We start from the raw sequence: 61,373 nt of genomic DNA, 5'->3' as shown, positions 1-61,373 counted from the left end.
TCTAGACTTAATGTTATTTTTTTTAATCATCTTCACGTCTTTTTTCCTCATAGTAGATGTTAACTTTTCTATATTCCAAATATTGTTTTTGTTATTGCAATTATTTTCTTTTAATAAAGAAACCTAGATCATTTTCATATGTTAGGTGACTAAAAAATGATAAAGAAGATTATGTATGGCAGATAGTGCAACTACACGTATAATACTTACAAGTAGAAAATATTTTTCCAAACTATCTATGTTGGAAGCAAAAGTCAATACAATATTTGGTTCTACAAACCTATTTGAAGGGTTTGAAAAAACAAATATTATTTTCCCTAGAGGAACAAGATTTACAATTGACAATGCATTGTTCTTGTTGGATTTTATGCCCTAAAACTCATAGATAGTAAATGTTATTAATTGACCGTTATCAATAAAGAGTTATAGATGTTTATTTAATAAATTTTATTGTTTGTATTGTTGTCTATTTTGTCTAAATAATCCTAAATCCAATAAACTAACATCCAAAGTTGCCTTATGAGTCTTGAACTATATGTAGAGATATACGGGGATCAATGTTCAAGATACAGCCTAAACGGTCTATAATATAGGGATAAGGTTGGATACCTTATCCTGGTAACACTATGGATACGACCCACTTTGTATTTGATACAAACATAATGATCCATTGTATTCATATAGGTGACACGCAAGTGAAGGTATCCTATGCAATGAGTTTGCATAAGACTGGACCGCTAAATAGTAACCACTAGATGTAACACTGTTAACTAGTTAAGTTCCTATTTCTTTAGGATGACCCAAGTGACTTAGTCTTAATCCTGAGTCTATTATGAACTCCTTTTCACAAGGGATTATCCTTTGATTTGTATGAGTGAGGATGGCCAGATCGCCGACCTAATAAGCCTACCATTTTGGGGACATGACTAAATGGGGAGCTGAGAACATAATAATACAAGATGGAATTCACTCCTTCCCTTCTTAAGGGTAAGTAGACGAGTGTTCGATTAAGTGGTATCTTCAGGCTTGAATAAAGGGCCCTACCCTCTTATTGGCTCAGGAGGGGTTTCTATTTATTGGTTGGACTATAAACAGGTTGTTCATTAGAGAAGCACTAATACTTAAAGAGCCAGAGGTAACCTAAGGGTAAAACCATAATTTGACCCAATTGGATTTATAAACACTTGTGAAGGACTGACTTGTCGGTATTTGTTTATATCCATCGACATATAAATATATCTATAGTGAGAAGAGTGCAACTGTGGGTCTTTAGTAGAGTGTATCCACAGTTAAAGAATATTGATTAATTTGGTTAATGAGTTTAACCAATTAATCTCATATCGTTGGAGCTTCTGATCTACAGGTCCATCAGGTTTGCTCGTTAGCTCACTAGAGGATACTTAAAAGGAATAATTTGAATTGTTCAAATTAATTTTAGGAAACTATATATTAATGAGATTAATATATAATTAATTATGGATATGATCTATAATTAAATTGGAGAACAATATTTGAATAAGATTCAAATTAATTAATTCAATTGAATTAGATTTACAAAGAATTAAATAATAAAGAGATGTTGCACATATACATGAGATGTATATGATAACTAAATGTATATATTAAATTGGGTTTAATGTATAAGTAGTTATTTAATTATTGTGCAAGTTAAATAAGTGGGTTAATTGATTAAATAAGTGTTATTTAATTAAATAGGCTCATTAATTAAATAAATGTTATTTAATTAATTATATAAAAGGAAAATATATTGGAAAAGGGGCTTGACCTTTATCTATATAAATACTTCCCCATGACCCTTTGGGAATGCACTGTATATACAATCTTCATTGCAAAGAAAGTCTGACAATACACAACTCCCTAATGTTATTGTTCAGAATTTTCTCGAAGCCTCTCTACTCTCCAAAACCTTATTCTCCTCTCTCTCTCAAGATAGTTGGATACCACCTATCCCTCTATTGGATTCCTAAAGAATAACGAGATAACTCTCGTGGTAGTATTCAAGATCGCTCAAGAAGTTGTTCGTAATCAAAACCATTTGAAGATCTGTTCGTTGGAAGCTTGAAGAGGCTTGTTCGTGGCTCATGGGGAATCTACAAAGGTAAGAACCATTATAATCATTTTCCCCAATAGCATGCTAGTTTACGTGTTTATTCATTTCATTTAGACTAATTATTTTGTTTAACTTAAAAATCGATTTACGGGATATAAGATATTTTAATACAATGCATCCGCTGCGGGATCTGATCCCTACAATTGGTATCAGAGCCCGGTTCCTTGCATCTTCGTTCTTCGTATTTTTCCAAAAAAAATCGTTTAGAGGTGGATTTTCATATTTTGTATTATGAATGTTTGAATGTTGGTTTGCAAATTTGGAGGTTTTCAATTTTGGCATTAGATTACTTTTTAATTCAATTAAATTGTAAGGGCCTGTTGTTTTTTTGGGCAATTTAATTCATGTTTCGAGTTTGTAAGTCAGTGTCCATCGATAGAACAATGGTTGCTGAAGTGATCGTGAAGAATCAAAAGTGTTCAGGGAAAGTTCAAAACCAAAAATGAGGAGAACAATAACATTTTGCCAAACAATGTCGCGAAGTTGCTAGCGCAGTGTTGCAATGCTGCAAGACAGATGCATTGGGCAGCAGTCGTGGTGTTGCAACGCTCCAAATTTTGGACTGAGCGATGCAGCGCATGCAAGACGAATCAGTTGAGCAGTTTAACCTAAATTTCCTTATTTGTAGTTTATTGTATATTAATTACATAAATGAATATAATAGTTATATTAATTTAATCAATTAATTTTTTTTAGGGTGTCAAAATTGATCCAATTTTTGCTATTTAATTTAATTATGCATTGGATGTATGTTTTAATTGATTTATTTTTTGAATTCATATTACATATTGTATGTCATATAGATTAAAAAATACCCACCTTAGGATAAACATGTATATACATCATGATTAAATATAAAGAGTTATATTTTATAGATGCATGATTAAATTAACATGCTTATGCATCATAATATAAGAGTTATGTTAATGATGTATGATTAACCTAAGTATGTCAATGCATCATACTATATATTAAAATTGTTCTAATAAATCATGGAATGATGTAGGTAAATGCTTGTTTTTTTTTTTTTAATATATATTTAATAATTTGTTAATTTATAAAGAGTTATAGCATTAGTGAGATTGATTAAAATCTATAATCTAGATTGTATGCAAAAATAAGTCCAAATTATTTTAAATTGTTTAAAATGGCTTATGTTATTTCTAATGAGATTAGGAATAGGTTAATCTTTTTACCTTTTTTTAATAGGATTAAAATGAATTTCAATAAAAGATAAACTTTATAAAATAATTGTCAGAGACCTTTGTCTAAGGAACATTATGTCTGGGAAGGGGTATTGAAGCTGACAAAAACGGAACACTTCCACTTGAGAATTGACCTGGAAGGTGAAATGGGAAAATATTTTCTAAGCATGCAATAAATGATTGATTTTATTAAAAGAGTTTAATAAATCAAATCAAGTATTGTTAAATTATTCAATATAAATGTTATATTTAAAGGACTTTGAAAAAATTCATTAGTCGGGATTTTAACTAAGTATGATAAAATTTTAATAAAATATTAGAATACTTTAGTGGGAGGAAGTTGGTATATATGATATATCAAATTTAAGCTCTCACGTCCCCAAGAGTTCACACCGTAAGATCCATACTCGGTTTCATATCGCTCTGGGAGCGACATTCCTTCGGAGAGTGTTTGATGGATCAATAACAAGGTGGATAGGGAAAGTATTCATAGTAAGTGAAAGAGAGACATGTCAACGTATCCCACGGTCTCCTCCATTAGGTTGCACCGTGAGATTCCTATGGTTTGCCTACGTATCGTCCTAGAGCGACCATCCCTTCGGAGGCCTCATCATAGGGGTTGAAACTATTGAGTTATATATCTTAAAACTCACAGTTTATAAACTTTAAACATATTCTATTTACAATAAAGATGTTATTGAGATTATTTCAATAAAGTTATTATTGAACATATAAATTGCATTTGTAGATTCCTAAATATAATAAACTAAAGAACCATGACTATAACATGAATAATCAAACTTTATGTAGAGACATAAACAAGGATCAAATTTGAGTGTATAACCAAAATGGTCTATAAGTATATGGATTGGGTTGAGTATCTTATCCTGGGGATACTATGGATGTGGTCCACTTTGTATATTGATACAAACGATATGATCCCAAAGTTTTTCATGTGGAGACATGTGAGTAGAGGCATCCTATGAAAAAGATGTTTGCATAAGACCGGACAACGAAATAGTCACTTTTCTTTATAACGATCGTTTACTGTTAAAACTGACTATTTCAAGTCGATGACCTAAAGTAACTTGATCTCAATCCTGAGCTAACTATGAACTCCTATTTATTCGAGATTATCGCTAATCTGTATAGGTGAGAGTGGCTCAACATCGTCGCTCAATAAACCTCCCATTTTAGGGGTAAGACTGGATAGATAGTTAGGGACATAGTCCTACAAGATGGAATTCACTTCTACCCATTTTAGAGTTAGTAGATAGCTTGTTCCCTTAAGTACTGATTCCAATTCCTGAACAAAGGGGCCCGCCCCTTTCAATGGCTGAGAGGGACTTTGTTTATAGGTAGGATTATAAACCAATTGTTCATTAGAGGATCGGTGGAGACTTAAGGAGTAAGATGTATTATAGGGGTAAAACAATAATTTTGACCTAGCTGTAAATAGGAACAACCTATGAAGGATCAACTTTCTGATTATGATTAAATCAAGTGGATAAATATATATCTATAGTGAAGAGAGTGCAACTATTGAGCTATCGTGGAGTGTCTCGGTAGTTAACATGTATTGATTAATTCGGTTTAAAGAGTTTAATTAAATGATCATTTAAATCATATTTAAATGATTTCTTCTCACATAACCTATAGTTTTAATGTGCATCTAATGTACATTAATTTTAACTTATAGTTTTGATTTAATAAATTTAATTAAATTCAAAATTAAATTAAACGAAATATAATTAAATAATTAAGTAGTTCTTCAATTAAATAATCATCCAATTAAATATCACATATTTAATTTAATTTCCCATTTGAATCATATTCAAAAAACAATTTTCTCATTTAACCTATAGTTTTAATGCGCATCCAATGCACATTATTTTTAACCTATAGTTTTCAATATTAATCTTATTCATATTAAATTAATACTTGAACTCCTTTCAAATATTTCGTTCTCTCATTTATTAATTTTGAATCATATCCAAAATTAATAATAAAGTCTAAAATTAAACTTTATATTAAAATGTATCAACATACATTAAAAAAATTTCAATTCTAAATTGAACATTTCAAATTCAATTTAATGATAAATTACCTCAATACCCTTTACAAGCTAAGAAGTGGACCTATTGGACCTGCAGATCAGAAGCTCCAACGATTTGAGATTAATTGGCTAAACTCATTAACCAAATTAATCAATATTCATTAACTGTGGGTACACTCTACTAAAGACCCACAGCTGCACTCTTCTCACTACAAATATTTTTCTATGTCCACAGATATAGACCAATAACAACAAGTTAGTTCTTCACGAGTGTTTGTAACACCAACTAGGTCAAATTACCATTTTACCCCTAGGTTACCTCTACATCCTTAAATACTAATGCTCATCTAATGAGCAACCTATTTATGGTTCAACCATTAAACAGAAACCCTCTCAGGCTAATGAGAGGGTAGGGCTATTTGTTCAAGTCCCGGTGACACCATTTAATGAAACACTTATCTTCTTACTCTGAAGTAGGGAAAAAGTGAAATTCATTTTGTACAATTATGTTCCTAGCTACCCACTCTATCTTATCCCCAAAATGGTAGGCATATTAAGTTAGCGAACTGACCACTCCAACCTATAAAAATTAAAGGACAGTCCCTCGTGAATAGGAGTTCATAATATAATCAGGAGTAAGATTAAGTTGCCTAGGTCGTCCTATTGAAATAGAAACCTAACTAGTTAATGGAGTTACACCTAGTGGTTACTATTTTGCAGTCCAGTCTTGTGCAAACTCATTGCACAGGATACCTACACTTGCGTGTCTCCTAAACAAATGCGTTGGATCACTACGTTTGTATTAAATACAAATTGGGTTGTATCCATAGTGTTACCAAGATAAGGTACCCAACCTTATCCCTATACTATAGACCCTTTAGACTGTATCTTGAACATTGATCCCTATATGTCTCTACATACAGTTCAAGACTCATAAGACAATCTATGATGTTAGTTTATTGGATTTTAGGGTTAATAAGACAAAACTAAATAAAAAATCAATAACACTTATTGATAAAAACATCAATAACTATTTATTAATAATGGTCATTTAATTACATTCACTATCTACGAGTTTTAAGGAATAAAACCCAACACAAATTTGATTTAGGGTATGGCTTATTATATTTGATATAATTATCATCTTAAATGGATTTGGAGTGTTGAAAACATTTAAATTTTATTTAAATATTAATAAACATAAATAGGGATTCATGTTTGGATTAGGTGTTTTATTAATATAATATTTGATATTAAATTTTTATTTATTAAATTGTTTAAATATTCATTTATTCAAAATAATTTTAGCGAAATTGATTTTGATTTAAAAATAAAAAATCATTTTAATTTTAGAATAAATGAATAAAATGATTTTAAAATAGAAATAGGATAATCCCACTTAATATCTACACATATTTAGCCTTTTTAAAGTGGATTTTAGGTGTCATTTTGTGGTTTTTTACATTTGCATGACTTATTTCTATAAAATGAATTTGTTGAATTCAACTTTGGGATCATGCAAATTAAAAATCACAAGAGATTTGAAGAGAAATTTGTGTTCTGAAATTTTTGTTTTTTCAAAGTTCTCCAACTCCATCTTTTGACATTGAATCCATCTCAATTTGAGTTCTACCACTCAATCTAAGGCCTAGAGGATAATGGAGAAGTCTTTGTGGTTGTCTATAAACAAACTTACAAGAACAATTTCATGGAAGATTGAAGTTTTAAAGGGGTTCATCGAAGTTTGTAGTCTTGAAATAGTATTTCTGATATTTTCATGAACATGTTTATTAATTCACTAAAATTAATGTAATTAGAGTGTTTAAGATTGAAATCTCTTTTGCATATTGAATGTCAACTCCAATAGGAACAACACAAATTTCAGCAATGGATAGGGTTTCTTAAGTTAATCTTCAACAGTTGTCATTCCCTTTGGTAGCCTGTTGAAACGTACCTTTGGGAACTAAAAATGAGATGGTCACACTTACGAGATGAATTTAGTTAGTTAATGAATCCTTGACCAAGACAATGGTAGCTAAAGACTATAGGAATAAGAGTTATTCTGGTATTAGTAATTGGCTGAGATTGTCTCAATTTAGAGGAGTAGTGGTTGATCACCCTTTGGTAGTTGTTGCTCTAAACATTTGAAGTATCGTTGCAAAAACTGAAATCAATAGTTTAATTAGGGTTCTTTTATTAAATATGTTTTTTGCTAAATTGATTGGATAATTAAGTAATGAGTTATGACAAAGATAACTAATAAGGTCAATTCGTTGTTATATGTTTCAGCATGTCTTCCATAATCACATCTTTACTTAAAAATGAGAAATTAACCGGTGAAAACCATGCTACATGGAAATCTAACCTAAATATGATTCTGGTTATTGATGATCTAGATCTATCTTAACGGAGGAATATCCTCCAATCCCCGCTCGAAATGCATCTTAAGTGTTAAAGGATGCTTATGACTATTGAAAGAAGGCCAATGCTAATCAATACTTTTTAGTCTCTTATGAAAGATAAAAGACCAGTAGAAGGAGAGGCAAATGTTGCCCAATCCAAAAAGTTCTATAAGGGTTCATCCTCTGGAACTATGTTTGTTCCTTCGACTTCTGGTGCTAAGAAGATCCAACAAAATAAAGGAGGGAAGAGGAAGGTTCCCGCTTCTGAGCAAGGGCAAATGCTTCCACTGCAATATGGATGGTCATTGGAAACACAATTGCCTCAAATACCTTGTTGAGAAGAAGAAAGAGAAGGTAAGTAAAAATGAATTACTAGTCCTAGAAACTTGTTTAGTGGCAAATGACCATGATGTTTGGGTACTTGATTTAAGAGCCACTAATAATGTTTGTTCTTCTTTACAGAGAATTAATTCCTTTTAACAGCTAAAAGAGGGTGAAATTTCGCTCAAGGTTAGAATGGGAGACACCATTTCAGCTCGTGCACTGGGAGTTGCTAAGTTGTCTTTTAGAAATAGATTTCTGATTTTTAGAAAATTTATACATTGTTCCTAAGATGAAGAGGAACCTTGTTTCCATTTCTTGTTTAATTGATCAATCATACTATGTCTCTTTTAATTCAAATGATGCGTTCATTATGAAAAATGGTATGATTATTTGTTCAGCTAAACTAGAAGACAACTTATATGTGTTAAGATGAACTTAATCAAAAGAACTTTTAAATCATGAGATATTTAAAACTACTAATACTCAATCTAAAAGGCGAATAATTTCTCCCAGTAACAATGATACCTACCTTTGGCATTTGAGATTAGGCCACATAAATCTCGATAAGATCGAAAGATTGGTAAAGAATGGACTTCAAGCAAGTTAGAAGATGATTCATTACTTTCATGTGAATCCTGTCTCGAAGGAAAAATGACTAAAAAACCTTCTAGTGGAAAAGGTTATAGAGCAAAAGATCCCTTAGAGCTCATACATTCAGACCTTTGTGGACCGATGAATGTAAAGGTTAGAGGAGGGTACGAATACTTCATCTCTTTTATAGATGATTATTTGAGGTGTGGTTACTTATACCTAATGGAACATAAGTCTAAAACTTTTGAAAAGTTCAAAGAGTATAAGGCTGAAGTTTAAAATCAATGAGGTAAAAAAAATTAAAACACTTCGATCTAATCGGGGTGGAGAGTATATGGATTTAGAATTTTATAACTATTTGATAGAACATGAAATTCAATCCCAATTCTCAGCACCTGGTACACCTTAGTAGAATGGTGTATCAGAAAGGAGAAATAGAACCTTATTAGATATGGTTCGTTCTATGATGAGCTATGTTCGATTGCCTTACTCATTTTAGGGGCATGCAGTAGATACTGCAGTTCACATCTTGAATAATATTCCCTCGAAGAGTGTTTTTGAAACACCTTTCAAGTTATGGAGGGGGCGTAAACCGAGTTTACGTTACTTCAGAATATGGGGTTGTTCTACACATGTGTTAGTGATAAATCCTAAGAAGTTGAAACCTTGTTCAAGATTGTGCCAATTTGTTGGTTACCCTAAGGAAACAAGAGGTGGTCTGTTCGATGACCCTCGAGAAAATAAAGTGTTTGTATCGACAAACACTACATTTTTAGAGGAAGATCACATGAGAGATCATAAACCACGTAACAAAATAGAATTAAAGGAAGCTACTGAAGAATCAACAAGGGTTGTTGATGTAGCTAGTCTTTCATCAAGAGTCAATGAAGGAGCCAGCACTTCAAGTCAGTCTCGTCCTTCTCAATCGTTGAGAGAGCCTCAAAGTAGTGGGAGAGTTATGATACAACCTGACCGTTACTTGGGTTTAACAGAAACTTAAGTTGTAATACCAGATGATGGTGTTGAGGATCCATTGTCCTATAAATAGGTAATAAATGACATAGACAAGAACCAATGGGTCAAAGACATGGACTTTGAAATGTAGTCCATATACTCCAATTCAATATGAAAGCTTGTAGATTTACTTGAAGAGGTCAAACCCATAGGGTGTAAATGGATCTATAAAAGAAAGAGAGATGTAGCTGGAAAGGTACATACCTTCAAAGCTAGACTTGTAGCAAAGGGTTATATCTAAAGGGAAGGGGTTGACTATGAGAAGACTGAAGGAACTCTTCGGATCGCTCCGATATCACAATGACCGAAATACAACAATATATATTCAAACGCACAGTTATGCAAACAAATTTTAATTAACAGCATGCTATGAATAAGATATAACAAGGGAGAAATGTCATACTAGTTGAGGACAATCTTCAATCTTCGGAACTCAACACAGCGGAACCTTCCACCCAATCAACCAACACCCAGCAACAGCGTCGACTATAGCAGCATGAACAACTGCATGAACACGAACGCCACGGGGACGACACCTCTAGAAAAGAGCTCCAGGCATTCTCGGAGTGAGAACCCAAAGCGTGATCTTTGGTGAATTTGGTAAAGGAAGGAGGAAGCACGGATCATGTAGGCGATAAGCAAATGGGAGAGAAAAAGACGCTATCGCATAGCAAAATGCTTATCGTTTAGAAGAAGCTACACGATCGTGTAGGTTTTACTGAACGATCGTTGAGGAAATGGTATACGATCATTTAGTAAACTCGGCATACACTACGATCGTTTAAAGAAGTTATGCGATCGTATAAGAACTAGTATGCAATCGTTTAGGCAAAGAGTGACTATCGTATAGACTCTCGAAATTCTTAAGCGATCATTCACGATTCACCAGTGCCCTCTCTCTAATTTCTTTTGGACGGGCGATTGAACGATTCAAAAAATGAAAACAATTTTCATTTTAATTCATCGGTTACAATAACCGACACTGTTCCATTAACCCATGTCCAAATGTGATTTTTGGGTTAATTATCATATAATTAACCAACGAAAATATTAATAAATATAACCATATTATATTTTTAACCTATAGTTTGATATCACATATCTACTATAGTATTTTCTCCTCTACTTGATATAAATCATATTTATCTCTAATTTCCTCCAAAATAATGTATCTCATACATTTAACCAATTATATCATATATAATTAATCAGTCCAATTATATCATATATAATCGAACTTTCTTTTGTCAATTCAAATATTTCAAATTAACCCAAACACTGGTTCTTGACTTTATCCAAGCTACCCAGGGGACTTAATGGACTTGTGGCTCGAAGCTCCAACGGTCCATGAATAGCCGACTAAACTCTTAAGTCATGAGATCCACCATCCGTTAACTATCAAGCATTCCACTAAAGACCAACAACTGAACTCTTCTTACGTAGATATATTTCTGTATCCATCGGATATAACCAATTATGAGTACGATGACCCTTCACAGATGCTCGTAAGTACAATTGGGCCAAATTACCGTTTTCCCCTGTAGTTACATCTCACTTCTTAAGTACCATTGATTCCTCTAATGAACAATACAACATAGTCCAACTATGTGTGTACAACTCTCGAGCCAAGAGAAGGTGTTTGGTGCCACATTGTTTAAGCCTCGAAATCAGTCCTTATGAGAGCTATCTGATATCTACTTACCTCTGCTTTGGGGAAGGAGTGAATTCCATCTTGTGTAGTTGAGCTCCCAGCTCCCAAATTAGACGAATCCTCAAAATGTTAGGTTTGAATCGACAACCTGGCCATTTGCACCCATACAAATCAAAAGACCGTCCTCAATGACAAGAGTTCCCAACTCACTCAGGATTTAGGTCATATTACCTATAGTGGTCATCCTAGTGAAGTGAAGTCTCTGTCATGAACAGTGTTATATAACGAGACGTTAACACTTCGTGGTTAGGTCTTATACAAACTCTTTGTATAGGATGCCCCTGCTCGCATGCCCAACACGAATGATCAGGGTCAGATCATCTGTGACAAGTCACAACACTTGTGACCATTCCACAAAGCGGGCCGCATCCGTAGCGTTACCAGGATAAGGTTTCCCTCATAATACTACAGACCATTTTGGTTATCACTTAAGACATGATCCACTTGTATGTCACCATATACATGCTTGAGTCACATACAAATAACCAGGGATTTTATGTTTATTGGTTTGTGGTAAAGCAAATAAAACAAGCAACTAAACAAAAATACAAAATGTGAAGTAAATATCATATATTAACAACACAAGCGTTCATACAAACTGTTTACAAACTACAAGACACGAGACTTTAGGGCATCAACCCCAATAGAAACTTTCCCCCCTGTTGCTATGCTTAAGTCTACAAGAATTCACTTGTCCATAGCCATATATTATGATTATGAGATATAAAAAATGGATGTCAAGACTGCTTTTCTGAATGAAAATTTTGAGGAGAATATCTTTATGTCTTAGCCCGAGGGGTTTATAGCCCAAGGTCAGAAGCAAAAATTTTGCAAGTTGAATCGATCCATCTATGGGCTGAAACAGGCATACTAATTTTGGAACATTAGATTTAATACAACGATCAAATCTTTTTGGTCTTGATCAAAAGGTTGATGTTCCTTGTATCTACAAAAAAATCATCAAAGTTAAAGTAGCTTTTTCTAATACTTTATGTGGACAATATCCTACTCATTGGAAATGATGTAGGGTACCTTAATTGTCTAAGGAACAATATCCTAAGACACCTCAAGAAGTTGAGGATATGAGATATATTTCCTATGCCTTAGCTGTAGGCAACTTAACTGATGTTATGCTCTACACTCGGACAACCATTTGTTATGTAGTGGGAATTGTCAGTAGGTACCAGTCCAATCCAGGGTTAGACCACTGGACAACGGTTAAGAATATCCTTAACTATCTTAGGAGAACGAGGGATGACAAGCTGGCGTATAGAACTAAGGATTTGATCCTTACAGGATACACAAACTTTGATTTCCAAACTGACAAGGATTCTAGGAAATCCACGTCAAGATCAGTGTTTACCTTGAACGGGGGAGCTATAGTATGGCGTAGTATAAATCAAGGATACATTGTAGATTCCACTATGGAATCTAAGTTTATGGCTACTTGTGAAGCATAAAAGGAAGAAGTTTGGCTCAAGAAGTTCTTAAGTGATTTGGAAATGGTTCCAAATATGAACTTGCCCATCACCTTATACTGTGACAACAGAATGGCAGTAGCCATTACTGATTTGTTTATAAAGGCACTCTCTTGACTAAAGTGTATGAGGGTCAACTAGAGAGTCTAGGCCTACGAGACATATACATTATATAATATAGCAAGTGAGAGATGTGTAATAAGTATAAGGATGCCCTAGTTTATTGTATTTATTTACAAAAATCCCGCATTTTGTATTGTGTACAGCCCACTGACTAGAGTTTTAATTCAAATGGGAGTTTGTTGGGTTTTATGTCCCAAAACTCATAGATAGTAAATGTTATTAATTGACCGTCATCAGTAAAGAGTTATAGATGTTAAATCAATAAATGTTATTGTTTGTATTGTTGTATATTTTGTCTAAATAACCCTAAATCAAATAAACTAACATTCGAGGTTGCCTTATGAGTCTTGAACTGTATAGGAAACATACAGGGATCAATGTTAAAGATACAACCTAAAAAGTTTATAGTATAGAGATGCGGCTGGGTACCTTATCCTGGTAATACCATGGATACGATCCACTTTGTATTTGATACAAACGTAATGATCCAACACGTTTATATAGGTGACACACGAGTGGGGTTATCCTATGCTATGAGTTTGGATAAGACTGGACCGCAAAATAGTAACCACTAGATATAACACCGTTAACTAGTTAGGTTCCTATTTCATTAGGATGACCTAGGTGACCCAATCTTAATCCTGAGTATATTATGAACTCCTGTTCATGAGGGATTGTCCTTTAATTTGTATGGGTGAGGGTGGCTAGATCGCCGACCCAATAAGCTTACCATTTTGGAGACAAGACTGAATGGGGAGTTGGGAACATAATAATACAAGATGAAATTCACTCCTTCACTCCTTGAGAGTAAGTAGATGAGTGTTTCCTTAAGTGGTGTCTCTTGGACTTGAACAAATGACCCTACCCTTTCATTGGCCTCGGAGAGTTTTCTGTTTACTGGTTGGACCATAAATAGGTTGTTTATTAGAGAAGCATTGGTACTTAAGAAGCCAGAGGTAACCCAAGGGTAAAATGGTAATTTGGCCTAGTTAGAGTTATGAACACTCGTGAAGGACTAACTTGTCGGTATTGGGTTATACCCGTGGACATAGAAATATATCTGTAGTGAGAAGAGTGCAACTGTGGATCTGTAGTGGAGTGTACCCACAGTTAACGAATATTGATTAATTTGGTTAATGAGTTTAACTAATTAATCTCATATCGTTGGAGCTTCTGATCTACAAGTTCACTAAGTCCACTCGTTAGCTCACTAGAGGGTACTTAAAAGGGATAATTTGAATTGTTTAAATTAATTTGAGGAAACTATATATTAATGAGATTATTATATAATTAATTATGGATATGATTTAATTAAATTGGCGAGTAATATTTGAATATGATTCAAATTAATTAATTCAAGTGAATTACATTCACAAAGAACTAATTAATAGAGTGGTTTTGCACATATACATGGGATGTATATGATAATTAAATTATATATTAAATTGAGTTTAATGTATAAGTAGTTATTTTGTTATTGTTCAAATTAAAGTTAAATAAGTGTTGTTTAATTGTGCAAATTAAATAAGTGTTATTTAATTGAGCTAATTAAGTAAATAAATATTATGTAATTAATTATAGAAAAAAAAATATATTGGAAAAAGGACTTGTCTTTCTTTATATAAATATCTCCCCATGGCCTTTTGGAAATACACTGAATACACAATTCTCATTGTAAAGAAACTCTGACAATACACAACTCCTTAGTATTATTGTGCAGAATTTTCTCTGAGTTTCTCTACTCTCCAAAACCTTATTTTTCTCTCAATCTCCCAATAGTTAGATACCACCTATCACTCTATTGGAATCCTAGAGAATAACGAGGTAACTTTCGTGGTCTTGTTTGAGATCGCTCAAGGAGTTGTTCGTGATCAAGAACGTTTGGAGATCCGTTTGTAGGAACCTTGGAGAGGCTTGTTTGTGGCACTTGGGGAATATACAAAGGTAAGAACCATTCTAATCCTTTCCCCAATAGCATGCTAGTTTACGTGTTTATTCATTTCGTTTAGATTAATGATTTTGTTTAACGTAAAATCGATTTGTAGGATGCAAGGCGTTTTAACACAACGCTTCCGCTGCGAGATCCGATCCCTATAGTTATCTAGTCAATCAAAGAGAAATCTACCTAGTTTTAAAGATATACATTATAATGGTTATCATATTGAGACTGATAGAAAGAACAATATGAAGTATCTTTATATATCATATGTACTGTCTCATATGTAAAACGTATACTGGAAAAGTTGCTTGCTTTATCTTTTGGATTATATTATACTCATATACGAGTAATTGAAACATATGCAACAATGAACCCGATGTTCATGAATCCAGACATATTTATATTTTGACATAACAGATTTGGTCATGTAGGTTCTATAATGATAAGAAGAATTATTGAGAATTCAAATGGACATCCATTGAAGAGTCAGAAGATTCTTCAATCTAATGAATTATCATGCGACGCTTGCTCTCGAGGCAAATTAATCATTTGACCATCACCAGTCAAAATGGGGACCAAATCACTTGCTTTTTAGAACAAATTCATGGTGATATATGTGGACCTATTAACCCACCAAGTGGACCATTTTATTATTTTATGGTATTAATAGACCCATCCAACAGATGACCACATGTGTGCTCATTATCAAATCGAAACTTGCATTTGCAAGATTAATTGCTCACATAATTAAGTTAAGAGCATAATTTTCTGATTATACAATTAAAACCATTCGTCTTGATAATGCTGGTGAATTTACATCACAAGCTCTTGATAATTAATGTATGTCAATTGGGATAAGTGTTGAACATCTTATAGCTCATGTTCATACAAAAAATAGTTTAGCAAAATCATTTATAAAACATTTGTATTTAATTGGTAGACTATTGCTTATGAGTTATAAGCTTCCTACATCTATATGGGGACATGCTACTTTGCATGCAAAGTCATTTGTACGCATTAGGTCAACATCGTATCATAAGTACTCGCCATTATAATTAGCTTATGACCATGAGCCAAATATTTTCCATATGAGAATTTTTGGATGTGTAGTATGTATTCCAATTGCTCCACCACAACGTACTAAAATAGGTCCTCAAAGGAGGTTAGGAATATATATTAGATATGATTCCCCATCAATTATCAAATATTTTGAACCAATGACGGGTGATGTATTTACTACAGGACTTGCTTATTGTCATTTTAATTAGACAAATTTTCCAACATTAGGGGGAGGAATTAAGAAGGTTGAAAAAGAAATTACATGGAATGCATCGTTATTGTCTTATTTAGATCCCGTATAGGTCAATGTGAAATTGAAGTTCAGAAGATAATACATTTACAAAATATAGCAAATCAGTTACCAGATGAATTTATAAATGCAAAGAAAGTAACTAAGTTACATATATCAGCTGTAAACGTTCCATCGAAAGTTGATATCCCAACACAGCAAGTTGTCACTAATGAACCTGGAACATGCCAGAAGCATGGTAGACCAATGGGTTTCAAAGATAAAAATCTTCGAAAAATAAAAATAATTAATAGTCAAGAAAACTTGGTTGAGGATGTATATACCCATGAAAAAAATTCATGACACGACTAATGAGGGAGGAATAGATAAAGATAATAATAAGATTTCAATAAACTATGTCATGATAGGAAGAAAATAGAACCGAACTCATGTAGTTATTGACAACATTTTTGTGTATAATGTTGCTCTTGATATTATATCTGAAAATGGATTTTGAACAAAAATATGTTGAAGAATGTCAATATAGAAAAATTGACTTCAGTGGATAGAGGCAACCGAGGCAGAATTAAACTCACTTTTAAAACTTTAAGTTTTTGGACCAGTAGTTCGAACACAAAAAAGTGTCAAACCTGTGGAATACAAATTGTTATTTATGAGGAAAAGAAATGAAAATAATAAGGTCAAAAGATATAAAGCAAGACTAGTTGCACAAGTTTTTTCACAAAGACCTGTATTGATTATGAGGAGACGTATTATCCGGTGGTGGATTTAATTACTCTAAGATATTTAATTGGTCTGACTATGTATGATAGTCTGAACATGTATCTTATGGATGTAGCCACAACATATTTATATGGATATCTTGATAACGATATTTATATGAGAATCTCATAATGATTTAAGGTACCTGAAATATATAAATCAAATTCTTGGGAATTGTATCCAATAAAGTTATAGAGATTTCTATATGGATTGAAACAATCAAGACAAATGTGGTATAATCGTCTGAGTGGATATTTATTGATAGAAGGATATCAAAACAATCCAGTATGTCCATGTGTTTTTATAAAGAAATTACAGTCAGGATTTGCTATTATAACTATATATGTTGATGACTTATATATAATTGAGACTCCTAAAGAGCTTTCAAAGGTAATAGAATATCTTAAAAGAATTTGAGATGAAAGATCCCGAAAAACAAAAATTTTTCTTTGCTTGCAAATTAAGCATTTAGCAGATGAGATATTTGTTCATCAGTCAACTTATATAGGAAAAGTTTTGAAAAAATTTTATATGGACAAAGCATATCCGTCGAACATTCCAATGGAAGTTTGTTCACTAGATGTGAAGAAATATATATTTCGACCTTGAGATTAGAATGAAGAACTTCTTGGTCCTAAAGTATCATATCTTAGTACAATTGGTGCACTTATATATCTTGCTAATAATACAAGACCAGATATTGCATTTTCAATAATTTTATTAACAAGATATAGTTCTTCTCCAAGAAAAAGACATTGGAATGGAATTAAGCATATACTTCGTTATCTCCTAGGAACGATCGACATGAGTTTGTTTTATTCAAATAAATCAAATTTTGATCTAGTTGGTTATGCAGATTCGTGATATTTATTTGATCCACACAAAGATAGATCTCAAACAGGATATCTGTTCATATGTGGAAGAATTGCTATATCATGGTGATCGGTGAAACAGACCATAACAACCATTTCCTGAAATCATGTTGAAATTCTTGCAATTTATGAGGTTAGTCGAGTATGTATATGGCTAAGATTAATGACTGAACACATTCGTGGAACATGTGGTTTGTCTTCTTGTAAAAATCTTTCAATGATATTATAAGAAGACAACAGAGCATGCATATCTCAAATCAAAGAAGGATATATTAAAGGAGATAAAACAAAACATATTCACCGAAACTTTTTTACACTCATGATCTTGAAGAAAATGACGACATCATTATACAACAGATTTGTTCGAGAGATAACCTGACAGACTTATTTACAAAGACATTACCTACTTTAACCTTTGAAAAATTGGTGTACAACATTAAAATGTGACGACTCAGGGATCTCGATGTTTCCATGAGCGGGAACTAAATATACTTTTCAAGAGTATCAAATTATATGAAATATGTACTCTTTTTCCTTTACTGAGATTTTGTTCCTAATGAATTTTTTCATAGTAAGGTTTTAACGAGGCGTATTTCATATATAATGGGCATCCAAGGGTGAGTATTATAAATATGTTAAATTAGGTATAATGTAGATATCCATTATTAGTGTCCATTAACCATGTGTCACTTATCCATTACCCCATATTGTCCATGTGTCTCAAGATTACACACTATTGGTGTTCATATAATCCACCTCTTAGTTGTCAAAGTGTTATAAATAGTGACATTTAGTGGGTTTTAAAAGACACATATTGGTGATCAATCCAAAAAGATTGGAGAAAGTGGAGAAATCTATTCCTTGTTATTTTGTTTACTTTTTGTTATTTATTTATTTTATTATGTGTTATTTTTTTCATATCCGTGTTCTCGTTGTGCTCCTCAAATTTACAAGACTTCTTATTTAAAAAACAATAATAACAAAAAAAATCTCTCCATTTAAAAATTAATAATAACAAAAAAAAATCTAATCCAAACTAGGGTAGTATACAAATTCAAATATAGTGTATATAAAAATGCCTTTAAATCTTACCCCTGCTTAACATTTGGCCAAATGGTAATGCTATCATATGCAATAATTATGACAATTAAAATTTAGCCACTAAATAAAGTAGATAGTTTATACTCAAAATAACTATGAGCTACCGTATATTCAAGATAACTATAAAATATCTTTTACTATTGAAAATTTTCCCATATCAAATCTCAGAAATACCCCTTACTTATAGAAAACTAAAATATTTGTCATATTTCGACACACATACCAAAAATAACTTAAATGTTCGTGAGCCATGCAAATACCAAGAATCATCATCATATTTTTCTTCTAAAATCAAACACAAATACTATGTGTATTAAAAAATCGTCAAATAGATCACATAAATACTCCATACTAAACGCAGTTACACCATTTTTATATACTCCAGACCTTGCCCACATATAACCACTCGAAATGGGCAAATGGGTTTGCTTCATCTTGAGCCGCTAACCATAAACAACGAAGATTTTGCTTAATCATCGATCCAGTAGCTGAGTGGCTATTGCTTTGCTTCAGCCACGTTGATGATTATGAAGAGGAACAAGATGACAAAGACGAACAGTGTGATTCAGATAGATCATGTCCTCCATCATTGGTTAGTTGCCTTGGACTAGAAAACAATGTGTAGAATTACTTGTAAAATTTTTCAACGGGTATGTTATCACCACTCTCGTAGTTGGCACCATCGAAATAGCCACCAGATCAATTAAAAATAAATTCGTACGAATGAGATACTTTACAATGGAGATGACTAGACTTCATATAGAAAAAACTACTAAACACTTAAAATAAAAAAGAATTGAGTAAACAAAATCTATATGAAGATTTTATTTTAACAGCCACATAAAAGATCAGGTCAACATGGAGTTTGTTGAAGGGTAGAATGGAGAAACAAGTTTAGTGTTGGGACCCAAATAAGTGGCCATATTTCTAATAATCTCAAAAGGTGGCCAAAAATCAAAACTGATGCCTAATATTGGCCATCTACCTCAATTTCTCTATAAATTTTCAATTAGCTGAAGTGATGGGCCAAATTGGGTGACTCAGAGAAGCCAAGCCTAGTAAGTAGAAGGTGAAGAAGTTAGAGCCCAAGGCCCAAAATCTCTTGCATTGTAAAAATGGCCCAAGTTTACATACTTATAACCAAAAGAAGGAGATTTGTACATGCTCTACCCAATTTTATAAAATACTTAAATTTTGAAAATTTTCTAGCTTCTCTATTTTCTGTTTTTTCTTTAAAAAGCAAAAATTTGGCAACTCCTTTATTTCTTTTTCTCTTTACCTTTTATTTTTTCTTTTGAAAATGCTCTTGCTTTTAATTATAAACTAGTTGGGAAAGTTGACGTATTGAAATATTATATTGCAAACGAAGAGGTAAGAATTCAAATCTACCTCTCATATCGAGTACATACATAAATGTCTAACTATTTGAGTTATAAGATTAAATTAGCCAAAATTTACCAATTCAACTATACTTAGTAACTAAGAAGTACAACTCCAAGATAGGTGTTAATTTAATGTAGAGGTGAATAATCAAATACAATATCTTACATAAGGTCAATTAGGATTTAGGTAAACATAGATATATATATTTTTTTAATTATTGTTGAACCAATAATGGTAATCAATAGGAAGATACCCGGTCTACTTAGAAAATGTTTTCTGTTTTTTGTTTTTTGTTTTTCTGATTTTCAGAAGAAAAATGGGCAAAAGAAATATATTTCTTCAATTCATAAAGTTCTAAACCCAAAAAATTAGATCAAATGATATGCAATTAAACGATGAATATTTAAGATAATATATGAAAAAGCATTTCTTCCCTTGGACAAGTGAAGCAATCATGGTCTCAACACTATGGATTATATAATGTGCTCTTTTGTAGATACTCTCTCCTAGCATTTTAATGTTACCCCATCAAATATTTTGGCTCCACAATATAGGAAGTAATTATTCTCAATGATACATAATATTTGACGTCCAAATCAAGTGGAGAGATGAGGAGTTTTCGCTAATTCCAGAGAGGCGTGGAAAGAATTTTATCTTTTAACTAAAAATTAATATTATACTTGTCAATTAAAATGTATCAATTAAAAATTTTAAAAATAAATATTAAGCGACTATTAATTCTAATCCTAAATAATCTAAAAACTATGAAATTTTCTGTTTTTTCCCATCAAAATCGCATTTTTTTTTTTTTTGTTTTTCTACCTTTAATGACGGTCATTTTCAATCATAAATTAATGACATAAAAAATTGTCATAAACTTCGAAAAATATATAAAAAAAATCCAGTTTTTCTTGAAAAAACATGTGATTTTGGTCTTAATGACTATTTTTTCCTTCTCATTGGTATTTTGCGACTGTTTATGTATCGAGAAAAGTCTATTTTATTATAGTGATATCTATTATGATTTTATGTGACATTGGAAAGACAGTAACACACCAATTCATCAACATATACGAAAATCGAATACCATAGACAGACAATTAAAAAGCAAACTGTAAAAAACAGACTTAAATTAGATATATAAAATAATAAGAAGAATAATAATAATTAGGAATGGAGTGGAATAGTACAGATTGAAAAAAGAAGAAGAAGAGGAGCCGAGAGGTGGAAGGGTGAGAGGGATAACAAAGAAGGTTATTATTGTATTCAGTTTGGTAACAAGAAGAGGACTCCCTTCTTTAAATTTTATCTTAGAATCGAAGAATGTCGTGTATGATTGAGGAGTTTTAATTAGATAAGATACATCGAAATGAATTTTCATTCATAGAGAATTGAATTACTTTAAACCCGTTAATTTGATTGCTATTGAAATTTTTTACATTATTTGTAATTAAATAGAACATGTGTGATTATTATACTACTATAGTCATTTTGAAAAACTAGCTATAAAACACATGCAATGCACTTGGTTAATGATCTTTGGAACATGAATTTTATCGGTGAAATTTTAATAACAAATCAATTTAGATTTTATTGAGTTCAAATAATAAATATTTGACATAAAAGTTAAAAATGTATTGTATTTTATTTTAATTCACAACAAATATAAAAATGAGTTGTACGTGTTTTAGGATCTTTGGAACACTTGAAAAATAAATTTCGATGGTGATATAAATTCTGAATCAATATATTTTTTATTGGAGTAGTATAAACTGAATTTCAATCTCAACATTTAAATTTTAAAATAACAAAATATGTAAATTTTGTTACGATTGAAAAAGAATACATTTTATATCATTTCCTACAAATTGGAAATTAAAAAGTGTTGCCGCTCTTTGATTGAATTCAACTACTACATTCCTGAATCTAAACTAATCGTGATTGTTAATTATACTCCCTCCTGAACCTTATAATTTACATTCACATTCATATTTTTTCCATTTTCTCATTCCAACTCACTTTCATTACTTATTTACCGGCCTAATTCTTATTTTATTTTTACTTCTTGTAATTTATCTCACTCATCTTTGTGGAAAAGTAATTTAAAAAAAATAAAGAAAATTAAATTAAATTTCCTAGTTAATCAAAATTTAAATTTGAGAGTAACCTAAATATTTACTAGTGTAGGAAACAAATCTAATAATCAATATTGTATCAAAATTTAGACTTCAAGATATCATGGATATCTGATTTTTTTCATCAAATATGATGGTTAATGGATAATAATTAATCAAAATTTAAATATAAAGATAACAGTCATATTTTTTCGTCGAAGAAAATAAGTTTATGGATTATCTACGCTTCACTTTGGCATGATTCAATATTTTCTTTATGAATAAAAAAAACTTTAGTTACAATTCTACAATTCTTTCTATCATGACATTCTTAAAATGGAGATGGAGCCAAATAAAAGCTTGTGTTTATTCTTTAGACAATATTTAGTTATTACGTAAAGGGTTATTTGAATTTTAATTTTTACGTGAAGGGATACATCAAGACCATTCCACGACAAATGAAAAGGTGTGATTATTATTTACTTTAAAAATATTTAGTTAATATGGGAAGTTAAAATTTAATTACTTATTCACAACACAAAGTGGTACATCTTTTTTCAGTTATTTTATTTGCCTAATTTATACCTAAAGTTATTTTTTCACTCTCTCATCTCTTCAATTTTCATATTGTTTTTCTCTCTCTTCATAGGAGGGTACTTAATGGGAAGAGTATGATGAACATTTAATAAAAAATGAAGGACAAAATGGGAAGAGAAAGATTCATTTCGTTTTTAAGAAAATACTGACGAACATAATTACTGATCTAATTTTTTATATTAATCATCGATTCATTTCGTTTACGACTAGGTAAATATAACCTTACTGTTATTATAGTCTTATAGAAATTGAAAGAGAAATTATGAGGATTGGACCTCCGTTTTGATAAATATGTAAAAAAAAAAACTGAAATATATCTAAACTGACCCTTTCATTACGATTTTTTTTTTTTTTTTTTTTTTCATATTTTCCTTTTGTGCCCCTCCCCCTCACATCATCATCTCCTGTTTTTAAGGTATTTTTGCCTGGGTTTCCATATATTTGCCAAATGCCCTAAAAAATAAGAATAATATATTTTTTTAATCGTATTTCATCTAATAAATAATGTTTTCAACATTTAAACCTTTACTTATCGAGATTCCTCCATTGACAAAAGTAAACGATGGTGTTTGCAGGCTCTTTAAACTGAGACCCACAAATTTTCAACATTGTGACGAGACCAACCGTCCATGACTTTTTCTTTACTACATCCACCAAAGTGCCAACGGAGAGATCCCCCACGAAGTTGTTGACTTTTTTAAAAAATAATAGAAGGGCAGCTTGACCCATATCCGTTAACTTGAAGACGGGAATAGACTCCAAGCCTATAAAATGAGACTGTGTTCTTGGTTTCTAATCGTTCCAGTTAGAATCACTTTAAGTTCAATGTGCAAACTCTTATTAAATTTTTTTTTTGTATTTTCTTACTTGATGCTCATTATGTCTATCGCCTTTGATCGAAAATCATCCATAACAACCTCATTTTTATTCCTAAGGGGTGATCCAAGCACAAAAGCTATAGTTTCAAAAATCTAAACTTCTTGTTATTCCAACCAAAAAACAAAAAATGTATATCATTGTTTAATTTTCTTGGACTAATTTAATTTGGCCTACTTACACTCCTAATTTATTAGTTTTTTTCTTGTACGGAATTAACTCTGTTAAAGAGAGACCAATTATTAAGGTCTTTGTTTTCGAACTAACAAAAAAAAAAAAAAAAAAGTCTTTGTTTTATGTTTTGAAGGTCTTTTCTTTTCCTTTATTCTTTTTTTTTTTGTTCAAATTGACTCGCCAACTACCTCATACGATATATATAAACGACCATATGTTATATTTTATTTACGATGATATTATATTCTCTAAACTTCTTCAAACATAAACTTATAAGAAATTTTGGTCCGTTTAGTTTGTGATCTGAAAATCATTTAAAAAAATAAAAAATTCAGTAGAAAATAAAAATAAATTCTTCTTTTTCATTGTATTCGAAAACATGTTTGGTTCTGGTTTAAAATTTTGAAATTCGAATTTAAAATTTAAAATTTGTATTTGATTGTGAATTTGAAAATGTAATAGTGTATTCATGTTCATAATTTTTTAAAATAAAATTTAAAAACAAAGAAAAACAAAAAATTATAGTTTTTGAAAATTGTTTTTAAAAATAAACATACCAAAAACATTTTAATTGTTTTACTTATACTTTTTGTTTTTGAAAACACAAAAACAAAAAAGAATCACGAAGCAAACGGACTTTAATAGACCTAAAAAAATAAGAAAAGTTAAAAAAACTCAACCATGTAAAATTGTATGTGGAGGTTTAATTTGAATAGTGGATAGTTGACGTTGGTTGACTGCATAAATCATATCTCAAACTCTCCCTATATATCAATTTACTACTTAAAATTTCATGGCAATAAAATATTATATTTCATTTAGACATACCGTAAATCTCTTTCTTGTTATTTCTTATTGATGTAGGACTATGTTTGCATCCACAAGTTCGAACCAATGATTTTTTTTAGAAAGTTGAGAAAATTTTATCAAAACTAATATGATTTTTTTTTTTAAAAAAATATTATTCCACTTGGCTGATGGAGGTTTCTTGTTCTTTTTCATACAACCCCACAAAACTTGGTTTAGCAACATCTATATTTTCGAATAATCCCACTCTCTTCTCCCTCTCTTTCTCTCCTTTATATATTGAAAAGTATTTCAAGTTGTGTGTACCTAGAAATTAAATCCACCTTGTTCATCTTTTGTAATAACTCTCTCCACTCTTTGCTTCATTTCTTTTTCTCTTTTTATTTTCATTCTAAGCCCTTGATAATCCATCTTCCATCCCACAAAACCCTAAAACACAACATGGTCATGGTAATTCACTACATCATAATTATCTTTCTAAATATTTCTATATATAAATATTTTAAAAATATAATCTCTTTTGTAAAGATGATGATCATTATCCTTTTGTGGGTCATTTTCATAGAAGCCCTAGAAAGTCTCTATTTGCAATAATAAGCTTATAATTGAAGATATATATGGATCAAATTTACCCCTTTAATTATTGTTCTTCTTGTTCAACCCATCATAGATTTTGCTAATATCTTTAAAAAATTTTCCCTACAAAGTATTATTCAATTTCCCAATTCTCTCTTTTGATGCAGAAAGTAGTTCTAAAAGTGGAGGTACAAGATGGAAAAGCCAAGCAGAAGGCTATGAAAGCAGTTTCCACCCTTCCAGGTACTAATTTTTTTCCCTCACAAACTTTCACTTTTTATATATTAATATATATAATCACACATTTTGCTATGATAAATTTCACCAACATGAACATAATTATCGAATCTCTCCAATTAATCTAAAAGTTTAAGTTGACGAGTGAATACAAATTTAATATCATATCAACTATCATTTTTTATCATAAAAAGTAAATATTTATTATGATCATAATACGACACAAACCTTCTTGTTGATCGATGGATTTAAACTTGTTTGTATAGGGATAAATTCGATAATGATGGATATGAAGGAGAGGAAGATGACAGTAATTGGAGAAGTAGACCCAGTTGAAGTAGTTGAAAAACTGAAAAAGTTTTGGTTTGCTGAGATTCTCACAGTTGGACCAGAGAATCAAGATATAAAAAAACCACCACCACCACCTTGCATTCCATATCCATATTATTATCCCACTTACTATATTATGCAAGAAGAAAACCCAAATCCTTGTGTTCTGTGTTAATCCATTATTATTAGATTCGTTTCGATAACTATTTTCTTCTTAAATTTTCATGTTTCAAATTTTTCTTTGTTTTTCTCACCATTTCCGTTTGTTTTTAAAACACAAAAAAAATTTAACAATCATTGTTCTTTTAGTTCTTAAAATTAGTTTTGTAATTTGGAACATATTGTTCCAAAATACAAGACTAGTATATTTTATGGGTTCAATTTTCAAAAATAAAAAATGAAATAGTTATCAAATTGGATCTGAACCGTTATTTGTGAAAAAAAAAGAGTCACATCTCACTTTGGACGTATTTGGATTATTCCCTGTATGTATTTTGTTTGTAAGTGTCGTGTGAATTTGTTTTACTTTGGTATATTTTGACTGATGATGCTTATCAGAGCTATCCATTTTCATTAAATACATTATTGAGAGGAAATGAGTTGAGTGTTGATTAATTTATTTAAGTAAACTAAGATATATGCCCAAGAAAAACACAAAAATTAAAATTAATCATATTAAGAGAGGACATGAAAACAACAGCTCAACGTTTTTATTTGAAGGGAATAAAAATTTAAACTTGAGTTGCAATCGACTTGACTTTAATTTATTTTACGAGTGAATTAATTTAGATTATTTGATAATGATTTACATCTTTTAATTTGTACTCTACTATATTCGAAATAAAATTGTTATTCTTCCAAAATTATTTTAACAAGGTAGTTAAAAAAATTATAATATAATTCCTTATTCCTTCCTAGATAAGTTGGAAAAATGGAAAAAGATGAAGAAAGAAAAAACAATTTATGCATATTAGGTTAATTATTGCATTTTAAAGAGAAGTGTTATACACTTGAATATTATATGCATTAGTGGTTTAATTTTAAAATGGAATCCTATCAAAGAGTGTAAGTTATCCATTTGTTAAAGCTTAGAGTGTTAATTGAAGATTATTAGTGTGAGATCTTAAGTGATATATAAATTCATTTTTACCCCCTTTTTTCATTGTACAATTTGTTTTCTGAAAACTGTTTTTACATACTCTGTTGAACAATTTTTTGGCAACCTATTTTAATTCTTTTAATGAGTAAAAAATCAATATTATTGAATTATGAGATTTTTCTTTTTCATTTTTAGTTTCAAAACTTAATGTTTGAAGTTATTTACTTTTTTAGTTTTTGGTTTTTAAGTTTTTAATTGGTAAGTTATTAAGTTTGTGCTTTTAATATGCCTTTAATGTGTAAGTTATTAAGTATACACTTTGTTCCTATAAAAGGATAATGTCTCATGTAAAATAAGTATCACAATTTTGTGTATCACATTTTGAGTATCACAATTTTAGTATCACATTTGTTGTATCATATTTCTTATACATTATTTTTGTGTATCACCAACTTTTTTTTCTTAATTAAATCAAAAAATTGAATTTTACTCTCATTTCTTTTATTCTTCTATTTGTTTAACAACAATGAGATATTGGTTTGCTTCCGCAACATTTATTTATTTTTCATAGATTCCATTTTTTCAACAATGGTATCATAACTACTTTGATTTTTTCAATAGTGATATCAGAGCTACTTTAAATTTTTCAATGGTGGTATCAGAGCCTTAGATTTAAAGGCTTGTGATTTTGTTTGAGAGTGAAATTTTTTTTCCAATTTTGGTGTTTCTTCTCTTCTACATTTAATGGTGAAAACTACCTGTTTTGAGTTATTAAAATGAAATCCTATATCAAGGCACTTGGCCTTTAGGAATCAATTTCAACTATGTTGATCCTCAACCGTTGGGAGAAAATCCAATGTTGAATCAGATCAGACTACATGAAGAGGAGAAATTGAAGAAACCCAAAGCTTTACCTATGATTCATGCTGCTTTATCAAATCCTATATTTTCTAAGATTATTGATTGTAATACGACGAAATAAGCTTGGGATAAATTGTATGAGGAATTTGAAGGAAGTGCAAGGGTTAAAGCTGTGAGAGATTACACAACAAAAGTGATGACTATTGTAAACCAGACAAGACAAGAAAATTTTTCAGATTAAAGAGTCGTGGAAAAAATAATGGTTAGTGTTTCTGATAAATTTGAGTCAAAGATCTCAACCATAGAGGAGTCTTCTGATCTAACATCTCTGCTTACAGCTGAATTAATTAGAAAATTACAAGTCCATGAATAAAGGGGTACAATGCGTAATGAGGAGCAAGTTGATTGTAATACGATGATAGACATGCAGATGCACTTCAGGCGAGTATAGAAAAAGGAGGAGCGTCAAGAAAAGATAAAGTTCCTCCTTGTTGTTTTTGTAAAAGGACGTTGTTGGTTAAAAAACAAGCAAGTTTACAATTACGATTGTTGCAACAAGGACGGTCATACAGGAAAGTTTTGTATAGTAAACAAAACCAAATCCAAAAGTTCCAACAAACAAATTATGCAAAAGAAAATGAAGAAACAATTTTTTTGTTTATAGCATCTTACTTTGATGAAAAAGTGTCAACCTCGTGGCTTATTGATAGCAGATGCACTTCACATATGGCTAAAGATATAAATCTTTTTAGGCAGATTGATAGATCTATACAGTCTAAGTTGGTTCTTGGACATGGAGAAACAATACTAACTAAAGGCAAAGGTACTGTTATCATGCATACTAAGCAGGGTGAACATAAATTATCCAATGTTTTATATGTTCCAAAGTTATCCCAAAACTTACTTAGTATAGCCCAATTGTTGCATAATAAATTTTGTGTTTTTCAAAGATCAAGTTTGTGTCATTTATGACCCTCATTGAGCAGAGATTGCAAGGGTCAAAATGGTTGAAAATGTATTTGTTTTATATGGTAACTCACTGTGTCATCATACTTTTAATGCCAAAGTATAACAAAGCAAAAGGTGGTATCAATGCTTTGGATACGAAGGCAAAGAAGCTTTGAAAATTTTGCCTTATTTTAACATGTTGATAATATTTTTAAATTTACCCTTATTGATCAGATTTGCAATAGTTTTCAAGAAGGGAAGATGTGCAGTCTACTTTATCTAAAGAAAAACTTGATTTGGTTGCTAGTGTCTTCAATTTCGTATAAGATGGTAGAATAAGACACATCAAAGTCAAGATTTTATATATTGACAAAAATAGAGAAAGAAAGAGAAAGAAGACAAAATCATTGAACAACTTGTCGGCATTCTCACAAAAACGGCATGTTGACAGTTTATCTTTCCACGCAAAAAGTTGGGTGTGACAAAGAAAAACCTCAAAGAAGAGTGTTAAATTATGAGTTTTTTCTTTTTCGCCTTTAGTTTCAAAATTTAATGTTTGAAGTTATTTAATTTATTATTCAATTTTTGGTTTTTAAGTTTTTAATTTTAAGTTATTAAGTTTATGCTTTTAATTTGTAAGTTGTTAACTTTACCCTTTGTTCCTATAAAGGGTGATGTCTCATGTAAAATAAGTATCACAATTTTGTGTACCACATTTTGAGTATCACATTTTGTATACCACGTTTGTTACATCACATTTCTTATACAATATTTTGTGTATCACCAATTTTTCTTACTTAAATCAAAAGATTAAATTTTTCTCTCAATTTATTTTTTTCTTCTCCTTATTTAACAAACATTGAAATATTGGTTTGCTTCCGAAACATTTATTTATTTTTCATCGATTTCATTTTCTAAACAGTGGTATCAAAACTACTTTGATTTTTTCAACAGTGGTATCAGAGCTACTTTGATTTTTTCAACAAATATTAAAACAAACCTTTTCTTTATTAATATTAATATCATAATTTATTTTTTTTGCAAAGTATTAAAATCTGTTAGATTTGTTATATTGGCTATATATATTTTGTTTAAGACTCTTAACATTTAGTCATTGGACAGTTTATGTGTTGTCTCAAATTATGTCTCTGTGGGAGCTTGTCTTAGAGGTTGTGACTCAAGATGCTAACTCTCCAGAATATTTCTTTACTTATTTAAATTATTCTGCAAAATATTTTTCTCTGGGATGTTTTTCCTTTTCGGTGAATTGCCGATTTTGAGTGGAGATATTTTCCATCTTTCTGCTGTGCTATTTAAACCCAAGAAATCTTATTTCTAGGTTTGTTGCATGTGTTGTTTTTGTGAGAACTTTAGTCGTGTTGTTTTAGTGATTAATTGAAGAAGAGGGGATTGTTCTTTGCTTGGTGGCAGCATACTCTTCATATTGTATTATAATGAACGTTTAAATATTACGATGTATAGTTCAGTCTTAGAAGGAACCTAAGAAAAAGTTGAACGAGAAGCATTTCTCAACCTTAGGGGATCCTAAGGTATTATTCATCGAGAAGGGAGTTCTCAAAATTTTGGGGGAGCCTAAGTTCTTACGTGAAGGGAGTTCATAAGAAGGAGGAAAGATACTTCAAGTGAGAAGGAGCCTAAGTGTTACATCACTAATGTTCACATACTTAGTGGAACCTAAGTCTAAGTGAGAAGGAGTCTCACATCTAGGGGGAGTCTAGGTGATTAGCTAAGTTAGGCTCTACGTATGTTGCTGTAATCATCATTATTAATAGATAAGTACAATGTTGTCGTTGCTTGACTTTTATATATTAGTGAGTATCTTTCTTGGGCACTCTGCCCACCAGATATAGTTGGTCAATCGCCGAACTGGATTACCAATTTTTGTGTATTTATTCTTGATTCAATATTTATTACTTTGTTGTTGTCTCTGAATTTGCTAGGACGTCTTATGTGACATCTACGTCTTGCATGAGGAACCACATTCTAAAATTTTAAAATCAAATACCACTTTGCTTTTGATTAGTTCTAAGCACCCAACATGTTGTCAAAAAAGGGAGAAAAAAATCTAAGTCTAGCATAATTATTTTAGATAAAATATGAGAAGTGTTGAAAACACTCATGGTCGTTGAACTTTGATTGAATTGAAGTAGTAATTTAATTAGACTCTCTACTTTCAAATATAATCATTTAATTTGTGAACCTTTTGATGTGTATAACAATTTACTAAATCTACTATTTTTTGTAGTATGTATAACAATTTAGTTTATATTATAAAAAATATCGTTAAGATTTAATGATATTTTTTTTATGTATAGATCTTTAAATTCATTAGGTACCAAACTCGTTTCTAAATTATAAAGATTAAATAGTTACATAATAAAAATGGACACATCTAGCCGGATATAATTTTTTTAATACAAATTAAATTGTTATAAACTTTAAATTTCAAGGGATTAAATCGTTAATTTCACACACATCATAAATTTAAAATACAAAGTAAACCAGTAAAGATTCCATTCCAATTCAAATTTATGATATGTTAGTTTATGATATATGTATTAATTAGTTGAGTTATAAGTTATGATCCCCTACGATTTAATAATCTAAATATTTAGATTAATCACCCATTCATGTTTGAGAAATGGCACGATTACATGAAATAAAAGAAACCCCTTTTTCTCTTCTAAAAAAAATCTCTTTTATAAGTACCAGTCGAGAAACAAGTGTAATGCACGTGAAATAGTCTTGCAATTTTAATTAAATTTTGTAAGAAAGAGTGGATTTTTAGTATGTAACAAACAAATATTATATATAGTTTTGTTTTGATTTCTATAACCTTCTAAAAATTAGATAATTAAATAATTTACTACGATATTTTCATATGATTGCATCTTTCATATGCGCCAATTGTATTTATTCCATCTATAAAATTTTAAAATTTAAATATATAAAGATATTTCTTAAACTAAATATTGGAAAGTTGACCTCCATTGTTTTCTAACACACACCTACACTGAGTCCAGCAACAAAAGACAATATAGGACGTTAATAAAAAAATGTAAGAGCAAAATGGGTATTTAAATATTTTATTCTCTAAACCCTTTTATATTTTGTATAGGTATGTTCGAGTTTGGGCACGACCATTCAAAATTATACAAAATGCTACTTGTTTGATTTAAAAAAAAACTATTTATTGTAACTTATTTTTCTACAATTTTGATCTTATATTTATTAAAATAAATATTATTTTCTACGAAATTGTAAATTTGATTTTTTTTTTCCACAGATAAATGAAATCTTAATTTATAATTTATATCATAGATAATTTTTTTTAAATCAATAAAATCTTGTTATTGTTCAATATATTTTTTTTACAACAATTTCGATGTTGTCATGTTTTATCAAATGTCAAATAGATGTTTTTTTTATAATTTTTATAGTAGAACGTTAAAAAGTTTTTTCTCCTTATTTTCAAAAAATGAGGTTTTTGCTAGTTATATTCATGGGCTTCTGGCAGATTTGAAAAATTAAGTTTTAAAATATTCTCCAAATTTTTACTTTTGCAAAAATGATAAAAAAAAAAAAAAAAAACCCAATCCACTAAATGTAAAATAAAAATAAAAGTACGGATACACCTGATACCTCTCGATACATTTATGCACTATTGATGTATCCTTGATACACTCACACTTATACCTTTGATACACTTGATACACTATTAATTTACATCTGATACACTTCATACACTATTGATATACCACTTACATTTGATACACTTGAAAAAAATATGCTATGATTATTTTATATTTGTTTAGATTTTGTTTATTAATCGTCCTTATTTATAGGAATGGAAGTAGTTGAGGGATAAGTAGTAAAATAATAAATTATGGTATTTTTGTCACAAAAAACTAACAAATCTACGTAAAAGTAGAATTAGATATTTTTCAAAAAAAAGAAAGAAAGAAAGAAAAACATTGCTTCTAAGTATTTTTGAACCACAACTATTTCGAAAGTAACTGTTTTTTTTTGTTGTTTGACCATTCTAAAACCCTTGTGGTGATAATGTGAACCACAAAAAGCACAAGGATATGAGATGATTTAGACCACTAATTATAATAGTTATAGATTTCAGTTTTGGAATTTATTCTACTTTCTAGTATTGTTTGATATGTTCATGTCTTGTATATGATATATTGTTAATTTGCTTTTATTCATACTTGTAAATGATATACACATGTTTTATTTTAAAATAAATTACTAATTGAATGTTAATTGTCATCAAATACGTTGCTAATACATTTAATGTTGATTATTGTTAGATATACTACTGATACACTTGCGGCTTACTTCAAGTATTTAATGATTAATATCTGATGCACTCATATCTTCTATATGATATATACAGTTGATATACTTAGAATTTTATACTTATAAAATGAAAGCATATGTTTATTTCAAAATAGGTTATTGATTGAATATTGATTATTATTGGTATATTGCTAATTTATTTGAAAGATTGATTGACGTTAGATATAATATTGATACACCCTTGTTTAACTTCAAATATTTGTTAATTGATGGCTGATACACTAATGTCTTATATTTGATATATACCACTAATATATTTGAAGGCTTCCTCCATATTTTCTATTTTTTTTAAAGGCTTCCTACTATATCTTTCTTTTCTCTATTTTTTCATTCTACCTTTATCGACTTTTTCTTTTTCTCCTCTACATCTTGTAATTGTCTCTTCCATAACATTTCATAAAAAACATCAAAACATTGTTTCCTTCAAATGAATTTTATGGAAGTGTGTGTTAATATTTAAATACATTGCAATTAGATAAAACACAAATTTAAAAGATTGAAAAAGATGAACATCCAAACATATATGATATTTAAAAAAAAAAAAAAAGATTGAATACACTACAAGAAATTTGACCTTTTGCGACTAAAAATATTCATTGCTAAAAACAAAATTTTGTTGCAAAAAAGTTTTAGCGACTAATTTTAATCATCGCATGCTTTAGTCGCTAAATGTGTTTTGCCACTATATGTTAGAAAACATCACAGGATGCGACGACACTATAAAAACGTTGCATGATGCAACGTTGCTTAGGAAGTTGTATCTTGCGACGTTGTTCGAAAGTCACATTATGCGACGTTATCAAAAAGTCACAAGATGTGACGTTTGTAAAAAGTCTCATTAAGCGACATTTTCGGAAAGTAGCATTATGCGATGTTTACTAAAAGTCGCAATATGAGACGTTTTCTGACTAATACAAAGTTCCTATGTTCGTTGCATTGCTCTGCTCGTTGTTGATGTTCTCAATGTTACAATCTTGTGACGTTTTAGTTACGTCGCAAATTTTAATAATGTTTTAAAAAATATATTGGACTGCAACTTAATTGTATTGTGTACTAAAACGATGATCATAAAATCCACTCTATATCTATTACAAAAAAAAAAAAAAAAAAAAAAAGAGTCTACAATTAGTTACCTCAAAAAGAAAAAAGTTATGCACATAATTAGTCATCACTTAACTAGTCTTAAAAAAAAAAAAGTTCAAAATGTTACATCACCAACAAGTTCCAATTTAGTCATGCACACATAATGAGTTACATATCAAATTATTTTCAAACACAATTCACATATTCTCAACAATTTCAAAAATTAAATATCAAACTTAAGCAAACTCACTGTTTATATAAATTGATCAATCCATTTTATATGATGAATCATAAGTTGGTCTAGAACATGATTATGAAAATTCAGATAAATTCAACCCTAATTATCATACGTGTATAAATCACATTCAACATCACGAGATAGTTTCATTATGACATTTTGGCACTTTTTACATGGACAACGTGTAAATCCTGTTATATCGCATACTTCTCTACCAAACTAATAAATGATCTTATTCCATCAATATATTCTTCGTATAATCTATTTCGTAGTTTTATCCAACTTTTATCCATAATTTATCCTATACAAAACACACCATATGAAAACTTATCATAAACTTCTTTAAAGTAAACAAGTAATTTTAGATGGGACATTGATAGTTGTTTTTCCATTGGTAAAACAACACTCTAAGTATGTACTCTCCAACATGCCCCCATTAAAGATTTAAGATACCATCTGTAAAAAAAGAAAAGAACTATGCCATCAAATATAATATTGTTGTAAAAAAAAGGAAAAAAATAAAATGAGAGAATTATTTTAGAAATAGATCCTTTGTCTCTTTTTTTTTTTTCCTTTCTTTTTTGTGTTCATAGAATTTTACATTCATTTAAAAGATTAAATATAATGAAAATTGAACTTCCTTGTTCTTACTAAAACTTGACTTTCAAAATTTGTTCTATCTTTTTAAGAATTTTGTTTTAAAGGTATGAGTCTCAATTATTTAAGTATACACCATATATTTTCTTTCCATATCCTAACTTTAAGGAAAAAAAGAACCTTAAAGTTCTAAATTGATAGTCATTATTTCCATATCTTACCTCCATATTTAATAGCCAGTACAGATGAAAAAATAAATAAATTCAGCAAATTTCAACCAGTATAGATGTCATACCTTCAACACCAGCAGTGAACAAAATAAATTCAATAAATTTTAGCAGTCAGGCTCAAGAACTCATGCAATCCAGTACGTTTGAATCAACGATGAACCACCTAAATCAAGAACCACTTGAATAAATCAAGGTTTAATCCAAATTAAGAACCACCTGAATGAGCAATTGAAGCATTAAATTCTTAAACTGTATAATAACCTGAATGAGCAAGCCAAATGTATAATGAACAATGAATGTCAGACGTCGGACGAACGGTGAACGGGCTCCTGCAATGATTAAAGCTTTTAGACGAACGATGGACGAGCTCTTGCAAACCAGACGAACGATGAACAGGCGATTGATCTTTCCTTTCAAACGAACGAGCGGTCGATGATTTCCTTTCAAACAAACTATCAGCCGGTGACCTCCTTTTAGACGAATGATTGGCCAGTGATTTCCTTTTAGACAATCGAAAGAAAGAAGGAAAAATAAATCTGAAACCCTCGCTTTCTCGAGTGAAAGAAAGAGGGAAAAATTAAATAAGGGTTGCGACGAAAGGCAAATTCGTCGCAGCATGCGACGGTTAAAGCTTTCGTCGCATGGCCTGAAGCGAAGAAACATATGAGTCGTCGCATTATGCGACAATGTGCACTTTCGTCGCATGACCTGGAACGCCAAATCTCATCCCTATTTATTGGTTTTGTGACTAAAGGCCAATTAGTCGCAAGGATACTTGCGTTGAACGTGCGTTTTGTCGTATCTTGCATCGTCAGTCAGCAACTATTGATGTTCAACATTGCATGTATGCAACTTTTGTTTGTTTCGTCGCATTTTTAGAGATGAAATTTATATTTCATTGCTGATTATACGACGATTGGAAAATTGTCGCAAGTAATTCGTCGCTATAGGTCAAATTTGTTGTAGTGATATGACAAAGAAATTTAAATTTAAAAGTTGTTTTCTATATTTTCGTTGCATTACATGATTTTTTCAAAATTTTCAATTTTAGTTTTCCACCCTTCAATTAAAATCCCTAAAATATTGGTGGAGAGTCACGAATTCAAATACAAACATTTCTTTTTGAAATTGTTGTTAAATGAGAAAAGAAGTTTTTGTCTTCAACTCCAATTTCTAGAATTCAAAGTTCATCCAAAACTTAAGTCATAACTTCTAAGTCGTTGATAAACCAAAACCCTTAATCAAACTATCAAGAAGATGAACATATACTTCAATTTTATGATTCCAAACGAAGATGTAGATGAAGATAAAGATAGACTTTAAGTAGGATATAGATCGAGAAGGAGATGTTGACAAAGAACATGAAATAAAATAGTTGAGAGAGACATAAAGGTGCACAAAGATGAAAAAGAAGAAGATATCCAATGTTTTTTTCAATGTATTCATCTTAGACAATGAAAATTTCAAAAATCTTTGTATAATAGTTGCAGGTAATTATTTATGTTGCAATATGATTGGTTGATATTATCACAAGATTGTATTGTGCTTGGCTGATTTTATTATAGGAAAAAATCGAGCAACATGTTATGCAACATGTCAAAGATATTGTTATTAATATTGTTACACGTCTAGGAGCAGATTTGGCAGAATATCTTTCCCTTATCTATCTACGTGATTTGCAGATTTTCGTGGCTGCCTTTCTTATTTTTCTACAAATAATATTTATTCACTCCAAAAATATATTCTTATAGCTAGCTTTATTTATATATAGTACTCTTGTTCTTTTTTAGGGCCAGCCATTGTATGATAACAAATATATATTGAGAGTTTTGAGCTTAGGGTTTGTCTAAGCCTCAACCTCTATGTATTGTTATTGAAAATCTTTGTATTTATCACCGATAACTTTTTGGTTCGACAATGAAGTCGGGAGGAGTTTGATTTTATATTGTATTTAAGGGGAGCCTAAGTACATTGAAGACAATGAAAACTCATATTTAGGGAAAGCCTAAATATGATGAATGTGAGGGGATCTCATTCTTAGGGGGAGTTTAAATATGTTGTATTGAAAGGATCTTATACAAAAGTTAGAGAAGCATATTGTGGAAGTGAGGGGAGCTCAAATTTTGGGGGAACCTTAATTGAAACTGAAGAGGAAGCTATAAGTGAATCACTGAAGAGAGAGTCTATCAAATAAATACTTTTGTTGTAATTGTTAAACTCTTTATCTAGTGAAGTTTCGTTCCATCGGGCACACAGCTCCAGACGTGGTGATTTTGCACCGAGCTGGGTTATCAATCTCTGTATTGTTATTTTTTCTATTTGCTTTCGTGTTGCCCACTTGTCATACATATTGTTTGTTACATCATGCTTGACATTTTATAATGTGTTCGCTGCTCGGATATTCACTTACCCTTGAAGAACCAAGATCTTCACGAATTTCCTCATCGATTCAATCATGAACACTTTGATCTCCAAAAACCCATAACAACCTAAATAACCAACACCACAAGAGAACCTTCTGTATTCTCCTTAGAGGATAAGAATAAGTAGGAGTGTGTGTGCTCTACTATCTTTTGGGAGAGGGAGGAATTTTTTAGAGGAATAGATTTTTTTCTTTTCTTTTTGTGTGTTTTTGGAGAATGCCAAAGATTAGTACGTGAAAAAAACAACAAGAGGAAGAAGATGAAGATCTTTAGCCAACCCCAAAACACCACGACTAATCCTGAGAGAAAATAGTAGGAGGGAGTTATATCTCCTTCCTCAATTAATTTCAAAAAATTAATTTAATTTAATTCAAAATAATTTAATAAATAACAAATCATTTAGTAAATTATTTTATATATATACATGCATATAGTATATATTTAACTATATGTTATATCAAATATAACACATAACTTATAATTTTAATATTGTATCAAATACAATATAACCTATAGTTTGAATTTCTCTCAATAATGCGTGGTATTTAATATAAATCCAATTCATATTAAATTTAATTATATGAATCTCATCCATAAAATTAGTATTTGAAGCATATTCAAATATTTAATTCCTCTCGAAATAAACTTTATATTATATATTATAATATATCAAATACATTATATTAATTATATCACATATAATTAATTTAAATTAATTTTATCACATATAATTAATTTTCTTAATTAATTTGAACAATTCAAATTAATCCAAAATTAATTCTCAATAGTCCTCATTGAGCTATAGAGAGAACCTATAGATTGAAGCTCCAATAGTACTTAAATAATTAATTAAACTTCTTTAATTAAATTATGGAGTTTAATTAAATTATCCAATATCTATTAACTACCAGTCACTTCATTAAAGACTGACAGTTGCACTCTTCGCATTACAGATATATTTCTATGTCTAGTCAATAGTGCGATGACCCTTCACAAACTGCTCGTAAGTACAGTTGGGCCAAAATTACCGTTTTACCCTTATAGTTACATCTAACTCCTTAAGTACCATTGATCCGTCTAATGAACAATAAATCATAGTCCAACTATGACCAAACTCCTCTCAGACAATGAGAGGTGTGGCGTTGTTCAAGCCTCAGAATAAGCTCTTAGGGGAACAATTTATCTACTTACCCCGACATTAGGGAAGGAGTGAATTCCATCTTGTGTAATCATGTTCCCAGCTCCCCAATCAGACGAATCCCTAAAATGGTAGGCTTATTGAGTCAGCGATCTGGTCACTCTCACCCATACAAATCAAAGGACCACTTTCATAGATAGGAGTTGACAACTCACTCAGAATTCAAGTCATGTCATCTATGGCAATTGTAACATCTTTATAACAATTGTAGCACTTTACAACAATGGTAACATCTACAAAACGGGGCCGTATTCATAATGTTACCAGAATAAAGTACCTAGCCTGATCCATCTACTACAAACCATTTAGGTTATCACTTAAACATGATCCACCTGTATATCTCTATATACATGTTTAAGCTACAAAAGATAATCTCGGATGTTAGTTTATTAGTTTTGCAGGTTAATACTACTAAATATCAAATAAAATATCTCAGATTTTGTTAAATAAATAAATCGTTTGTACATTACAGTTACAAACTACAAGACCCACGAGATTTAGGACATCAATGTTAACATCCCCAAGTTGCTGACAAAGATGGCAAGATCTCTTTCAAGCTCGAGAAGGACTGGACTGAAGTTGTGGATGAGGTTTCCCTTGGAAATTTTCGTGCTCGAAGTGCTATTTTCAATGGAGTTGACAAGAACATTTTACAACTTATTAATACATGTATTTCTATTAAGGAAGCATGGGAGATCCTTACTGTGGCGCATGAAGGCACATCTAATGTGTAAGGCTGCAGCTGTTAACTACCAAATTTGAATCTCTAAAGATTCTTGATAATGAAACTATTGTAGAGTTTAGCATGCGCCTTCTGGACATTGCTAATGAAATTTTTGCCCTTGGAGAGAAAATTTCATAGGAGAAGCTTCTTTGAAAAGTTTTGTGCTCCTTACCTAAAATATTTGATATGAAGGTTACAGTTATTGAAGAGGCCCATGGTATTTTCAATATGAAAGTTGATGAACTGTTTGGATCCCTCCGAACATTTGAAGTGTCCCTTGAAAATCAACCTAAGAAGAAGTCCAAGGGAATTACACTACAATCCTTAGTGAGCAATGAAAGTTCTATGAGCAAAAAACAAAGAAATTGATGAAAATCTAACTAAACCAATTTCCCTTATGGCAAAGCAGTTTGGTAAAGCTTTTAGACGATGAAATAACGTTCATTACCCATGGAAACTATATGTTCTCCCATGTCAAGGATATTAGTAACTTCAGCAATAACCTGGATCCAAAGTTCTCAAAAGTTCCTACAAAGAGGATAAAAAGTGACAAAAGAGCCAACAGTAGTTATGGTGTCAAAAGAAAAAAAAAAAATTAGATGACGAGCATGTGAGGGGTTAGGACACTTTCAAATTGAATGTCCAAACTTTTTTAGAAGATAGAATAAAGGATATTTTGCTACCCTATCAGATGATGAAATTGAGTCAAGCAGTGACTTTGATGAGGAAATTCGAGCTTTGATGGGAAGTCATTCTCTTGAGCGTTCTAATATGATTAATTCTTTTAATGAATGCATTTCTGTGGCAGGAAAGGAAACATAACAAAATGCAATTACTTTAAAGTTTTGAGAATTCAAAAGGAGAGAATAGAAAAATTAATTGAAGATAATCATCGTCTGTTAAAGCACCATTTTTGAGCTAAAGAAAGAGTTGAAGGCATCAAAACTTGAACTTTAGTCGATGTAAGAGTTTGTTTGTATGTTAAACTATATAGTACTCATGATCTTAAAAAAAAATTTAACTACAGGAAAACCTGTGTTAGATAAAAGCGATGTTAGGTTCAACAAATCTGAGAAATCCAGTTATAAAGGTAAGTCCTCTTCCCAGATCATATTTGTTCCAACTAAAGACTCTTATATGTCTGAACTAAAGTCAATAGATAAAGACCCACTTCTCATCCATCAACCGGTGGCATGAATAAGAGATGAGTGTGTCACTTTTGTGGTAAGGAAGGTCATATTCAACCATATTGCTTTCACTTCTATGGAAATCTATATATAGAGGTCAGAGGTATATTTCTACAAGAGTTCACTCTGTCAATCAAAATACTATGAGTGCTCCACAAAATAGGCTTGAATGATGTAAAAAAGGGGAACTATCCCAAACTGACTTTAAATGCAATGTGACATTTACCTCTCTGCATTCTTCAACTAGAGACGACTGGTATGTTAAGTTTTTTGGCTTTTACCTCACTCACTATATGACAAGTGAAAACTCTTTTGTTACAAATGTTAATTCGTGTGGTTCAAACCATATAACTTTTGGAGATAAAAAAAGGTAAAGTTTTGGGGCAAAGGTCAATTGGTATATCCTAATTCAGGCCTAAGTATATTGTATTGAAGGGATCTCATACCAAGCTTAGAGAAACATTATTGTGGAAGTGAGGGGAGCTTAAAGTTAGGGGGAACCTAAGTTGAAATTGAAGTGGAAGTTATATGTGAGTCATTGAAGAGGGAATGTATTAGATAAGTACTTTCTTTGTAATTGCTAAACTCTTTATATAGTGATGTTTTGTTCCACCAGGTATGTAGTCCCCCAAACGTATGTGATTTTTCACTAAACTGGGTTATCAACCTTTGTGTTCGTGTTGCCTACTTGTCATAAATATTGTTTGTGACATTGTGATTGACATTGTATTCTGTGTTAGATCCACATTTTTTTCAATTTATATTTAATGGTGTAGGTAATTATGTAAGGTTAGTTTTGGTTATTTTGAAGTTTAGGGTTCCAACTCTCTCCATCTTTTCCTCGATGCTAAATGTCTAACATTCAGGGGTAGAGGTTAGAGTATATACTCACATATACATTATATAGATCCTTAGGTATACTTAATTATATGATGTATTTAACATTCCATGGGGTATGAGGTTAGGGTAAATACTTACAATTGCATTATATGGTATCTTTTAGTGATGTACCAAGTTATAGAAGCTCACCTGAATAACCTTGTACGTCTATTTCCACTTTTACCATCCATTTCATTGAAAAATTCGGATCTATTTATTTACTTTGTGCTTTCCAATTGCTTACTACGTAGATAATTATATCTACAACATTTTTCTCCTAAGATTAATGCTGCACAAGAGAGATTTATATGTAAAATAGGTTTAAATACTTTTCAATTACTAACAATTAAAAGTTTTATATTTTATGAAAGTTATACACGGTAATTGCATCAAGCTTTCATTCAACTTATCGTTATTTTAAGTTTTTCAATACTTCCTCATATATATGGTACATCCACTGATACTTGAGGTTCTTATATGTACATTGAAATACCAATATTTATGATATTAGTTGGTTTGTTTACATGTATCTTTATGTATATACATGACTTTGATATTGTAGATACATTATGAAAGTTAGAAATTTTATATTTTGTTTTTGTTTTCTACGTAGTAATTATTTTGTATTCATTTATAGTTTATTTAGCATGCGTCTTTAATGGTAGGAATTGAGTTAGTTGGCTAAATGATATTTAAAAACGAAAATCTTGAAGGGCAAAGAGTAATTTTGTCCTATAAAAACTCACAAATCCCCTTTAAATATAGGTTTAGGCATTTTTACAACAAATTTTTCTTTTAGATATTTTTGAAATGCAACCATCTAAAACTAACTACTTTTTTATGCTTTTTTATTTTAAAAAAAAAAAAAAAAAAAAAAAAAAAAAAAACCTAAAGTAGTTGAGAATGGAGGCCATATAAAAGATGCAATTATCAAGTTTGGTACCACATCACAGTCCAAGACCAATCCTTTTTCATTTGGAAATGTCCAATTTGAAAAATCTCAGACAAAATATCAAAGTCAGGGCTTTCTTTCTATAACATTTTACTTCTCTTTTATTTTAGAGATTAAGCTTTTTGGTACTACTAATTCTTCATTTATAATTTATATATTAAATTGTCTTATAACTAAACCTAATATTGTATAAATCTTTTTATAAAATAAAAAAAATAAAGATCAATACTAAAATTATTTCATCTTTTGAAGAGAAAAAATTGAAGCAAATTATCATTTTGTTAGTCCTAAGTTATATATTTTCTAAAACTTATTTTTTTAAAAAAATTTAATTTCATATTTTCTTTCCCCCCCCAAAAAAATCAATTCTAATTTTAATAATACTTAATTATTGTTCCAATTAGTTTAGTGGATAAGATCATAAGACACCTTACTCTCCCAAATGTCAAAATGTTTGTCCTCTATATATCTCCAATTATTGAAATAAAAACCTATTCTTTTAAAGTATTTTATTTGATAAGATAGCAAAAAGTATCAACCAAATATCAAATTCATTCTAACTTTTAAAGTGTTATCTTTTCAATGACAAAAGGAAAAAAAAAAAAAAAAAAAAAAAGCAAAATGGAATATGTCAGTTAAAATATTGGTTGAATTCCATATCCAAGTTTTTTTTTCTTTTTCTTTTCATTTTTTAAATTTGTGTACCTACCGTTTTTATTTTTTAATTAGGATGAAATATCATATTTTGTTCTTGTAGGAAATTATTGCACATAAGGAAAAAAGAATATTCAACCTTTTTCATCTTTCCGTTTTGAAAAGATTAATAGATCAAAAACTTCTAAAAGTCAAGTATTTTTATAATTTTTTATTATAAAGTATAAATATTTTTTGAATTTTTCTTTTTATAAAAATTTTCTTTTTTTTTTTTTTATATGACTTTTTAAAATTGATACACACATAATTCAAATCTATTTTTTTTAACAATATATATGATAAGAAAATCAAAGCTCAAATTTTCAAATATAATACTAATATATATGAATTCTATGTCTATTTTTTAATTAGTATATTAAATGGATAATGCTAACGAGACCTATCAATCTTTTTCATTAAATATAATATTAAATATAGTATTGAGAGTAGGGACGGATTTAGTATAGGTCCAGAGACTTGAACCCTCCTCAATTTTATGCTTTTTAAGTAATATATATAAAAAAATTGACATAATGTCAAAATCACTAGCTAGTTTAATAGTAAATTTGTCCCCTAACTCTTTTTAGATCTAGATTTAAGTTTCATTTATTACATTTATTTTTAATAAATTGTTTAAAATCTCCTCTCAAATTTCTAGATTCTCATATTGGGAGGTGAGTTGAGTGTCCATTGATTTAATTCAGTAAACTAAGATACACTTAAAAGGAGAATAATTAGAAATTATATATGTACACTTGAGACAAATACTTACAAAAATATACTTGAAAACAACGGGTTAACGGATTTCTTTTATTAAATTTTTTGTTTTCTGAGAGTGAAAACCCTCTTTTCATTTTTTAATTCTAAAAAACATATTTTAAAAAAATCATTCCCCATTAATATTATAATCACATATTGCTCATGAAAATGTGTGAGTTTGAGTAGATCTGCTTTTTTAATCAGCATGATCAGAAGAGAAGTATAAAAAAATAACATCCCTAGATAATTTCAACAAAAAAATATATCTTTTCCTCTCTATATTTTGTGTCTAATTTCTGTTTTAACCTCTAAATTTCATGATATTACATATTTAATTTAAGGGTCTCAATTTAGTTACTAAATTTCAAAATATCACAACTTTATATTGACATTTGGGTTTTATTTCAATTTGATTCCTGTGTCTTAAGAATTATACTTTTAATTTCGATTATTCACTGAATACTCATTTTCCGTCTTTAGCGTTAGTTTATGTTAATCAATTAAAAATTATTAAGAAAAATTATAATTAGTTAAATTTCATTATTTTTTATCACTTTTAAAAATAAACTTAAAATTTAACTTCGTAATTATTTTTAATTAATTAATAGAAATTTATGTCAATGATTAAAAGTGAGTATTTAATGAAAAATTGAGGTTAAAAATGTAAAATCTTGATCCTAGGGACCAAATTGAAATAAAACTCAAATCTCAAGGATAAAATTAATAACATATTGAAATTTAGGGACTAAATTGAAACAAAACTCAAAACATATTGAATCTAACTTTCTCCAAATTATTGAGACCAAATTTATAATGTAACTTATATTTTTACTTGTTTATAGAATAAAATATATTTTTGGTCTATTGAATTTGAAGTTGGTGTTTTTTTCTTTCTATTTTATTGGGTTTGAAAGAACATTTTTAATCTTCAAACTTCGGAATATAATATTCTCAATAGTATTTTAACAACTTTGGTTATTAAAAAAATGACTTGATAGTTAGAATGATCAGACCTCATTGTACTACAGTATTTACTATTTTGTAACCTTTCTCTCCCCTCATTTGAAATCTGTACTAAAATAGTTGCATCTAAAACATAGACTATTATAACCTACAAACTATTATAACCATAGATTATAATAACCAATTCGGCGTCCTATCTCTTAGAATTTCTTTCTAAACTTCTTGAAATTAAAAGCGTTCATTTTAAAATCTTAGGATTAAATAGACACCAATTTCAAATCTACGTATATTTTGACCTTGTCTTTCATACTAGATTTACCATTGATCTTTGAAAAGACACAAATTGAAAGAAAAAAAAAATTAGAATAAAAAATTGTCATTCTTTCCAAAGAGTTGGGCTGAGAGACAACAACTGAAATAATTGAGAATGGAGCCCATATAAAAGATGAAAATTTCAAGTTTGGTTTTGTATTGAAGTCCAAGACCAATCATTTTCAATTGAAATGTCTAATTTGGAAAATCTCAAACATAAAAATATCAAATCAAGAGTTAAATACTTCCAAAAAAAAAAAAAAAAAAAAAAAAAAAAAAAAAAAAAAAAACCGAAGGGTTAACAAGACAAATTGCATTTTGAAAAGTGGCAAAATATATTTGTTAAAAATTACCAAACATAATATTTTAATATTAAATTTGGTTTACTAAATAACTAAGGTCCCATTTGGTAATTATTTCGTTTTTTTGTTTTTAGTTTTGGAAAACTAAACCTATTTCCTCTCTATTTCTTACAATGATTTGCATGTTTGTTAAGTATAATAGTTGAATTCTTAGCCAAATTCTAAAATAAAAACAAAATTTTTAAAAGTTACTTTTTTTAGTTTTCAAATTTTGGCTTGTTTATTTAAACCATTGATAAAAAGTAGATTACCAAAGAAGAAATTTGGATGTAAAAGTAGAGTTTATAGGCTTAATTTTCAAAAACAAAAATAAAAAAATTAAATAGTTATCTAATGGGACCTAAAATATCTAATTCATAAACGACCATTTTAAATCTCAAACAACACATATGAGTTAAATTAAATCTCAAACTAATTATAAAATAAAAACTAAGATAATTAATATATGTTAATTACTCCCAAATTGTATTGCAGAATCTAAAAAAAACAGGTAAATTTGAGATTAAGCAATGAAAACAAAACTAATATCGCTCGATGCATACATTTAATCTTGTATTTTTGGGGAAATGATATAAAAGAATTTGTTAGGTTTATGTTATTCGTTACATATTTATTTAGGGTAATTGGGTAGCATTTTTAGGGATAATAACCAAGTATAACAACATTTTAAAAAAAATTGTAAATATAGCAAAGTTTCTCAATGGTAGATTTCTGTCACTGATGGACTCTTACCAATAATATGGTCTATCACTGATAGACTCCTATCAACAATATGATCTATCAGTGATAGACTATCTAAATTTTTCTATATTTGTAATTTTTTTTTACATTATGTTATATCTGTTAATATTTTAGATGTGATTGCTATATTTGCAATTATCTTTTTAAGGCTTCTAGAATTTTCTTCTTGGGCAGTTCTGGTGTTGTCTTAGAATATGTCTTAGGGAAAATATGTATCAGATGTTATATAGGATGTTAACTCTACAGAATATTTCTTTTCTTATTTGAATTATTCTGCATTTTATTTTCTCCGAATTGTTTGCCTTTTTAATGATTTGTCAAATTTGTTTGGGGATATTTTCCATCTTTTTGTTGTGTTATTTAAACCCAAGAAGTAATCTTGCTGCCACATGTATTATTGGGTGAGATCGTTTACTGAGAAATAGCATACAATACTAGCATACAATACTTTGTATGTTCTTTGTTCAAAGAAGCAAGAGATATTCTTTGTTCGTGGCAGTTCATTCTCTAGTTGTTCTTGGTTGTGGATGTTTCAATCTTGCGGAGCATTATTCTATCTTAGGAGGAGCCTAAAACTATGTTGATTGAGAAAGGATTCTCTTCTTTAGGGGGTTCCTAAGGATTCATTCATTGAGAAGTTCTCAAACTTAGGGGGAACCTAAGTTTTTCATGTGAAAGGGAGTTCACAAGGAGGAAAGATATCTACATTGTGAAAGGGAATCTCATACACTTAGGAGAAGCCCAAATGTTTCTTCATTAATATTCAAATACTTAAGGGAAGCTTAAGTTCAATTGAGAAAGAGTCTCACATTTAGGGGAAGCCTAGTTGATTAAATAAGTTAGGCTCTAAAATGTCACTGTAATCGTTATTATTTTACAGATAAATACAACGTTGTAAACGTTTGAATTTTATATATTAACGAACTATCTTTTTCGGGCACATTACCCCTCAAACGTATGTAGATTATCACCAAACTGGGCTATCAATCTTTGTGTGTTCATTCTTGATTTACTATTTCTTATTTTTCTACTTGTCTTTGAATTTGCCAGGACGTCTTGTGTAACATCTGTGATCCGTGTGACGGATCATCTCTAAAATTTCACTTGGTATTAGAGTAGGTCACTTTTATCTCAGGTGTATCGATTATGGATGGAATTAAGGAAGGTGGTTCCACTACTCGTCCTCGGCTAATCCGATAGAACAACAACATTGAACTACACGAATCTGATAGAACTCTTGAATACTTGCTCTCAACTCAACTCAAGATCAAAAGAAAGAAATAAAGGAGAAAACTCTTCAATTTGGAATGAGATCCTACAAATGAAAAACCAAGTTGCTATTTATAGGCCAGTAACTTAGTAACTCTCCAAATACAAAATAAAATCATATAAATAAAAAAAAAAATTGAAACATCTGTCAAGTTTAACACAACTGAGATATTTCTTGACCATATTCAAACATTTTTTTTTCATTCAAATTGAAAAAAATTAAAAATTTAACTTTCATACGTGTTAAATTTGTACGTGAAACATCATCTTAATTTGCTTGTTTCAATCCAACTTGAGGTTTCTAATCATGAATTTGATCTATATAATTATTTTTTATATTTCAATATTCAAGAATGTTTCACTTTCTTTCGTTGCATTATAAATATCCAACAATCCCTTACATGAAAAAAAGTGAGAAAAAAAGAAAATCGTTGAGAGCAAACAGATAACCTATGTATCAAGAGATATGTCTTCTAGCTTAAACCTTCCTTAGTGAATATCCATCGAATTTACATAAGAAATAGTGAGATCAAGCTTAGAAGCTTTCCCCCTCATTTGTGAATTAAGACAACAAAAAATATCACACACAACTCAGCTTATATCTTTGAGTTTTATACAGTTATGTCCATTTTAGTCATGGACAAAATCCTGAGTTCATGAGAGCATTAGAGAACATAAGTCATTTGAAAAATTTTCATAGAAGCAAACCCACTTCTACTCTCGTATAGGTAACATTGATTAAGAGTATTCTTTCATTACTCTTTTTGTAAGATAAGATATCAATATAACCTTAACATCAACAAATCACACATTCTACAACATCATAGAAATAGGAAGAAATTATAAGTTTCTTAGTTTGTTAACTTATCAAGCAAGTTTGCCAATTAGAGTTGTTGTCAATCTTTTGCTGCTGTTTTTTTTTCCCTCTCGAATTGGGTTTCATGTATCTTGGAATATGGTTTAAGGAGTTTTTAAATCAAGTAATAGAAGGATGTTCAATGGAAAATATGTTTATGGTTGTTGAGACTAATTTCAAAACAAGCAGAGAATGGAACCGTCTACAACTCGAACAATTATTGCTCCTAGACTTGTGAGGGAGACTTTTATCAAATATTTAATTATTTATCTATTATTATGATATTTCAAGAAACCCATTTCAAAAATATGTGTGTGTATGTGTGTGAACAATGAGATTTATGATTATTTGAAGTAAAATTGGTTTTCAATCCACTGGATCTATGTACCCATAGTGGTTACTTGTATATTATGTGAATGTGTTTCCATAATGTACACTGCCCAGGTCGCAGGAGAATGTCGGGGCAAGAGGTGTTGAATCTAGATTTTGAATCTTAGATCTAAGGTGTGGAGATGTTATGATATAGGTCTTTGGGACCCACTTTGGTACACATATATGCTTTGAGCTGTATGTTGAGGTGCTTAGAATAGTGGGGGAAGCTCTGCGTGCACATATGGCCAGTTATTGTTTTGCTGTGCATATTGAGATTATTCTATGCCAGTATGATCATTGAGTAGAGATTTAGTGATGGATTTTATCAGCTTATATTTATGTTTCAGGAGCTACTTCTACGAAACTTATATATGTTTGATGAAATGAGTTATAAGTTGTGAATGGTTTTTGTTGTTTTACACAATTATATATATTAATATATAATTGTGAAATGTTTCGATAAAATCTATTTCCTATTAGCTACCACTCATTGGGTTTTTTAGCTCATCATTTCTTTTATTTTCTTCATGAAGTAGTGACATCGTTCCAAGTACCTACTAGAGTTTCTGTCTACCATCTGCATTACTAGGCTACATAAACTGTATGCAGATGATTTTAGGTTTATTTTGACAAGCATGGAAGTTGGGACAAATGGGTAAGTGGTTTATCATAGTATAAATGTTGGGTAGCAAAACTTGTACATTTCGTTATAGACTTTCTATAGTATGTTGTAAACACGGTAAAGGGAGCATATGAAAGTTTGTTAATAGGTATTATGGAAGGTTTGTTAGTAAATTTCTTATAAACGAATGTGATCGATTTGTAGTACAAATATGTTAATGGGTTTTCCTTCATTAAAGGTTTACAGTTTTATTGGCAATGATTTCCAGTCTTCATGTCATGTTAAAGGCTAGGTAGATTAATCTAGGGTGGGATGTGTGATCGACCAAACATGTATGAATGATTAGGTGAAAGAAATTAAAGGTAAAAGATAATCTAAAGTGCAAGCATACACTGTCGATTGAAGTAATAAACCTTGGAGTATTTCAAGGGTCGAACCCATGAGGCTAGTTGACTTTTAATTTTATTAGCGGAATTAACCAATGAGATTGAAGGTAACTAGGTGCAAGAATAGTTATGAGAAGATGGATTGTTGATTAAAAATAGGAAATAAGACTAGTTGAACAAGGGCATAACAATGTTTCAACGTATCGGGCGATGTGCCTTGGGCAATGTGGTCGTATTATACCTAGACAATGACTCATGGACAAAAACTTGTGTCAAGTTTCTTTAGGAGCTCTAAGTAGCTAGTACCTGTATTTCTATGGTCAGCTATGATAGAGTAAACTAACATGCAGCGGAAAAAAATTATAATCAATAAGCACTCTAATTACACTTGATTTGAGTTTAAAGCATGCATTGAAACAAAATTTCAGAAGAAGGGTTCAAGAACACAATACCTTTGAAGATTCTCTTCAATTTCAGCCTCCCTAAACTAATTAGATCTTCAAATCAACAAAGGACTACCACATAGACCTTCCCTACTATTCTCTAACTTGAATTGAGAGGTGGAATCTCTGAATTTGAGCTGAATTTGAATGAAAGTAAAGAGGGTTTGGCGGGTTTGGATTTCTGCAGAGTTTCAGTACTTAATCTAATTGCATGGGCTGATAACTTAAGTGAATACTTCAATTTATAGTTAAAAACCATGCAATAAGGATTAATATAGCTGATGCTACTTTAATTTCCATTGAAATTGAAGTGGCATGAGGTGTTATTTTAGTGGAAAAATCCAATTTTTCGATTTTAGATTTCCCACTTTCAAATATATTTCATCAAATTTAATCAATTTATTTTGATTTATTAATTTGAATTAAAACTTAATTTTCAAAAATCAATTTTAACTTCAGTTTTGTAATTTTGAATTTCAAAAAAATTAAAAGATTTAATTAATCAAATTACCAATTTTCAACAATTTCAAAATTTGAATAAAATTAGATAATTAATTAAACTAATTTAATTAATTAAATTTAATATCAAATATTAAATATTATGTTTCACCTCATTTATTTAAATCATTATTAAAATATTTTTGAACTCTCTAATTTCGTTTAATTTCAAAGAAAAATTAAACGTTTCAATTGTTCCAAATACAATTAATAGAAACCCTAATTGAATTTGAACATTTCATATTCAAAATCTTAATTTTGAATCTCAATATTTCAAATTCACTCAATTCACTAATCTAAGATAATTTTACGAGCTAGTGGAGGGACCTTATAGACCTACAGATCATGAGCTTCAATGAGATTAATTGGCTAAACTCTTTAGACCGAATTAATCAATATTCATTAACTACTGAGACACACTACTATAACTCGATAGTTGCACTCTCCTCACTATAGATATATTTTTGTTCATTTTAACCATAATTAGAAAGTCAATCCTTCACAGATCGTTCGTATTTACAGCTATTTCAAAATTACCGTTTTACTCCTGTAAATACATCTTGCTCCTTAAGCTCCCACTGATCCTCCATTGAACAATTGGTTTATAATGCAACTTATAAACCATGATCCTCTTGATCATTAGAGGGTGGGGCTTCATTGTTCAAGACCAGGAATTAGTGCTTAAGAGAACAACCTATCTGCTAACCCTAAGTTGGGTAGGAGTGAATTCCATCTTGCAGAACTATGTCCCCAGCTATCTATTTGGTCTTATCCTCAAAATGGGAGGCTTATTGAACAGTGTTGTTGAACTACTCTCACATATGTAGATCAAAGGATAATCCCGAATAAATAGAAGTTCATAGTTAGCTCAGGATTAAGATCAAGTTACTCTAGGTCGTTAAATTTGAAATAGTCAATTTTAACAGTAAACAATCGTTATAAAGAAAAATGACTATTTCGAGGTTCGGTCTTATGCAAACTTATTGCATAGGATGCCTCTATTCACAAGTCTTCACATGAATGATTTTGGGATCACATCATTTGTATTAGTATACAAAATGGACAACATCCAATAGTGTCACCAGGATGAAGTACCTAATCTCATCCATATACTTATAGACCATTTTGGCTATATACTAAAACTTGATCCTCATTTATATCGTTATATAAAGTTAAAATATTCATATTATAGCCATGAATTTGTTTATTGGATTTTTATAACAGAATGCAATATCAATAACAATTTATTGAATAAAATACTCAATAATACTTTTATTAATAAATAGAATATGTTAACATATTTAAGAATTGCGAGTTTTAGGATATTCCCAATAATCTCCCACTTGGACTAATACTCCAGTGAGACAAACATACAAATATAATGTTTTATAATGTTGAGAAAAACAGAGAGAAAATACAATAAACTAAGGCATCCATATACTCAGCTCATGAGATCAAGGAATCCCTACGGGGAATGTTCGGACAGTCGTCTGGATAGCTCAAGCATAAGGCTCTGAAACACATCTTCAGCTCCAAAATGGAGAAAGGTACCTCTGTTCATGAACACATGCATAATATAATGGTCCACTTTAACGTAGCAAAGATGAATGAGTCTAAAATTGATGAGAACAGTCAGGTTAGTATTATTCTGCATTCATTACTGGAGAGCTTCCTCCACTTTGTATTGGATATTAGATCCGGGCGCTACTAATCATGTATGTTCTTCTTTTCAGAGGATTAGATCCTGGCGACAGTTGGAAGCTGGTGAGATGACGATGCGAGTAGGCACCGGGCAAGTCATCTTAGCTGTGGCAGTGGGAGACATCTAGGTTACTTTACAGAATAGGTTTCTTATATTAAAAGATGTCTTTGTAGCTCCTGAACTAAAAAGGAACCTTATTTCTGTAAAGTGTCTGTTACAATACAATTACACTATTTCTTTCAAATTGAATAAAGCGTTTATTCGTAAGGATGGTGTTGAAATTTGTACAGCTAAACTGGAAAATAACTTGTATGTGCTAAGACCTTTAGCCTTAAGTTCCCTCTATAACATGGAGATGTCTAAATCTGTCGTAACTCAATCTAAACGCCAACGAGTTTCTCCAAAAGAAAATGTCCGTCTTTGGCACCTTCGATTAGGACACATCAATCTCAATAGGATTGAGAGGTTGGTGAAGAATGACCTTCTAAGCGAGTTAGAGAAAAATTATTTACCAGTGTGCGAATCTTACCTTGAAGGTAAGATGACTAAACGACCTTTTACTAGAAAGGGTTATCGAGCCAAAGAGCTTCTTGAATTAGTACATTCTGACCTTTGTGGTTCTATGAATGTGCGAACTCGAGGAGACTATGAGTACTTTATCAGTTTTACTGATAATTACTTGAGATATGGGTATGTCTATCTGATGCAATGAAAGTCTGAATTTTTTGAAAAGTTCAAATTATTTAAGTCCGAAATTGAGAATGCTTTGAATAGACGAATAAAAATACTTCGATCAAATCGAGGTGGAGAGTATTTGGATTATGAGTTCCAGGACTATTTATTAGAACATGGAATCGTTTCCTAACTCTCAGCATCAGGTACACCTCAGCAAAATGGTGTAGCAGAGCGGAGAAACAGAACCTTGTTGGACATGGTTTGTTCGATGATGAGTTACGCTTCCTTACCGGACTCGTTTTGGGGTTTCGTAATGGAGACTGCGGTATACATTTTTAACTGTGTTTCTTCTAAGAGTGTTGCAAGAACACCTCTGGATTTGTGGAACAGGCTTAAAGCTAGTTTACATCACTTTCGCATATGAGGTTGCCCAACACATGTACTTGAGGCAAATTGCAAGAAGTTAGAATCACGATCGAGGTTGTGCCTCTTTGTAGGCTACCTTAAAGTACACGAGGAGGTTACTTTTATGATCCGTTTGAAAATAAGGTGTTTGTTTCCACAAACGCTACTTTTCTGGAAGAGGATCATATCAAGGAGCACAGTCCACGTAGTAAAGTCGTGTTAAGTGAGCTTTCCAAAGAAACTGTTGAAACTTCAACAAGAGTTGTTGAAGAACCTTCTTCATCAACTAGAATTATTGATGATAGTTCATCTGGTAGGTCGGTTACACCTCAAGAGTTGAGGGAACCTCGACGCAGTGGGAGGGTTATGAACCCGCCTGATCGCTATCTGGGTTTCACGAAAATCTTAGCTATGGTGACAGATGGCGACGTTGAGGATTCGTTGACCTATAAAAAGACAATGGAGGATGTTGACCGGGATGAATGGGTCTATGCCATGAATTTTGAGATGGAGTCGATGTATTTCAACTCGGTATGGGATCTTGTAGATCAGCCTGATGGGGTAAGACCTATAGGTTGTAAATGGTTTTACAAGCGCAAATGGGGTGTTGATGGGAAGGTGCAAACCTTCAAGGATCGACTTGTGGCAAAGGGTTATACCTAGGTGGAGGGAGTCGACTATGAGGAGATTTTCTCACCTATTGCGATGTTAAAGTCGATCTACCTGATAGTGCATCGAGGAGACGTGATCGTCACGAAGATCGCCTCGGAGTAAAACGTTGTTGATTCGTTTACGAAGGCTTTCACGGCTACAGTGTTTGAAGGTCACCTTCAAAGTATGGGTCAATGGGATCGCTTGCAGTTGGACTAGCGCAAGTGGGAGATTTTGTTGCACTGGGTTTTTATGCCCTAGTTTATTGTTTTATACTTGTTTACTTGTACTCCCCACTTTGCTTTAGGACAAGTGGGAGATTGTTGGGGTTTATGCCCCAAAGTCTTGTGTCCTGTAGTTTGTAAACAACTTTGTATGAACACTTGTGATGTATAATATAAATGATATTTATTTCACTACTTGACTTTGCATATTTAAATGTTTTTTATTTTACCACAAACCAATAAACTTAATATCCTTGATTGTCTTTATGTAACTTAAGTATGTATGTAGTGACATACAAGTGGATCATGTCTTAAGTGACAACTAAATTAAATTTAATTATACGAATTGAACTCATATAATTAAATTTAATATAAATGGGATTTATATTAAATATTGTGGTTGAGAGATTTAAACTATAGATTATATTGTATTGGATACAATATTAAACTATAGGTTATATGTTATATTTGATATAACATATAGTTTAATATATATTATATGGTAAAATAGTTATCATATATGTTGGGATTGGTGTCCTAATTCTCCCGGAGTCTCGTTGTTTTGTAAAGATACACATTGTTCAATGAATAAAATAAGTTTTTATTTAATTCTGACATTTACTCATATCCAATAAACAAAGCTCCTTGGTTATCTTATGTGAACTTAAGCATGTATATATGATATACAAGTGGATCATGCCTTAAGTGATAACCTAAATCGGTCTGTAGTATAAGGATTAAGGTAAGATACCTGATCCCAATGACACTATAGATACGACCCGCTTTGTAGAGGTTTGCAAGTGTTGTAAACTACTACAGATGGTAGATCTGACCATTCATGTGGAGACGTGGAGTGGGGGTGTCCTATACAAAGAGCTTATATAAGACCTGGACCACGATCTGACTAGACTCTGTATAAAAGCCGTTGATACTAGAAACTTGCATCTCACCTAAACGACCATAGGTGACACGACCTCAATCCTGAGTGTTTTGGGAACTCCTACCTTTGAGGGCGGTCTTTTGATTAGTATGGGTGAGAGTGGCCAGATTGCCAACTCAACATGCCTACCTTTTTGGGGACTTGTTTGATCTGGGAGCTGGGAACTCAATCCACAATATGGAATTCACTCATTTCCCAAAGCAAGGATAAGTAGAGAGATTGCTCCCTTAAGGGCTGATTCTGGGGCTTGAACATAGTGGTCATAACTTCTCTTTGGAAGAGAAAACTCAGTCAAGTAGGACTATGATTTATGTTCATTAGATGGATCAGTGGTACTTAAGGAGACAGAGTAACTACAGGGGCATAACGGTTATTAGCCCAGCTGTACTTACGAGTGATCTGTGAAGAGTTGTCGCACTGTTGATTAGTAAGATGGACACATAATATATCTGTGGTAAGGAGAGTTCAGCTGTTGGTCTTTAGTGGAGTGTCTGGCAGTTAACAGATGGTGGATCTCGTGAGTAAAGAGTTTAGTCAGTCATTCACGTACCGTTGGAGCTTCGGAGCTACAGGTCCATGAGGTCTTTTTGGTAGCTTGGATTTTTTTGGGGATCAGTTCTTGGTGTTGATTTGAAATGTTAAAATTGACAAGAGGTATTTTGATTATATATTATATAATCGGTATGATGTATAAGATACATTTAGTGGAGGATTGATGTAAATGAGATTTACATTAAGTACCATGGAATAGAAAAAGAACTATGGTTTATATGTTTCATGAGATGAAATATTAAAACTATAGGTTATAAATATAGTATGATAAGTTGGTTATCATTTATATTTATAATAATATTAATTATTAGATAATTAATTATTTTTCTTTTAAATAACCAAAGTAGTGGGTGGTTATTGGATCATGGTAACCGTGAGTTTAAAAGGAAAGTGGTTTCATATTTTGAAAAATAAGTTTTTACAAAAGATTGAAAATGTTTTGAGTTTTCTCTCCACGCAAAAGAAACTCACGAAGTCGTCAAGTAAATACAGATTTACTAAATGATGGTTGGGCGAGCTAAACGATCGTGTAGTATTTACTAAACGATCGCATAGTTTTGCAAGATGATCGCTGGCTCAAGGTAAACGATCGTGTAGAGTCTGTAAGCGACAGACCGAGCTAAACGATCGCATAGCTTTTTCTAGACGATCCCATAGCTTTATCTAAATGATTGGGCATCGACCTATACGAAGGTCTCCGTCATCTTTCACTTGCCCAATCGTATACACGATCGTTGTTTCCTCCGTTCGTCTGCCTCATACCAAGTTCAAACAGAGCCCACCCTCTGGATTCTCACACCGAGAATACCAAGGTCGCCTTGTTGGTGGTGTCAGACTCAACTCGACACCGTCGAGGTTTTCTTCAGGCCGTTCGTGGTACTGTGGAGGACGTTCGTGTTGTGGAAGAGTTCGTGACCAAGGAGATCGTTGAGGACGAGCATGAAGTGTTCGTGCGGTGCATTGGTCGTGTAGATCGGGTGTTCGTGGTTGCTATTGTTTGAGCAATCAGAGTGCGCAACAGAGCGTGGAGACGTTTCTGCCGATGTGCGTAGAGTTTGCTTTCTATGCATTTGTATTGTTCATGCAATTTATGCATTTGAATTGTATAACCGTTTGTTTGAAGTCGACTGTAAATGATTTGTTCATTCATGATTGTAATTTGGAATAGTCTTGTTTCGCTTCTCATGGAAATCTCGATTCCGATTTTCTTCAATATAAATATATATTAAAGTATTTATTAAATTATTTTTGTTTATTATTTTTATAATTTGAAAGATAATTTTAGGGAGGGAGTTATTTTCTCTTTACTACGTTAGTGGGAAGTTTTGGTTTTTGGAGTGGGTTGTTTCATCTTCTTCTTCCTAAAGAAAAATTATAGAAGCGTTCTGTAAGTTCCAATTTCTTCACAATCTTCCTCCTCTAATCTCTTCTCTCTAATTTCTCTCATCCAAAATAGGTAGAGCCCACACCTTGTAGATTCTCATCCAGAGAATACAGTGGTAACATCGTGGTGGTGTTCCTTTAGATTCGAGGGATTCTTTTTGAAGAATGGTTCTTAAAAGGTAAGGGTTTCTAAACCAATTTTTTTTTTCTTTTCTGTAAATTCAAACATATTGTAAATTACTTAAATGCGTACTTTTTCTGTATGTTTGCTGTAAAGTTTATAATTATGTAAATTTTGGGTTTAAGTCTAATACTATTTTCCACTTAAGGACCTTCAATGGTTCCTTCATTTACAACAACTGTAACATCTACAAAGTAGGCTGCATCCGATAGTGTCCACAAAATAAGGTACCCAATCTTATCTGTATACTATAGACAATTTTGGTTATTTACTCGAACTTGATCCACTCTTATGTCTTCACATAAAGTTCAAGTACTCATTCAACAGCCATGGATCTTAGTTTATTGGATTTAGGTTAAATCTAAAACGAAATGAGCAATTCAAACATTCAATAACAACTTTATTGAATCAAACTTCAGTAACATTTATATTGATTAATAGAATTAGTTTATTATTTACAAACCACAAGTTTTAGAATATAAAACCCAACACAAGATCCCTAGAATAAATTATGCTTCACTCAATTCTTCGATTTGGAGTTGGGTAGCTAGCCATTTTTTTTACATTTTTCAGTAAACCTACATCATTCCTAATGAGTAAGATATCATCCACATACAACACTAAGAATGTTACTAAACTGTGGAAGATCTTCTTAAAGACACGATGTTCATCTACATTTTGGTCAAATCCATATGACTTGATCGTAGTATCAAATCTTATATTTCGAAATCGAGATGTTTGCTCAATCCATTTGCCATTTGTCATATCTCATAGTCATAAAATATGACAATGGACAAGAGAACCCGGATAAACTTAAGCATGGCAATAGGTGAGAGTTTCTTCATAGTCCACTCCCTCAACCCGAGTTCTACCCTTTGCCACTAGTCTAGCCTCAAACGTCTGCACCTTACCATCTATATCCCCTTTTCCTCTTGTAGATTCATTTACAACCTATAGAACCCTATCAGGTTGATCTACAATATCCTAGACAGAATTGAAGTACACAGACTCCATTTCCAAATCTATGGCTTTAACCTATTCATCTTTGTGCACATCATTCATTTTCTAGTTATAGGTCAATAGATCCTCATTGTCGTCATCTATTATGATGACTTGGGCTTCTGTTAAACCCACATAGCAAGCAAAGTGGTTCTTAACCCTCCCACTACATCGAGGCATTCTCAACTTCTGAAATGGATGTGCTTGACTAGATGAAACAATATCAACAACTCTTGTTGATGTACTAGTCTTTTCAACAACAATTGTTGAAGTTTCAGTAGTTTCATTGGAAAACTCATTTAACATGATTTTACTCCGTAGTTTATGCTTCATTGATGTAGTCCTCTTCGTCGATACAAATACTTTATTTTCTCTTGGATAAAAGAAGAAACGACCTCTCATTTCCTTGGGGTAGCCTACAAATAGGCATACTTTTGAATGAGGTTCCAATTTCTTTGGAACTGTCTCAAACACATGTGTTAAACAACCCCAAGTTCGAAAGTGTCGCTACCTTTACGACCTCTCTGTAGGATCAGTCTGGCACTCCTAGAGGGGGTGAATAGGATTTAGTCAAAATAATTAACAAATTTTCTCTAAGTAGATCCATTAAACAAATTAACAAACTTTTTACTAACAAGTAATTTAAACAATAAATTTATGTAAATAAATACAACTCAAAATAATCAAGAAGTTAATAATACTAACTTAAAGTACCCAAATTGGTTCTCATAACAAGATTGATAATGGATATAGAAATTCAAGAACAACCAATCAAAATAATCTAATATGAACAATTAATTTCAAGAATAAAATTGCCATTAATTTCAAACAATAAAATATAATAACAAATTAATTGCAAAATTAAATATGAGAGGGATAGAAAAATTAAGACTGAGAATTTTACAATGGTTGGGCACAACCGGCCTACATCCACTTCCCAAGCTCCTTTTGGGTATGTCGCTACGAACTTGACTCTTTCCAGAACTTAGAATCGAACTGCTACAATGTTCTTTTTCTAGGAGCAAGAATGAAATTGATCATTTCCACGGTTGAGGATTAAACCGTTACAACCACTCTTTTTGGGGATCAAGAGCAACACTTACAATGAATTTGGAAATGAAGAATAATATGAGAAAAACTCTCTTGAAGAGTAGATTTACAAATTTAGCACACAGTGAATCAATCCCCACAACATAAAATATCTCTCTCAAGAAGAAGATTTAAAGAAGAAAATTGAAGCTTAGAGAGAGAAAAAAATGATGGCTTAATAAGTTATGAAGGATTGAAAATAATAAAAATTGTTATTATGATTTGGAGAAGAAGATGAGTTTAAATATGGGTTGTTTTTAAATATAGAAAAATAAACCAAAATATTTACAAGATATAATAAAATTCTAGAACTATCAATGAGTGTCTATCAGCGTCTATCAACGTATATTATTGATAGTTTTAAAATTTTGCTATATTTTATAAATATTTTCAACAGTTTTACCATTTGAAATAATTTTCCATTAAATAGATAGGAAAAATTGTTGGAAACCACATTTAATTTAGGTCAGTGGATCTTGGAAAAGAAAATTGAATGGTGGAGATTTAAACTCAACTAGTCATTAGACACAAATATAATATAATATAATAATACATATAAATATATATTTTAAATCATTTTCTTTTAATACCCAACAAAAAATAAAAGTTCATCATGTGTTCAACTAGCTGTTAGACATAAACATAAAATAATATTATAATCATTTTCTTTTTAAATTCATTTTCATTTGAAACCAATCCAAAGATCAAAAGCTCACCATATGTCGTCATTTCTCCCATGCTCCAAGTGACACCTTTCAATTGGTCCACTTTGATAAAAAAAAAATATGTCACGTCATCAGTTTGAGATTTTTCCGTAAGCTTGTTTCGCCTATATTTTCTTCGTCTGAGCTTCGATTTGGGCGATTCAAATTGTGTTGGAATTGTTTTTCGAAGCTCTACGCAATAAATCATCAAAAAAATAAAAGTAGATTTATTATCATCAAAATATTAATTAATTAATTATTTTTAAATTAATGAATTATCCTATTTTGTAGGTCGTATAATTATCATCAGTCAGTTTATCAACATAAAGAAACACGATCGAGTTTGTTGAAGAAGAAAAGGAACATTTAGGTTTTGCATCAGGGGCATTATCATCTTTTCCTACAGATCAAATAGATGAAACTTAGCACTCCACTAAAATCTTGGGGTTCGATCTCGCCCGAGATTGACAGGAAAAAAATTATTTAAACAAGTTTTTCAAAAGTGTGCTAGTTGTAAAACATGAAAACTTTAGAGGGTTATTTTTTACTATTTCCAACAAAGTTGGTTTGAGAGACACTTGAAATGAACCTTTAGAAGAGTGACTATGAGTGTTTATTTGTTAATAATCTACCTCACTTTCATCATGGTTAGTTTCTATCAGCTACCACTGC

The 61,373-nt window shown here is 30.9% G+C and overlaps 1 protein-coding gene and 1 long non-coding RNA gene across 3 annotated transcripts; both read left to right on the top strand.

Moving 5' to 3' along the window:
* The first annotated feature begins 25,206 nt into the window (after positions 1 to 25,206).
* Positions 25,207 to 26,315, top strand: LOC120067406 (heavy metal-associated isoprenylated plant protein 39-like). 2 transcript variants are annotated; one of them, XM_039018976.2, is made up of 3 exons: positions 25,207 to 25,419; positions 25,713 to 25,788; positions 26,049 to 26,315. In XM_039018976.2, exons 1-3 carry the CDS (start codon positions 25,411 to 25,413, stop codon positions 26,285 to 26,287), a joined length of 324 nt encoding a protein of 107 aa, XP_038874904.1. In that variant the 5' UTR covers positions 25,207 to 25,410; the 3' UTR covers positions 26,288 to 26,315. The 2 variants fall into 2 exon arrangements, with proteins under 2 accessions (XP_038874904.1, XP_090163048.1); XM_090306922.1 differs by lacking the exon at positions 25,207 to 25,419 and having other exon boundaries at positions 25,485 to 25,788.
* A 1,042-nt stretch (positions 26,316 to 27,357) lies between these two features.
* On the top strand, positions 27,358 to 28,733 carry LOC150038588 (uncharacterized). Its single transcript, XR_016524504.1, has 2 exons — positions 27,358 to 28,334; positions 28,411 to 28,733. It is a non-coding gene; the product is annotated as an uncharacterized LOC150038588 (long non-coding RNA).
* Positions 28,734 to 61,373: the final 32,640 nt, after the last annotated feature.

This window comes from Benincasa hispida, chromosome 1, assembly GCF_027475165.1.
Source record: "Benincasa hispida cultivar pf3 chromosome 1, pf3_genome.v1.1, whole genome shotgun sequence".
In the NCBI taxonomy this organism is placed as follows: Eukaryota; Viridiplantae; Streptophyta; class Magnoliopsida; order Cucurbitales; family Cucurbitaceae; genus Benincasa; species Benincasa hispida.
The sequence above is the reverse complement of the archived record's forward strand: the minus strand, read 5'-3'. Positions and strand labels throughout refer to the sequence as shown.

Bases quoted from the DNA above. Each gene is read 5' to 3' on its own strand.
- LOC120067406 (XM_039018976.2), top strand. The intron at 25,789-26,048 runs GTACTAATTTTT...TTGTTTGTATAG, and splicing joins AGCAGTTTCCACCCTTCCAG to GGATAAATTCGATAATGATG.